The 72,089-nt window shown below is 42.5% G+C and overlaps 4 protein-coding genes across 4 annotated transcripts; 2 read left to right on the top strand and 2 right to left on the bottom strand.

The window, feature by feature from the left end:
• Positions 1-1,777: 1,777 nt before the first annotated feature.
• On the top strand, positions 1,778-5,841 carry LOC138611235 (zinc finger protein 16-like). Its single transcript, XM_069684220.1, has 2 exons — positions 1,778-2,051; positions 4,688-5,841. Exons 1-2 carry the CDS (start codon positions 1,883-1,885, stop codon positions 5,785-5,787), a joined length of 1,269 nt encoding a protein of 422 aa, XP_069540321.1. The 5' UTR covers positions 1,778-1,882; the 3' UTR covers positions 5,788-5,841.
• Positions 5,842-43,275: 37,434 nt separating this feature from the next.
• LOC138611139 (zinc finger protein 260-like) lies at positions 43,276-56,203 on the top strand. The gene is given in 4 exon segments (XM_069684099.1): positions 43,276-43,551; positions 54,310-54,459; positions 54,462-54,785; positions 54,788-56,203. Coding segments are annotated over 4 exon segments (1,629 nt in total). The 5' UTR covers positions 43,276-43,382; the 3' UTR covers positions 55,774-56,203.
• A 5,631-nt stretch (positions 56,204-61,834) lies between these two features.
• On the bottom strand, positions 61,835-63,658 carry LOC138611284 (uncharacterized). Its single transcript, XM_069684288.1, has 2 exons — positions 62,529-63,658; positions 61,835-62,166 (listed from the first exon to the last, which is right to left on the bottom strand). The coding sequence occupies exon 1, from the start codon at positions 63,646-63,648 to the stop codon at positions 62,536-62,538; it is 1,113 nt and encodes a 370-aa protein (XP_069540389.1). The 5' UTR covers positions 63,649-63,658; the 3' UTR covers positions 61,835-62,166; positions 62,529-62,535.
• Positions 63,659-68,994: 5,336 nt separating this feature from the next.
• LOC138611169 (reticulocyte-binding protein homolog 2a-like) lies at positions 68,995-71,003 on the bottom strand. Its single transcript, XM_069684147.1, has 2 exons — positions 70,954-71,003; positions 68,995-70,616 (listed from the first exon to the last, which is right to left on the bottom strand). The coding sequence occupies exon 2, from the start codon at positions 70,568-70,570 to the stop codon at positions 69,155-69,157; it is 1,416 nt and encodes a 471-aa protein (XP_069540248.1). The 5' UTR covers positions 70,571-70,616; positions 70,954-71,003; the 3' UTR covers positions 68,995-69,154.
• Positions 71,004-72,089: the final 1,086 nt, after the last annotated feature.

Genomic DNA, 72,089 nt, shown 5'->3' with positions numbered 1-72,089 from the left:
TATTAGCCTCTCTGCACTGGCTTCCTGTAAAATCTAGAATAGAATTTAAAATCCTTCTTCTTACTTACAAAGCTCTTAATGGTCAGGCACCATCATATCTTAAAGAGCTCATAGTGCCATATTACCCCTCTAGAACATTGCGCTCCCAGGATGCAGGCCTGCTTGTGGTACCTAAAGTCTCTAAGAGTAGTGTTGGAGGTAGAGCCTTCAATTACCAGGCCCCCCTCCTCTGGAACAATCTACCAGTCAAGGTCCGGGAGGCAGACACCCTCTCTTCTTTTAAGAGTAGACTTAAAACTTTCCTCTTTGACAAAGCTTATAGTTAGGGCTGGCTCAGGCTTGGACTAGCCCATAGTTATGCTGCTATAGGTTTAGACTGCCGGGGGGATCTGACACACCAAGCTTCTCTCTCTCTCTCTGACTCTCTGACTCTCTCTCTCTCTCTCTCTCTCTTCCTCTCTCTCTGACTCTCTCTCTCTCTCTATCTGTCATATTAATGCAGCTCATTAACTCTGTATTTTCTGGTCCCATTAACATTACTAACCACATATCTTCCCGGGAGTTCTTGTGCTCCCTTGTCTTGAAGGTTCCTGAGGATCGTTGCTGCAGACTACCTGCTGCTGTGGACCTGCTCGACTGCAACAACTACTAACATCAGCCTTCCCCATAGTATCATTATTGTTGCTGCTAATGCTAATAGTAGACCTGTTGACTTCAACTGTTACAATTACGATTACCTCAGCCTTTATCATTACTCTGCTTCTCTCGCTAATTTATTTATTTATTTATTTATTTAGCCAATCTTCACCCTAGTCTACCACTATTATTGGCATTGTAACCATAAGTATGTGTCTGTTGTTGTTCATGTAACAAGGACATATGTTGTTGTGGTAACAAGAACATATGTTGTTGTTGCTCTCTTTGCCTGTCTCTATCCTGCATCTCCTTCTATCCCATGTTCGGCCCATCCAGTCGAGGCAGATGGCTGTTCAACATGAGTCTGGTTCTGCTCGAGGTTTCTGCCTGATAAAAGGAAGTTTTTCTGCCAATGTGCCGAATTGCTAAGTGCTACTCATGGTGGATTCATGTTGGGCCTCTCTTTAAATAGACCTGCTCTTTCTGTAAAGTGTCTCGAGATAACCCTGGTTATGATTTGGCGCTATACAAATAAAATTTGATTGATTGATTTGATTGATTGAAGGCCATATACACTGGATTAATTAGATCTGTGATAGATTATGGTTGTGTGGTGTATGGATCAGCAGCAAGCACTTCTCGGAAAAAGTTAGACAATATTCAGTATCAGGCATTGAGATTCTGTACAGGTGCATTAAAAACAACTCCAACAGCAGCATTGCAGGTGGAAATGGAGGAGATGCCTCTAGAGAAGAGAAGGATACAGCTTTCAGAAGAAAATGGAAAAAGTACAATTTGATTTAGTAGACATCTTACAAAAGAATTCAAGTAAGTGTTATCAAAATTTGCTTCCCTATCTTAGGGTAGATCATTTGTTTGGAAAGTTTATTGTTGTTTATTTTTTATTTCATGTATTAATTTAATTATTTATTATTATTATTATTATTATTATTATTGGGATATATGGTAAATTTAGATATTCGATCCACACTCCATACCAGTTGGTGGCGGTAATGCACCAAAACGTTGTTTGACAACCGCCACGAAAAAACACAAGAAGAAGAAGAAGAAGTAGAAGAAGAAGAAGAAGAAGAAGTGTTTCTGTTTCCGGGTCTCAAATGCTCTCTCCGGCAGAGCACAGTTAGCATGTAGTGATGTGCTAGCGTCCTACAGGAGCAGAGTAATCGTAGTGAAGACGTCAGCGATTAGTTTTCTTTTCCTTCTTTGACTCTTGCATGTGTGGAAAATGTCCGGGTTTCAGGATCTTAAAGATTTATTCAGACGGCGGCTGCTCGCTGCGGTTATCAGAGACGAGGCAGGACAAACAACAACATCCGGATACGAAGAGGAGCTCCACCGCCAAAGAAAACTGCTGGATGTGATTTTAACACCTGAAATAAAGCTGCGGAGAGAAGGTAGGTATGTTTTTTACTCAGGTTACACATCAGATTCATGTTTTTTTTTTGTTTGTTTTTTAAATTACTTCGACTAAGGGTACACTCGCTTTACAGGTAAGTAGTATTGTCTACTGTTGTGAACGTATATTGGCATTTGAAAGTCTAGACCCCGAATATAAGATGATCCCTCTTTATCAGTTCAAGGAAAAAAAGCGTCATATTCGGACCAATACGGTACTTAGGCGGCCGGCCCAGATATGGTCCATGTGTGGGACACACTGTGATAATATAGCAGCCGTTTACATTTCAGTTGAGTGGCCCAGTGCTTAGACTTTTCATATGCACTTCATTTTAAGATGTTATTTTAGTTCAGTGTCTTCAGTGACACAATAACATTCAAGATTCAGTTTTTTATTTTCCTTTTGTATCTGCAGAAAGACAAAACTCTGTTCTCCCAGCCCACAGCAGTGTGACAGAAAAGAAAGCGTTGCATACATATAAAAACCTCTTAAAAAAAAGAAGGCTCTTAAAATCAGCCCTACGAACCACCAGGCGGCTGTGGCTCAGTGGTAGAGTCGGTTGACACTTTACATAGCAGCCTCTGCCATTAGTGTATGAATGTGTGTGTGAATGGGTGAATGTGACATGTAGTGTAAAAGCAGCTTTGAGTGGTCGCAAAGACTAGAAAAGTGCTATATCAGTACAGTCCATTTACCATTTACCAGCAGTTTTACAATAAAACAATACTAAATAATATCAATGAAAACAGCCCAAGTATAAAAACAACACTGTTAAATGTTTAATGTTAAATTAACAGTAACTTACTGGCAACAATTATCCAGTAGTTGCTGTATTTTATAGCACATTAAAATTATCGTAAAACCAACTTCAGTAGTTACATCATACTGTAAAATAAAGTACAGCATTGTACTGTTTTCTTTGGCATACTGTATAACGAAGTACAGTATTTTACTGTTATGGAAATTTTACTGTCATTTATTTTTACAGTACTACTGTATAACCTACAGTATACTACTGTATTGATTACAATACCTTTTATATTTAGCTGTAAAATAAGAAAAGAGGACAATTGAAGAGTTCGCTGCACAATAGGCAGACAATTTAATTTAAACAATTTTAACGTTAGGGTTAGGGTTATGCATTCAAGGAACTTAAAAAAATGTGACAGCCTGTGTTCGATCACTGTTAAAAACTGTAAAAAAAAAAATAGAACATCAAAAAATCTTTTAAGCAGGAATTTTGGAAAAACAAAGAGAACCACCCAATTAATTGTCAATGGCCTAATTTATCAACAAAAAATGATTAAGAAGGGCTCACCAGGCCATCCTGGTTCCAAATAGAGAGCTATCTCTGTGACAGCCTTCCTCTGGTATACTTTACCACTGCTCAATTACCAGAGAGTGTTGGTGATCATCTGATATTTCTTCACATACGATGGGTTTGGAAGAGATTGTCCTCTATTTTCAAATTTAACTTCTATCTTAACCCATCTTCCAGCATCTAGCTGACCAATTTCTATCTGTGGACATGTTGTGGACCCCATATTTGTTCTGTAGTTGTCTGTATTCCAAGAGAGTAAGCGCAGTAACTGTTTTGCTGGAGGCGTCCAATTTGGTTTTCTTGTTGGGTGTGATTACGAGTTATGACTTCTGAGGTATATGGAACGCACCATTACTCAATATTACTAGCACAGCAGGGACAGGCCTCTAATCTGAAAAAGACCTGGGAGGTCGACTTTAAGCAGACTTTTACTGATTGTGAATGGAAAACAATTTTATGCAATTCAAAAAGAATGACACGCAAACTCAGAACTAGACTTAAATAACAATTTAAATATTAAGTATATTGGACACTGTCAAGACTGTATTGGGTTAAACTTAGAGATAGCCCAACTTGCGGGAGATGTGAGGATGATCATGCTACACTTAATCATTTCTTATGGGAGTGTCCCAAGGCGCAGACTTTATGGTGTGCTATTCATGAAAATATAAGGCAGACCATAGGCCAAGATATACCTTACACACCTAGTCTCTATGTTCTGGGGAACCCATTCCCGCTTAGCACCCTTCCTGTGCCTCTAGTGGACTGGATACACACAGCAATGATGTTGGGTAGGAAGATCATTGTTAAATAGTGGAGATCTGTTGATCTACCTCCAATACATGTATGGTTCTCTCAGCTTGGAACGGTAGCTGCTTTGGAGAAGCTATCTTTTAGGATTAACAATCAGGTGGATAGATATAATGTGAAATGGAACAAATACCTTAGCCATATCTTGTAATCAGGTAACAGCCTTTTCTTATTTGAATTTATTTGTATTTTTAAACACATTGAATATGCTCTACATTGTTCTGGCCTCAAAGTGTTGGTCATAGAAAGAAAGAGAGGCTCACCAGGTTTCTGTTGAAGCTGAGGGACTCTTACATGAATGGCCAGTCAACACAGTTTCTAGTGATGCTGAAGATTTGGAACAAAAGAACCATCTTTTGTTTCTCAACTCCAAGCCTTTCCTTCCACCTGGTGGAGCTCAGTCTGTCTTTCATCAACAATCTTAAAGTTTTTCAGATTTGTTTAAACATTTAGTGGTGGTGTTCTGTAACATCTGTTTTATTTGTGTTCACTGTGTCCTGCAGACGTCCAACAGCTGTTGGTGAGTAAAGAGGAGCTTCCCCCTGAGCAGCAGGAGTGGAACCCCAGATTGGACAAGGGAGATGCTGAGCCCCCACACATTAAAGAGGAACAGGAGGAACACTGGGGCAGTCAGGAGGGAGAGCAGCTTCAAGGACTGGAGGAGGCTGATACCACCAAGTCCCCCTGCACTCCAGTCTCAGTGAAGAGTGAAGATGATGAAGAGAAACCTCAGTCCTCACAGCTCCATCAGACACAAACTGAACAGATAGAAACAGGAGCTGATGGAGAGGACTGTGGAGGAGCAGAACCAGCCAGGAACTCAGATCCAGAGAGACATTTACAACCTGAAACTGAGGTCAAGACTGAAGACTCTTCTGAACCTGAGACTGAAGACAGTGATGATGATTGGAAGGAGACCAGAGAATATCAGACAGGTTTAAACTCTGTGGAAAACTTTAAAGATAACAGACCAAAGAATGATGAGAAACCCTTCAGCTGCTCTGAGTGTGGTAAGAAATTTTACATTAAAAGCAGTCTGACCAGACACATGTTAGTTCACACAGGAGAGAAACCCTTCAGCTGCTCTAAGTGTGGTAAGAGATTTTACGATAAAAGCAGTGTGATCAAACACATGCAAGTTCACACAGGAGAGAAACCCTTTAGCTGCTCCAAGTGTGATAAGAGATTTAACAATAAACAAAATCTGAATGCACACATGTTAGTTCACACAGGAGACAAACCCTATAGCTGCTCTGAGTGTGGTAAGAGAGTTACCAGAAAAGGGAGTCTAATGAGACACATGTTAGTTCACACAGGAGAGAAACCCTTCAGCTGCTCTGAGTGTGGTGACAGAGTTACCACAAAAGGGAGTCTAATGAGACACATGTTAGTTCACACAGGAGAGAAACCCTTCTGCTGCTCTGTTTGCAGTAAAAGCTTCAACCACAAAGTAAGTCTGGATGGACACATGTTAGTTCACACAGGAGAGAAACCCTTCTGCTGCTCTGTTTGCAGTAAAAGATTTAACCACAAAGGAAGTCTGGAGGGACACATGTTGGTTCACACAGGAGAGACACCCTTCTGCTGCAGAAACGGGAGCTGATGGAGAGGACTGTGGAGGAGCAGAACCAGCCAGGAACTCAGATCCAGAGAGACATTTACAACCAGAGACTGAGGTCAAGACTGAAGACTCTTCTGAACCTGAGACTGAAGACAGTGAGGAAGATTGGAAGGAGACCAAAGAACATCAGTCAGGTTTAAACTCTGAGAAATGTCCCTGTCGGTGATATGAGATTTAATACTGGTGAGAAACCACTCAGCTGCTCAGAGTGTGGTCATACTTTCAGCATGTGTTACTCACACAGGAGAGAAATCATTTAGTTGATATGTTTGCAGTAAAAGATTTACACAAAGGGCAGTGTTTGTGAATCTTAGATTCCATTTTTTCCTTCCTGATACTGATTGTGATACCATCGGCCAATAAAGGGTTTTAAAAATGTAGTACTGTGGGAGAAATATTGATTGTGGACATTTCACAAGCATTAACTAACATCACACTGTCCAGCAGCACCACACAGATGTTTGATATCGTCACACAATAATTATCCTGTCACCAGTTGATATTTTTGGTGGTGGGGGGTGATTAATGATGGTATCAGATCAGTGCATTGACTGGTGTACTCCCTGATACCAGATGTTTGTTGTTTTCTATGAATGAATTAGTTTGTATGTTTGTAACTAAACAAGATGTCATTGTTTTGCTCTATTCCAGTTAACATGAAACAATAAACAAAGGTGAATGCTGCTTTGACAATGCATCTAGCTGGTGTTACTTGGTATTTTTTTCTTGTACAATAACATAAATGGAAAAAACAAAAGTATTCAGGTGTTGTGGAGATTTCTGTCTTCAGACTGCAGATGCTTATTAAGGGTTAAACTCAAGGTTCAAATTACGTGGGAGCTAAGGGGAGCTTGACTGTCCTGAAGAAAGCATGAGCTCCCCTCAAAGTCTTCTTTGAGACATATATGGGGAGCTCCAAAAAGTTTGTCATTCATGTCAGGTTTTACATTTTAATTTCACTTATCTATCCATTTTTTTTTATCAGATTGAATTTCTTGATTGGGCAGTTATTTCAGAACCACAGACAACGCTGTATGCTGTGGTGCCTTTGCGGCAGCGGCCCTGCTTCGGCTCCCTTATTGCAGAAGAAAGTCAATTGTCGCTCATATGCAAGGCCGGAACCCCAGAACCTTTCTGTAACTGGCAGTACAGGTGACAGTGGTATAGGAACAAAATGGTACCAGAATTAGCCAACCGGGTCTGTGCAGCTATAGCTTTATGTAGTTCAGGAAGCAAGCCATCCACAACCCTGCAGTTTTTACTAGGGCAGTTGGCCTTCCCAAGCATTGAGCTGGAGGGAAAGATCAATGGATAGAGGGCTACATCCACCAGGGGGAGTGGTCTACGGGCATCCTGCTCCCCACCCTGCGTGTCTCAAAGCCTTCTACAGGAGGGCGACCACCTATGTGCAGCTGCTGGACATCAAACTGTTTGCACAACTGGTCTTTGAAATCCGAAGAGAGGGGGACGCGCACCGGCGTGGAGCGCACCTCCACATCCTTTTCAGACCAAGAGGGTGGCAATGTAAGGCTTTCAGTGGGTGCTATATCAAGAGCCCTGGCTACAGGATGTGCTAAATCCTTACTCAAGCAAAGTGTGCTTTGTAAGTAGAGGCTCCACCTTTTAAGTGTTTGCATATGACTTTTAAGAAGACCAATATTATTAAGGTTGTTATCGATTTTTACCTTGCAACATTTTACAAGCAGTCACGCACAACTTCAAGGCCTATGGGAGCTACCTGTCTTTAGCTGAGCTAAAGTGCCAGCAGACTGACTGAATTATTGTGAAACCATAAGCTAATTCTAGTTTATATTTGTATGTACAATCATTGTTGCCTTTTTGTTGTGCCTCGATCTCTCTTCTCTTTAAGTTTTTGTAGGAGTAGAAGTCAGAGCACACTTGGTTCCATGGTCCAGCCGAGGAGCTCTTTAAAGGAGCGGGCAAATGAGACACCCTTTGCCCTTTTCTGCTCACAGGATAATTCCTCATCCTCAGCGGAAACAACAGTTTCAATATCTACGACATCTGATTTTGACATTTTCCCTCTTATTTTCTTGGGAACCTCAGCACAATACACATGTATCGTAGATAAATAGAGAGATGGAGCGAGCGAGCGATAGATAGATAGATAGATAGATGTACTTTATTGATCCCAAACTGGGAAATTGTGGCGTTACAGCAGCAGGTAATCAAAGCGACTACAGCACAGGAGAAAATAAATACAAAGTAAAAATAACACTAACACTAGAAGAAGGAATGTATACATCCAGGAATTCTAACAGCAATAATAAATAATAACCTCAACTCTATTAATCTAAAATATAAACTAACATATATCTAAATATAAACATATCTGAAAAGTAAACCTACTCAAGTATATATAAAATATAAAACTGACATACATCTTAATGTAAACAAACATTACAGGGAGGTAGAGGTGTTAATGTACCATACAGTCTTCACAGTTGTAAATGTTACAGTGTACAGAGATGTTAATGTGCAAGTACACTGAAGAAGTGGTACTGAATGTTCAAGATGAATCATGTACAAAGTTTAGCAGTTAGATCAATCACGTCCAAAGTTTAGCAGTAAAATGAATTATGTGCAAAGTTTAGCAGTAAGATGGATCGTGCACATTTTAGCAGGAGCATAACAAAGTGCAGTTTGAATAATTAACAGATTATCAGAACAGAGTGCAGTTTGAATAATTAACAGATTATCAGAACAGGGTGCAGTTTGAATGAGACAGAGACATCAGGATGAGAGTTTCCTGCTCGACAGAGGTGAGCTGTTGTACAGTTATTGAGTTGGGCAGGAAAGATTTCCTGTATCTGTTCTTGTGACAGCGGAGCTGCACCGGTCTGTTGGAGAAGGTGCTCCTGTCTGTCCAGCAGGTGGTAGAGAGGGTGGTCCGGGTTATCAATGATGGTTAACAGTTGGTTCAGTGTCCTCCTCTCTGCCACCTCAGTAAATGAGTCCAGTTTACAGCCAATGATGGAGCCAGCCTTCTTAATCAGCTTGTCTAGTCTGTTTACTTCTCCGGCTCAGATGCTGCTTCCCCAGCAGTGAACAGTGGTACAGTGCACTGGCCACAACAGACTGATAAAAGATCTCCAACATCTTGCTGAACACGTTGAAGGACCTCAGCTTCCTCAGGAAATAGAGTCTGCTCATCCCCTTCTTGTATACAGCGTTGGTGTTGGCCTTCCAGTTCAGTCTTTTGTCGATGTTGATGCCCAGGTAACCAGCGGTGGTGAAGTCGTCCTCTTCCTCCTGAAGTCGATCACCATCTTCCTGGTTTTGGTTATGTTCAGAGGCAGGTGGTTTCTTCCTGTCCACTCCACAAAGTGGGAATGGAAATTAATAACAGATCATGTGTGACAAGTTTTCTTCAAAGAAAGACACACTCATTATCGGCAAAAATGTGTTTTTGTTGTCTATGGTTGACGAGATAAACTGCTCAGCACAGACAGATAAGAAGACAGAAAAGATCAAGATCATAGTAAAATCAGCAGAGAAGTACATTGGAATGAAAGGACTAAGTTGGGAAACAGTGAAAGAAAAGTGAAATGAGGGAACATCTAACACCCAGGCAACATCGGACAAGCATTCAAAACGTTTGTTTCAAATTTATCACATAAGCCGCATGTGAAATGCATACAAGAGACATGGTTGAAGTCACAATGGGATTTTTTTTATATGGTTATACTACAATCAGGAATGATTGGAGCACCGGGAAAGGTTCAACATTTGTGAAGAACAGGATGAATTATAACTTGATGAATATAGGCAAAGAACATGAATCAATTGTAAGTGTGAACAAGAAGGGACAGCTTAATGATAGTCAATTACTATAACCTGTGTACTAGACTAAGATGTGAGGTATTGATTGATGTAAGTGTAACAGTGCAAGGGAAAATAGTATGGTGTGGGGATTTTAATGCGCACAGTACTTTGTGGGGGAGTAATAATACGGATGCAAATGGCTCTGCCATAGAAGAGTGGATGGATGATAGGATGGATGATAGGGGCTTAGTGTGTGTTAATGTTGGAAAGTCTACAAAATATAACATAGTATATGTTATATAGTATAACATATATAACAGTGCATGGAATACAGTAAGTGCAATTGAGCCGAGTTCAACATCTTTCTCGACAAAGCAATGAGTGATGCCACTGCCCACGGAAACCTCATTTATGTGGACGATATCCTCATGAGGAGCCGGTCCTTTGAAGACCATTTGGCTGAAATCCTTGATCAGAGATGATTGCCCCGACAGTACCCTTTTTACCTTCCCGGCCAAGATGATCACTATTACCTGCCACGAGAGCCTACAAGATAAAGCAATCTGTGGTGCCGCACTGGGTATGCTCTTATGCCAGGAGAGCTAACCTCAGATGGCGAGGGAACATGTTCTTGACCTGAGGAACCATATCCAGGCTTCGAGTCCGGGATTGAACAACAGATAGCCAAAGCAGACGCTTTGACGACTGAGAATCAGAGGGATTTGCTCTGAAAATTGTTCTGGGATTATCAGGTAATCTTCTCCAGAGATTCTCAGGACTGTGGAGTCACCGACATCCACACCGTGCGCATTCCCACTGACCCAAAAGCGCCACCAACATTCGTACGCCAGTACAGAATTCCATTGGCAGCATATGAGTCAGTCCAGGAGATCCCTGACAAATTGCTACAGAAGCAAATCATAAGGGAGTGCAATTCAACCTACAACTTTCCTATCTGGCCAGTGCTGAAACCTACAGGCAAATGGCGCCTCACAATCCATTACCGTCCCTTGAACCGACAGGTTCCACTCTCCCGTTTGCCCATGATCCACTTAGACCAGGAACTGGCCAAGGTGAAGGGAACCTGCATCTTCTCGACGGTAGACGTGTCCAATGGGTTCTGGACCATGAGAGTCGATCCCGCCGATCAGTACAAGCTGGCCTTTTCCTTTGGCAACCGCCAGTACACTTGGAACCGCTGCCCATTCGGGTACTCGAACTCTCCAGCCGAGTTCAACATCTTTCTCCACAAAGCAATGAGTAATGCTACTGCCCGTGGAAACCTTGTTTTATGTGAACGATATCCTCATGAGGAGCCGGTCTTTTGAAGACCACTTGGCTGAAATCTGTCACGTACTCAACCAACCCATCGCGGCCGGAGCCGAACTGCATTTGCCAAGGGCCAGTGGTGCCGCACCAAGGTTGAATATGTGGACCTGACGGTGGGTGCTGATGGCATCGAACCTCAGGCTGGGAGGATTCGAGCCATACAAGACATCAAAGCCCCAACAGGCCTGAAAGAACTCAGGAGCTTCTTGGGTGTCTGCAACTACTCTCAACAGTTCATTGAGGACTATGCAGAGATTGCCAGATCAATGATGGAACTCCTCCGTAAGGACCAGCCCTTTGAGTGGAAGGAAGCTCAAGAACAGACTTTATCATGAATGAAGGAGAAACTTTGCTCCGCACCCTGTCTGGCCTACCCAGATAAGGACAAAGAGTTCCATCTTGAGGCAAGTTTCTCACCCCAATGTCTCAGTGCCACCCTCGCACAAAAATACGACACAGACAAGAGGGTGGTGGCCTATGCTAGTCGGCCCCTGAGTAGCGTCAATATTCAGTTTTCAGATGAAAAGGCTCTTCTAGCCACTGTATGGGCCATGGAACATTTCTTCAGCTACATCGGAGGCCAAAAGGTCATCATTGAGACGTGTCACCAACCTGTCACCTTCCTGAACAGCCAGCGGTTACAGGAAGGCCAAGTAACTAACAGCCGTATCATCTCCTTGATGATGGCGTTGCAAAGCTATGACAATGATGTTAAAGGGTAACTAAACCCCTGAGTTACGGCATAAGTGCCTCTACTCTGGAATTTCAAAAAATGCCATTACAACATCATCAACGTATGGGGCGGGAGGGGGGAGTGAGGGTGGTTAAGACACACCCACTTATGCGCCACACATGCACGCATACAAACATCATAAACAGCACAAGTACTTATTAGCAGGTTTAGCTAGGTTATTCAGCCATGAGCGACGACTCAAGTAGCAGCACAGACACTTTTGCGACAGACATGTCTTTTGAAGTGGAGGATTTTTCTCCTCAAGAGTCTCCTGTAGGCAACGACCAACGTGGTCCAGAGCCGTATCTGTTCGAGCTGCAAGCACAGGCAGCGGATTTCTTTTCTATTTACAACAGGTGCTCATGTGGTCACTGCACTAAGCTCTCTCCTAGAGAGAATATCTGCTGAAAGGAGGTGACAAAGGTAACAGCTTACGAAGAGCCATAAAAAAACATCATATCTTTGACCTTGTATTGCGACCAGACACTACTGCAAAGTCTATGAACACATAGTGATAACATTGCATTATAAGCCCTTGTGTATTGAATACAGGAGGCAAGCCATTTACACACATGTACTTACACATTCATCTGTGCAAGACAACACCACAAAAATTATGCCTTTCATTTCATGCAGGTGGTGCATAGGTGTGAGCAGATTGGGGGTGCAGCCTGTGTGACTGCTCACCCAGGTTTCGAACCAGTGGTTCTCAACCCCGGTACGCTGCTCTCTCTGCATGGAACTCACTGTAAGCTGAATTAAAATTGTCAGACTTGATCCCACTTGACAGCTTTGCTGAAACCCTGAGAATGAAGGAACGCGAAAGCATTGGGCTTTGTCACTGTTCTTAAATCAGATGGTACGCTCATTTAAACTATCTTTGAAATTTTTTGTTCTTTATTTTATTCACTGTGCGAATGTTGTTTGTGTTGTTATGATATTCGTGGTGTTGTGTTTTGTAAAATTTCTGCTGCCTCTTGGCCAGGTCACCTTTGAAAAAGAGGTTCTATATCTCAACAAGCGTTTACCTGGTTAAATAAAGGTTAAATAAAATAAAATAAAAATGTGCTGCAGGCTGTGTATGGGACATACAGGCAGCTCTATGGGGAGATGAAGGAACCAGAGCTCAATAGCTCAGTTTTCGAAAATCAAAGTCAGTTTATACAGGGAATAGTATTTAGATTTTTATTCATAACATGTAGTAAACAAAGTCGGCAAGTACTCTACGAGGTGTAGAAGCACCAACATTATTTATATACTGATTATCCTTGTTTTGGAATACATAAAGTTTTTCCCATTTGGGACAAAGCACTGCAAAAAGGCTCGCCATTAATATAGTACGTTCATTTTTCACAGTTGTTACAGACACCTGGCATACAGGAACTTTGTGTGGTGGTGCTGGGGATACCTGGGCCAGCACATCAGGGTGGTCATCCCGTCCTGCGCTGTCACCCTCATCAGACAAGAGTTCCCTGAAACTGGGGAAACTTACACCGGTTTCCAACTCCCTCCCCTTGAATAAAAATATTGGCGGAGCGCTACCATGTCCACAGCTGTGTCCATTCCACCAGTTGTTGTTGGGGCAGGATGGTTTACAGTCACATAACAGAATTGAATGCAACACAAGTTTGATAAAATATAGCAGGAATTAGATGTTATATATTTGTCATGTAGTTAAAATATGGGAATATGGGATACACATTTTATGTCATTTATCAATAGAATCCCATGTAGATGGAAGTGTCCTGGTCCTGGTTGAGAGGCAGCAGCAACTTCACATGGTAATAACAGCATATCAAAAACACGTCATAAGGCTCTTTGTCATATGAATGGTAGTAGGAGCCGCAGAGAGAGTAGTCGTAATATCAGCTGCAGTAGTTGTTGCTGTATTAGTTTCAACAGTAGTAGCAGTAGTTCAATAATAATTATAATGTCTCTGTGGGAGGACATTTGAATTCAATGACCTGATTTTGTTTACACATAGTTTACATTTTTTAGATTTGTATGTTGCAGTTGTCTGGATGGAAATACTGCTGCAGATACTAGATAGCTTTTTATCAGGGAGGGGCCTCATTTATTAAACTTTTGTTAATTGTAAAACATTCTTTTCTCTGTTTCACAGTTTAATTATGAACTACACTGATTTCAAAGATGTCTGAGCCATTCATAAGTACCATCCGAAAACAAAACAACAGCTAAATGATTCAACACACTAGGAAGAGACACCAAAGGCCTCATAACCCATAGACCCAACAACAAGCGGTTTCACAGCGGTTACTGCCAAACAACAAGCTTACACGTTTACACCTCCGTATAACCCCGCAGGAAGATACAGGGTTTTGTTTTAATAAGCCATCTTCGCGCTGCTGCCAGGTGTGTGTGTCTGTCTACTCCGCCCGCAGCACACCTGCAGCTCCTTCCAGCAGTGAGACACACACGCGTGCGGACTGTTCTCATTCACAGAACGGCAAATGAAGACGTTTTGTGAAGTCCCTTTCACGTCTCATAAAGATGTTAAAGTTACGATGTTACGGTGTTATAGACAGACAGAGAGCAGAGCAGAGAGACAGCCATGTCACCGTGATGCTACGTGTTGATAGAGTACCGACCTGTGGACTGTTGGCTGAGCTCCAGACCTCTGCCCCGTGATAGACAGTCCATAGATCGTCCAAAATGTCCCAAACAGAGCAGAATAATAAGAATAGAAACACAGATGAAGGGCAGATCCTCTGCAGATACAAACACCATCTCACACTTCTCCTGGATTATAATGTTGATTAATAGGGAAAGTTTAATATGGAAAATCCTGCTCAATAAGCCTTTTATTACTGTTATTAACAGTATTAGTCTGTCAGATGAGCTGGTCTGTGATTAGTGAAGGTGGGAAAAACAAGAAAATCATTTATGTTCCCACTTTTGTGTGTTTTTGTGTTATACTCAGGTCTATTTAATTTGATATTTTATTTTAGTGCTATTTAAGCTGCTACAGAAACACTTTTATTTGAATTTTGTATGTCATGCAAATGTGACAATAACTTTTCAGATTTGGAATTTTAATATTTTAATTTCAGATACATTTTGAACATATGTGAATATATCGGCCGATATATCGATAACGGAATTTTTTTACTCCCCAATATCGGAATTGGCATCGGCCCCAAAAATCCAATATCGGTCGGGCTCTATGTACGACCACCATGATACAGCGACTAAGCTAACGTTGCTAAACCAGACAGTTTACTTAACGGTTCCTCAAGGAGCCACAGTACACATTGATGACATTGTCCTCCATCACCACAACCCCAACAGACATGATGTGGACATTGAGATAATGGACGCATTTAATGATTTTAAGTTGATTTTAATTTTTAAGTTTAATGATAAATAAACCTTATAAATAACCACTGTACTTAATAACTATACATATAATAATATATATACAAAATAACTCTGAACAGTACAATATATCACTCAATAAAGTGCCAAAAATTAAGAAATAAATCTCTTGAAAGCAATAATCATGCTCACCGATCTCCATAGATGGGTTAAGCACTGGGACCAAATATGGCAGTGCTCAGTAAGACCATGAGGTTTCTAAACAGACATATGTAGCGTAAATCGGTCGATTAATTATTTAATAGTTAATTAGACTAGTCATAGAATGCCTGCACTCTATATTGACAACAAGTTAACTTTAACTTTAATTAAAAGACTTAACCTATCATAGGTATTTTTTGGGGCACCACCCTATTTTGATAAAAGAGGGAAAACTTATAATTAGTTACCTAATTATTTTAATTCAATCTCATAATCTGAAGGTTGCTACAGTCTAGAATTGAGTTTGTTTCACGGTGTACAGAGGCTTAGTCCTTCACACATACAAAACACTTAATGCAGATCTTTATAAATGAAGAAATAATTTAACTAAACTACTAAATATACATGAGATAAATGAATATGGCGTTGAGCATGAAACTGATTAATCCAAGGATGAATATGATGAAAAGATGGACTGAAAATGAAACTTGTAAAGGGAGCACGGTGCAGCAGCTGAGATATTGGGAGGTATCTTTGCTAAAGTTCTACTCTAACCTCTAATACCCGTAATACCACCACATCAACTCCGATATACAGTAAAGCAAAGTTAGGCCTACTCTGACGGATGAGAGAGTCAATCGCGCTGTAGATGAGTCGTGTCGACCGGCAATGTCTACTCGCGCGGTCTTCAGCGCGGTAAGGCGCACGCAGGCTCTGGGCCTTCCCGCGGAGCAAAACTTAAAAGATAAGGGAAGAAGTTCCGGAGGAAAAGGGGACGGTGGCGCTCGTCAGCGGCCTGGATGAAGAGTGGAAAAAAAGGGGAAGAAGCAAGAGAGTAAGAGAAGGTGTCACTTCTTATTTAAAGGGTCTCTTCTCCCGAGGGCAGTGTCCAATCAAAACGGTGCGAAGTTGACCTATTCTTTTGTCCGGAACTTTCTTATCAAATAAACTATTTCTTCCTTAACTTAAAGGTGTTAATCTCATGTATATAACCCCCCCATATTGGATACTGTGGTGGCAATTTCTGATGACGAAACCAGTAAAGTTCTTCGGGAAACAAAGTTGTCTTTTGATGTCATTTAATTGAAGAATATTAAAAGATGAGTAAAAGCAATTAACAACTCGAGCTGGGTCAGACCAATACTATACAGAACGCAGCTGTCTAGCTGACTGACACAGAATCAAGGTTCACAGTGTATGTTATATATTACAGAAAGAACTCCCTCTCACAGAGACAAAGTAAGGTGTTATTGTTATGACTTTAGCTGAGGCGCCTGACTATCTAGAGTTTACTCCTTGCCCTGGAGCTCTCGGCCCAGACAAGGCCACCAACTATCTCTCTAAGACAGAATGAGCAACAGTAAATCATGCACAAGTCCCTGGAGAGGAGTAGACAATACATATCCTTAAAATTAACCTTAGCTGATTATACCATGATTATTAACTCTATAATATTAAAGAAATATAAACATATGAGCAAACAGGTTAATATAAAAATTTCCTTCACAGATACCTCTTGACTCTCAGCTGCGTGTAGACTTCAAACATCGCTGGGTTATGATGCACAGAATGAGATTAAATAAACAGTTCATGAAAGTAATTCAGCGATAAACATATCATGTGAATGTATATGTGTGGATATGTGTGTGCATATATATATATGTGTGTGTGTTTGCAGACTATTAAACCATATAAAAGAGCCACAGTGATCAATCAATCAATCAATCAAATTTTATTTGTATAGCGCCAAATCATAACCAGGGTTATCTCGAGACACTTTACAGAAAGAGCAGGTCTAGACCGACTCTTTGTTAAGTTATTCAAAGAGAGGCCCAACATCAATCCACCATGAGTAGCACTTAGCAATTCGGCACATTGGCAAGGAAAAACTTCCTTTTAACAGGCAGAAACCTCGAGCAGAACCAGACTCATGTTGAACAGCCATCTGCCTCGACTGGATGGGCCGAAAATGGGATAGAAGGAGATGCAGGATAGAGACAGGCAAAGAGAGCAACAACAACATATGTTCTTGTTACCACAACAACATATGTCCTTGTTACATGAACAACAACAGACACATACTTATGGTTACAATGCCAATAATAGTGGTAGACTAGGGTGAAGATTGGCTAAATAAATAAATAAATAAATAAATTAGCGAGAGAAGCAGAGTAATGATAAAGGCTGAGGTAATCGTAATTGTAACAGTTGAAGTCAACAGGTCTACTATTAGCATTAGCAGCAACAATAATGATACTATGGGGAAGGCTGATGTTAGTAGTTGTTGCAGTCGAGCAGGTCCACAGCAGCAGGTGGTCTGCAGCAACGATCCTCAGGAACCTTCAAGACAAGGGAGCACAAGAACTCCCGGGAAGATATGTGGTTAGTAATGTTAATGGGACCAGAAAATACAGAGTTAATGAGCTGCATTAATATGACAGATAGAGAGAGAGAGAGAGTCAGAGAGAGAGGAAGAGAGAGAGAGAGAGAGAGAGTCAGAGAGTCAGAGAGAGAGAGAGAGAGAGAGAAGCTTGGTGTGTCAGATCCCCCCGGCAGTCTAAACCTATAGCAGCATAACTATGGGCTAGTCCAAGCCTGAGCCAGCCCTAACTATAAGCTTTATCAAAGAGGAAAGTTTTAAGTCTACTCTTAAAAGAAGAGAGGGTGTCTGCCTCCCGGACCTTGACTGGTAGATTGTTCCAGAGGAGGGGGGCCTGGTAATTGAAGGCTCTACCTCCAACACTACTCTTAGAGACTTTAGGTACCACAAGCAGGCCTGCATCCTGGGAGCGCAATGTTCTAGAGGGGTAATATGGCACTATGAGCTCTTTAAGATATGTTGGTGCCTGACCATTAAGAGCTTTGTAAGTAAGAAGAAGGATTTTAAATTCTATTCTAGATTTTACAGGAAGCCAGTGCAGAGAGGCTAATACAGGAGAGATGTGCTCTCTCTTCCTAGTTCTTGTCAGCACACGTGCTGCAGCATTTTGTACCAGCTGCAGAGTTTTTAGTGACTTATTAGGGCAGCCTGATAGTAACGAGTTACAATAATCCAACCTGGAAGTAACGAATGCATGGACTAGTTTTTCTGCATCGTTTTGAGACAAGATGTGTCTGATTTTTGCTATGTTGCGAAGATGAAAGAAGGCTGTCCTTGATATTTGTTTTATGTGGGAGATGAAGGACATATCCTGATCAAATAGAACTCCCAGATTCCTAACAGTAGTGCTGGATGCCAGGCTGATGCCATCTAGGGCAGCTATATCATTAGAGAAAGAGTCTCTAAGGTGTTTTGGGCCGAGCACAATAACTTCAGTTTTGTCTGAATTAAGTAGCAGAAAGTTTCTAGTCATCCAGATCTTTATGTCCTTAAGGCATGCTTCTAGTTTAGATAGCTGATTGGTTTCATCTGGCTTCATAGATAAGTATAATTGAGTATCATCTGCATAACAATGAAAATTAATGGAGTGTTTCCTCATGATATTACCCAGAGGAAGCATATATAAGGTAAAAAGAATCGGTCCGAGCACAGAACCTTGTGGAACTCCATGACTAACTTTGGTTTGCATAGAGGACACATCATGAACATTTACAAACTGAGATCGATCTGATAGATAAGATTTAAACCAACTTAGTGCAGATCCTGTAATGCCAATTAAATGTTCTAATCTCTGTAACAGGATGTGATGGTCTATCGTGTTGAAAGCGGCACTAAGATCTAACAGGACGAGTACAGAGAGAAGTCCTCTGTCTGAAGCAGTAAGTAGATCATTTGAAACTCGCACAAGGGCTGTCTCAGTGCTATGGTGGACTCTAAATCCTGACTGAAAGTCCTCAAATAAACTGTTGTTATGAAGAAAGTCACATAATTGATTAGCAACTGCTTTCTCAAGGATCTTTGAGATAAAAGGAAGGTTAGATATAGGTCTATAGTTAGCTAAGGTGCCTGAATCAAGGGTAGGCTTTTTAAGAAGTGGCTTAATTACAGCTAGTTTAAAAGACTGGGGTACATAGCCCGTCGATAAAGACATATTGATCATATCTAGTAAAGAAGTGCTAATTGAGGGAAAGACTTCCTTAAGCAGCTTGGTTGGAATCGGGTCTAAAAGACAGGTTGATGGTTTAGACGAAGATATCAGAGAATTTAGCTCAGGAAGGTCAATTGGAGAAAAACAGTCAAGGTAAACATCAGGTTTTTGAGCAGTTTCCAAAGATACATCTGCACCAGTTAACGGCAGGAGGTTACAAATTTTGTCTCTTATCTTTAGGATTTTGTCATTAAAGAAGCTCATGAAATCATCACTGCTGAGGCCTATAGGAATACTTGGCTCAGTGGAGCTGTGACTCTCTGTCAGCCTGGCTACAGTGCTGAAAAGGTACCTGGGATTGTTTTTATGTTCTTCTATGAGGGAGGAGTAGTAGACACCTCGAGCATGCCGTAGGGCCTTCCTGTATTTATTAAGACTATTTTGCCAGAGTAAACGAGACTCTTCTGTTTTGGTGGATCACCACATTCTTTCAAATTTACGCGACATTTGCTTCAAGTTACGAGTTTCTGAGTCATACCATGGAGCTAGCCTCTGTCGTTTAATAATCTTCTTTTTTAAGGGGGCAATTGAGTCTAGAGTACTTCTCAGCAAACCTGCAGTACTATCAACAAACTGATCAAGCTGAGAGGGACTAACATTAGCATCAGAGCTTTCTGTAGTAAACAGATGTGGTAAAGAATTAAAAGCAGCTGGAATTGTTTCCTTAAATTTAGCTACAGTCCTATCAGACAAACATCTTGTGAGTACATTTTTGTTAACTGGAGAGTAGTCGGTTAATAGGACATCGAATGTTACTAAATAGTGATCTGATAAAAGAGGATTTTGTGGGAAGACAATTAAGTTTTCGGTTTCAAGGCCATAAGCTAGAACAAGGTCGAGGGTGTGGTTAAAGCGGTGAGTAGGCTGGTTTACACTTTGAGTGAAACCAATAGAGTCCAAAAGGGACATAAATGCCATGCTAAGACTATCATTATCAACATCTACATGAATATTGAAGTCCCCTACAATAATTATTTTATCTGAACTCAGGACTAAATCTGATAAAAACTCTGAGAATTCAGTTAGAAAATCAGAGTATGTGCCAGGAGGGCGGTATACTATCACAAATAAAACAGGCTGTAAAGTTTTCCAAGCTGGGTGTGAAAAACTCAGAACAAGGCTTTCAAAAGAGCAGAAACTAAGTTTTGGTCTAGGGTTGATTAGAAGACTAGAACTGAAAATAGCTGCCACTCCACCACCTCGACCAGTGTCTCGAGGAGTATGAGTATTAAGATGACTGGGAGGAGTGGATTCATTTAAGCTGACATATTCTTCCTGACACAGCCAAGTCTCAGTTAAAGAGAGTAAATCAATATGATAATCTGATATCAGATCGTTCACTAATAGAGCTTTAGATGACAGGGATCTGATATTTAACAGACCACATTTAATTCTCATATTTTTTGGCATAACTTTGGTTGTTGTTTTAATTTTTATTAAATTTTTTTGATTTACTCCTTTTTTATTTGAGTTTGAATTAACTGTAATAAAAGGCCTGGGTTGGGGGGCAGACACAGTCTCTATAACATTAACATTGTGGCTGGGAAACTGCTCACAGGGAAGCTCAGAGGAGTGTGTAGGACTACAGCTCTGCCTCCTGGTCTCAACTCTGGTTTGTCAGGTTTTACAACTAACAAACTTAGCCATATTACGAGACAAAAGAGCTGCACCATCCAAAGTGGGATGAATGCCGTCTCTTCCGATAAGACCAGGCTTTCCCCAGAATGTCTGCCAGTTATCTATGAAGCCCACATCGTTTGCTGGGCACCACCTCGACAGCCAGCGGTTGAATGATGACATGCGGCTATACATGTCATCACTCGTCAGATTGGGCAGGGGTCCAGAGAAAACTACGGAGTCCGACATTGTCTTTGCAAATGCACACACCGACTCAACATTAATTTTAGTGACTTCCGATTGACGTAACCGGGAGTCATTAACGCCGACATGAATTACAATCTTATCAAATTTACGATTATCCTTTGTCAGCAGTTTTAAATTTGACTCGATGTCGCCCGCTCTGGCCCCAGGAATACATTTCACTATGGCCGCTGGCTTCGCTAACTTCACGTTTCTGACTATGGAGCTGCCAATAACCAGAGTTGGTTTCTCAGCGGGTGTGTCGCTGAGTGGGGAAAACTTGTTCGAAACGTGAAGTGGTTGGTGGTGAACCGTGTGCTTCGTCTTGCGGCTATGCTTCCCTCTGAGAGTAACCCAGCCACTGCATCCCGGCTGCTCGGGAGTTGCCGGGGGAGAAGCTACGCTAGGTCGGCCCGCACCGGCTACTGGCCCTGGGGGCTTGCTGCTGATTACAGCAGCTAGCGATGCTTGGTTTTCCAAGGTGCGGAGCCGCGTCTCTAATTCCGTGATCCTCGCCTCCATAGCTCCAAAAATACTACATTTCATACAAGTACCCTTATCCGTAAAGGAGGTCGAGGTAGAGCTAAACATCTGACACACCGAACAGGGCAGATCAGGAGAGCAGGAGGGAGAAGGAGAAGACATTTCAATTGATTAAGCTTGATTAAACGGCTAAGCGAGTATAAAGTTAAGGGTTTAGCAGATATGACGCTAATGCAACAACGAGAGTGCTTGATGAAAACTAGTGTCTGTTAAAGTACACAGCAGCTGAATAACCACAGTGATGATAACTACAGCAGATTAATCGATTTAGCTCGAGCTCTAGCAGCAGCTACAAACAGCACAGAACAACACAGTAGCAGCGAGAAAACAGGAAATGACGCAATGACGCAATACGCTCACCTGACGCAATACGCTCACGCTCACGCTACTGAAATGTGAATCAGTGATGAATCAACAATTTCTCTGTCCTGAGTTAGCTCTGTTTCACCCCTCTCTTCTCCTCTCTGTGTGAGGGAGAGGGGGGAAAGCAGATAAGTGACCCACAAACTCCTTCAATCCCCAGGGGTCTGAGGTGTGACTCGTCCTTGCTGTCCACAGTCCATGGATCAAAGCACTTGGTTACTTATCCTCAACATACTATTCTAAATGCAAACATTTAAACAACGAAAATCATTGCAGTTTATTGGAGGTTGTCCCAAGGTTTACCTCATGACTCTGTGGAATGTTGAAACAAATGGGGGAGAGGGTTATAACCCCCCCCTTTTCACCATTTGTGTTCATTTTGCCCCAGAGTAGAGCTAGCGGCCTAGCTCTCTTCCTGCTGGGGTCAAATGAACAGGTCAGGCCTATCCTGATGCCACGCTACAGTCCCCCCCTTCGCACTGACACAGCCTTCTGGATCGTCTGGGCGAAGTAAGGCGTGGTGGTTGCCAGGTGAGGTACGTAGGTGGTCATAACAATGCATTTACCTGTACACAGAGTTGATGCATCTCCCCCCCTTATTCTATACCTGAACTTGAAATTGTGGGATCTAGAGAGATTAGCTATGCTATCTTGTCCAAATGAAGACCTTTGGGACTAGAAGAAGCTGATTGTGCGAAGTTAAAAAAAGAAAATTTAAATGTGGGGTAAAACTGAGAAGAGAACAAAAACTTGTAAGCATACCTCGATATGCTACAACACTACAGTAGGTTCTAGGCTATCTACAGAGGAATCGACTTCGTAGAGCATGTTATTCACTGGCCTGGTGGCGATCGGAGTGCAACGTCTTTCTGGACCACGTACTGAGGTAACTGAGGTTATGGTCTGCCTAGTTTGTTTTAAGCTCTCATGAAAAATTTACCTAAAGTCTTGAGGCACATCGTTTGATTTTGCATGCATTTTGTAAACTATGTTTAGATGAAACGCATTGGCAGTGGTTGTTTCCACGCAAACTAGGAGACTAACAGCAAAAGTCATTGTGCAACCCCCCCCTCTTAAACAGCTTTGCGTGTCTGGGGAGCTCACTTGGGTCGGACTGAGTCACTGCAAATCTTTGTGTTGTGGATGGTAAGCGAGTCGTTTCCTACTGATGTAGACCTACTGAGGGCTCTGCGTGTTTTCCTAGCGTCAAGTAGGGGTTTTGCGCTTGTTACTTTGGTTCTGGTGAACCGTCTGTTGCAACCTGCCAGATGTTATCTTAACGCTGAGATGATTCGCACAAGGTGTGTCATGGGCATACATCGACGATACCCCCCCATGGCTCTGAGGACCAATGAGTTGAGGTGAATTGCGGTCGTCTAAGTCATGCTGAAGGACGCTTATTACATATTCCGTTAGTTGTGTGATTGCTTTTTGGTGCGTATGATTACGCACAGCAGTGAAGTTTGTTACTTCGATTGGGTAGGTGGGAGCGGTAGTCAGCTGAGGAACGATTCTGACCAGCGTGGGTTCACGCGACTGCTGGTCTGCCGCAGTGCTTTAACGTCCATCGTTGCGATGGCGGTTGGCGGATTGGTGCCTAAAGGGAATTGAACAGAATTGTCAACAGTCTGTATTTTGTGCTTGTGGCCCTGAAGAGTTTCAGGCTGGTTCCGGCTGCTTGCAGGCTTGTTAGTTTGCAAGGTAAGGATCGAATCCTGAGTTGGCACACGCTTTAAAGAGGTTCCCTTCTTTGCAAAGGAGACAAATTGTCCCTTATCGGTTGGCAGTTCAAGATGGCAGTGCAGTGCGTCGTTGTCTTGGAGGAGGTACTCCGGCTGAGGAGTCTGTTCGACTGACAACGGTTGCGGTGCTAAGTTACCCAGGTTAAAGGCATAGCAGTGGGCTGCCTTCCTACCTGGCACCTTGGCAGGTAGCGGTTGTTGCACGTGCACCCATATCTTGCGTCGCTTGAAGTCCATTACAGGTTCAAAGCGGCTTAGCAAGTCCTGACCGATTAGCAGGGGAATCGAGTCAAACTGAGACACATAGACTAGATGGACTAGTTTCATTGGTCCAATCATCCAGTGTATTAGGGCGAATGAGGTCACCTTAGTGGGGACCGTGGAGAAGGAATGGACATCAAGTGTATGACTATGGAGGCAGAGGGTTCGCCCAGACTGTTCTAGTTTTGCCTTCAGTTGGTTAAACAGCTTGTGGGACATGACGGTGATGTCGGCAGCTGTGTCAATAAGCGACTCATGGGACAGCACTCGTTCAAGTGTCGTGTCCAAGTAGAATTTACAGGCTGCGCCTTTTTTGATGAGGTTGCCCAAAAGATGTTGGACAGGCTGTGTGTTACAACTGAAAGAAGAGTTGGTGGTGGCTGGTGCTCGTTTAGAGTCCAGCTGGACCACAAGTGTGGTGTTATCAGGCACCAGGGTTTTGCTGTCAGAAAAGACCTCATCTGGTTCTTCCTTGCTTGGGCCAGGAAGCGAGTCTTTATAGACTGTGGGGCCCAGCAGTTGGTTTGCTTTGGGCTGTTTGTGGGTGAACCACTGTTGGATCACCTCAGAAAGTTCAGCTGCCAAGGAGCTTGTCTCTATGGAGGTGCTCTCAGTTTTGGCCTGTTTAGCCCGAGGCTTCTTAAAGCCCTTTTGGTAAAGGGACTCCTGACGGTTTTGTCCAGGAGCTGTTTCTCAGGAGTTTGGGCTGTTGTTTGCAACATGTGGCTTCTTTCGGAAGCACGAAGGGGGGTTTTGGGACGCCCTACACTGTGGATGTGGTGCTTGCTTGGGGGTGTGGTCGTGGCGACCACTTCCGCTACTTTGTGCTTTGGCCGGCGGCCGTTGCACATTACCTGTCTGGCTCTTGTAGCCTCCTTCAATGTCCAAAGTTGGGCTGTTGGCCTCAAGGTGGTAGACAGTTGGGGACCCTGAGTCTTTAGAGGTGGTCCACTTCTGTTTGGCGAAGCCTTTAGCAGCTAACTCAGGCTGCGACACCCAAGTGGCAGCTGGTAGCAGCATGGAGATTTTCCACAAACAGTATTTTAAAGCTGTGCTCTTCCTCCATGTTGTATCATTCCTGCTCCCGAACTTCATGTAAAAGGCAGTAATAAAGTTGTGGGTGTTCAAGTTTACCCTGTTTAACAGCTAATGCTGCTAATAAGCCTGTGGCCGCTTCAGGATCATCGAACCCACGGATCAAGGCTTTGCACAGCGCTTGAAATTCAACTTGGACGTGGGCTGGTTGCCGCTCTATCAAGTTGCTTACCTCTTGGCTTGAAGTCAACCTGATAAGATAGATCCCATCCTCCGCCGTTGCATTTGGGAATCGTCTCAAGTGATAGTCGAAGTCCTTTAGGTAGGCTAAGGTGTCATGGGTTCCGGAATGTTTCGTGCCACTTAAGGGATATACCTGGTTGAGGGCCAGGGTTTTGAAAAGCTGCGGCTGCTTGTGGAGCCGGATGGAGACAAGCTGCCGCTTGCGGAGCAGGACTTGTATGTGTGTATCTGTTTGCAACAGATTACCACTGGGGCTTTTAGGGGGAGTGGACTCCAATGAGTTAGCTTGCCGGTCTTCACTTCTCTTGTTTGACGTGAGCTAACTCATCTTCTTGGTCCTGGCTATGCAGTTGAAGGCGGTGCATTTTATTCTCCATTATTCTACCATAGGTTGTACAGTTTCTCCATCTCAGTGGAGCGTTCCCTTTTGAGTGCCTCTACTCTGTCTGTGAGGTATTTGATCTCATTTGATTCTTGGTTTAGCATGAGGTGGGCTTGTTGGCAGTCAGTGTTGACCTGACGTAACTGTTCCCTTATGGGTCTATCTGTTAACTCAGTTACTTCTTTCTTGAGCTCATCAATAGTTGTTTCCGCTGTATACAGTGTGCATGCCTTTTCGCGTGTAGTTTGATAGCTCTTGAAGAGGGCCATTCTTAGTTGCTCGCTTTTAGTTCTCCACTCAGTCCTGTCATCTGGGAGCAGTGACTGTTGGGAGTCGAGTTCAGCTGTAAGGTCGGCTAGCCACGCTTCTGCATCGCCTAACCGTGCTTCTACATCACCGTGTCATGTTTCTGAGTCAATTAACCTTTGGTTAACCTGTGCATTTTTCTGCTGCTGCTCCGGTCACAATCTAGGTCACTCAGTTTTAATCGTTCGACTAAATTAAGGACCATACATACCTAAGGCTTTACCACGGGCCTTATCTTTGAGCGTTTTGCTCTCAGCTTTACTCGTTCTGCAATGTTGGTGTTGAGAACTTCAAGTTGGGCATCTTTTACTGTGTCAGCATAACCTGGGATTATGTCTTTGGTCATGTCTACTAGCAGTTGTTCTAGTGACTCAAGGTTGTCAATTTGGCTCGGGCTGTCTGGAAGCTCAGCCATGTTTGTTTCAGTTAAGGTGTTTTTACAATAAAGAGAATAGCAGTTTATCTAATTGACCCTGTGTCTTAAGGGCAGTCAGTTTAACAACTCAGAATTTGGGTTAAAAAGGTTTGAAACGCAGCTTATTGTAACTTGCAGTTAATTGCAATTCAGGAAAATACCAATACTAGAATTGTAATTAATTTTGTTTTATTAATTAACAATTGTAATTGTAATTAATTCTCCTTGTAATAATTAATTAGTAACTATAATTGTAATTCAATTCTAGGTAGGTTTAAAAAAATATTTCATTATTGAATTGAAAAAGGAAGCAAGATGATGTGGTTTGTAAAGTATTATAAGGTAGGGCGTTCTGATTCACTACCTGTCAATACTTTAAGGGGTTGTTTAAATGAACCTGAATTCTTACTTAAATTATGTAAATAATAAAAGTGGAAAACAGTTAAAGTGCCTTTTTTTTTTTTTTTTTTTGTATTAAACTATAACGTTCATAAATGTGTCATTATCTGTTTTTACTCGTTGCATTAGATTAAGCTGACAAATTAATTAAATGAAGCTTTAATATAACAATTAATGAATTAAACTTTACTTAAAAGCAATTTAACTATTATTGTTATCAAGTTTATTTGATTAAAAGTGTCAGCAGGTAACCAATGGTATTTACTTCATGCAGTAGTGCTAACTACTCATAAGGGGGCGCTTATTCTCTTTACACTAGACTGAAAGTTACACAATCACATGACCGCAGGCAGAGTGGGATGGCACCCACAGTAAAGACAGTAAACTTTTACTTTGCAGTGAACCAGATGCACAACAAGAGGATTTTGGGCAGCAGAAACTTGAGGTCGATCGATAGTGAATTTTTAAAGGCTGATATAATAACGATAGTTTGTACGAGGAAAAAGCCGATAGCCGATTAATCGGCCGATATCTCCCTACCCCACGAAAAAAAATGAAACTAATTTAAATGAACAATCTTTATGTTTATTACATATCCTTACACATAACTGTTTAACTGAAAGTCTATGTCAAACAAATAACAAAATAAAAACATGAATCTGGAACAGAACATGAATCTCAAAGAGTAATGAATACCTAAATAAATAAAATAAGTAGTAAAGAAAATATAATCCGCAAATGAACATCTAACTCAACTTGTTGTGCCCACATTGTGCCTTTCCTCAGCAAAATAGTCCCATAGAGGGACTGTGTTTCCTCCAGCTGCCATCTAATGTAAGAAACAAGAAACATGTAAATCAATTCAATATAGCTATTACCTAAATAGGCTATCAAATAGATAAATAACTTTAAATAACTTTATTATTTACTTTCTATATATTTAATATTTATTTCAATCTACATGAATGATTTAAGTTGCACTTTAATAATCATTTTTAAATTGAAATGATACTGCAGTTGCTTTCTTAAAGTAAAGTTTTACTAAAGTTACAAATGAATGGTTATTATCAAGCTTTCTGGCATATATTTGGGAGAAAAAAATAGAAACACGAATTCAGCAGAAAAAACTCAAGTAGCATGAAAGAAGTTACCATAAGAATCGTATATAAAAAGCTAATGTATCCCCCCTGCGCCAGTCTCTCTCACTTTAACTTTACCTACACATTGTTGTTCACAACAGTTTGTGTTGATGCTGTGACGTGCTTTGATTAATGACCTGTGTCCATGTATTATATGGCTCTGTCTTGATTAAAACAGCACCACCTGTAGTCAAGCGGTGTATGGGGCACAGGTGTTGTTTAAAGTGAGAAAATCTCTGTCTCCCAACTTTGTTGTCCACGCTAGCTCACCACATTGGTGTCAGAAGTGGGATTTCAGTCATGTCAGACTTCAGAATGGACAGAGAAATTAAAGACCTGTAGCAAGCTATTGAGCAGACACGTCAGCAACTGGGAAGACTACAGAAGGAGTCTATCAGAGGTGGAAGTATCCCAGCACGTCCAGATGGCTCCAGTGAACCACAGCCCCATCGCCCCCTACAGGATGAAAATGATAACACCAGAGGATTGCTGTTACCTGCTGCCGACGCTGAGCTTCAACTGCCCATTGCTGCGGCTGCTGCTAACGAGCTGCCATCAACACTGGTCTCCATGCCCAGCCTGTTGCGCCCTGCAGCTGTGCCTACAACACCAGCCAAACTGCTCAACTACAATGGGATGACGCATGACCTCTCACAAGTCCAACTAGCAGTATGGCACAGCAACTGGAGCAATGAAAAAGCTGCTGTTCACCTGGCTCTGTCCTTGGAGGGAAAGGCGCTGCAGGTGCTCCTCAACCTAGCCCCAGCAGAGCAGGGGAATCTAGAGGCCCTGACCATGGCGCTGGAGAGGCGATTCGGACAAAGACTCTTCACTGAGCAGAGGAGAGAGCAACTAGCCAGTCGCCACCGTCAAGAGGGAAAGAGCCTGGGCACCTTCGCCGCAGATGTGCAGCTGCACGCCCAGCATGGTTACCTGCAGTTCAGCGCAGAAAGCCAGAGCCCCCCAGCCGGCGGGAAATGGCAGCAGGGCGGTCTAGTGAGGGGCCCACCACTCCAGTCTGCAGTCCCCCTCCAAGGTCAATACACACAGGTTGGCCGCTTAGGTCACACCTCAGGACTGTATCTGAACTGCCAACTTGACGGTAAGCCCTGCTGGGCCCTGGTAGACTCTGGGGCTACCATTTCCCTGGTGCGACCTGGTATCCTCCCAGGCACCACCGGTCAACTCTCAGGGGCATGGGCTCCAACCCACACCCAGATGACAACAGTGACAGGACAAAAGGCTGGCATGAGAGGGAAGAAGTCACTGCGAGTCAAGGCTGGAGACCAGGAGCTGGTACATGAGTTCTGGCTCGCTACAATCCAGGACCCGTGCATCATTGGTCTGGATCTGCTGACCCGCTGGGGAGGCATAGTTAATGTGCAGAAGAAAACCATCATGCTTGGCCCAGAGACATTGGCACTTGAGTCCGGTCAAGAGAAGAAGACCAGACCTAAAGACCAGTGTGCCAGTCGCCAAGCAGCGCCAGCCCTGCAGGCACCAAACCCCTGTGCTTCAACGCCTCAGCAGCCCGGACCACTGTCCAAGCTGCCCACCAGCACACCCATCAGCACCACCACCACCAGAAGCCCTACACCACCACAGCCTGCCCAAGCCCCGACAGTTGAGCCTGCTGTCCTTCCCTCTGCCGAGACGACTGAGGCCATACAACAACTTATGGCAACGCAACAGCGATAGACTCGACCCACAACAGCGCCAGCAGTTGAAATGCCTCCTCGATGACTACAAGGACATTTTTGCAGCTAGAGATGAAGATTGCAGGCAGACAGGGCTGGTCCAACATGCCATCGATACCGGCTCTGCCCAGCCCGTCCGACTGCGCCCCCATCGGCTGGCCCTCACTAAACAACAGGCGGCAGAGGACATGATCCATGAGATGGCTGCAGCTGGTGTGATCGAGCCTTCTGAAAGTCCGTGGGCAGCTCCAGCGGTCTTGGTGAAGAGGAAGGATGGCCGCTGGCGGTTCTGTGTGGACTATCAACGCCTTAATGCCGTCACAAAAAAAGACTCCTACCCACTCCTTCGGATTGATGACGCCCTCGACTACATCACAGGGTCCAGCTGGTTCAGCTCCCTTGACCTGCGCAGTGGCTACTGGCAGGTTGAGCTAGCCCCTGACGCAAGACCAAAGACTGCTTTCACCATCGGGCAGGGGTTGTGGCAGTTCCGCGTCATGCCTTTCGGACTCTGCAATGCACCAGCCACCTTTGAGCAGTTGATGGAGAGAGTGCTGACAGATGTCCCTCGGAGTCGTTGTGTTGTGTACCTCGACGACCTGCTGGTACACGCCAACGATTTTGACAGAGCCCTATCTAACCTGTGTGAGGTCTTCACTGCCATCCGCCAACCCGGGCTGCGGCTGAACCCTGCAAAGTGTCGCTTGCTGACGAGGGAGACAACATTCCTGGGCCACGTGGTCAGTGCTCGTGGTGTAGCCACTGACCCAGCTCAGGAGGATTCTGTCCAAGACTGGCCAACCCCCGCCAACGTCAGCGAGCTGCGGAGTTTCCTTGGCCTGGCGTCATACTACCGCCGTTTCGTCCGGAACTTCGCCACCATCGCCAGCCCACTCCACCCCCTGACTGACAAGGGCCGACAATTTGACTGGGATGACACCTGTGCTGCAGCCTTCGTCCAGCTCAAGGCAACCCTCACTGAAGCCCCAGTCTTGGCCTACCCCGATGCCGGACAGTCCTTCATCGTGGACACCGATGCCAGCAACGTGGGGATCAGGGCTGTCCTCTCCCAGCAGGGAGGAGATGGGGAGCGTGCTGTGGCCTACTTCAGTCGTGCCCTGAGTCGGGCAGTAAAGAACTACTGCGTCACTCGACGTGAACTGCTGGCAGTGGTCCAGGCATTACGGCACTTCCGGCTGTATTTGCACGGCAGCCACTTCCTTATCCTTATGCCTCACTTACCTGGCTCCTGAACTTTAAATACCCTGAAGGTCAGGTGGCCCGATGGCTGGAGGCCTTTCAAGGATATGACTTTGAAATCGAGCATCTGGCAGGGCGAAACCATGGCAATGCTGACGCGCTCTTTAGGCGCCCCTGTGCAGCGTTGGAGTGACAACGCAGCAGCTGAGACAACAACAGGAGGCAGACGTGACCCTAGCACTGGTGAGAGGCTGGCTGGAGACAGGGCGGCGTCCCGAGTGGACAGAGGTGTCAGCGCTGGGGCCTGAGGTAAATGCCTACCATTCTCAAAGGGGCAACTTTGAGCTTCACAACGGGTTGGCCTACCAAAGGTGGCAAGCTCCAGGACGTGTGGTCAACCTGCTGCAGCTGTTGGTGCCTCGTGTGCTCCGTCCCCAAGTTCTCCAGATTGTCCATGGCTCGGTGGGGGCGGGACACTACAGGAACGCCAAGACGCTTCACCGCCTCAGGGGGCGGTTCTACTGGCCAGGCTGCCGACGCGACGTGGAGATGCACGTGCACTGCTGCGACCCCTGCAGGAGGAGTGAGGAGGATCATAAAAAGTGTGATTTCATGTCATGAATGGACAGTTGACGTTACGTGGTTGGATTATTTAGGAGAGAATGCCAAATTGGTAAGTAATTTAAGTAACAGTTAAATGATTTATTTTTCACCCTGCCTGCCTGTCTTGGAGAGCTGATATTGTTACGTTATATTCCAGAGATAACTTTTGAGGGGAGAAATAAACTGAAACGAGCTAGATATAATATGAATCACGTACCACTTGTCAGCTGTTCCCCGGTACAGCAAAGGTTTATATGCAGTATGCAGCACCACACCCAACTCAAATGTACAGTGACTAAGTCTCAATTTCCCTTCTGACGCAGTTTAAACGTGCACAGAGAAAAATGCCTCCAGCCGTGTTAGGACGACTTGCAAAGACAACTAGTTAGCTACGCATGGAGGTTGAGCGTTTGTCCGCATGTCCAGAAACTTTGTGGCACGAGGGTAAACAACTCTTAGGCCTATCAACATGTAGCGGCTCAAAGGATTAATAATTAATAACTAATTAATATCAAATTATGTAACTCAAAAGTACTCAAAGTTTTGCATCATTATTACAGACATTGGTGTAAAAGCTGAAGGAGAGTGAGGGCACTCATCTTCGACTCCTAGAAAAGATTAGTTCATTACTAAATAACAGAATTTAGGTTTACCTTAAATTCAATGTTGGACGCCACCCAATTTTGAGAAAACTGGGAAAACGTATAATTAGTTATTAATTAATTTAGGCTTGTGATCTCAGGGTCGCTACGAGATCCATGGTGTACGGTGACTTTACCATTTCATACACACACAAATCACAGAATCAAGGTCTTCATAAATGAAATATTGTAACTACTGACTACATGACTAAACTACTAAATAGAAAATACATGAATGAACGAGGAATAAATGAGTGAGCACAATGAATAGGTTGCACAATGAACAATCTCTAAATAGGATTGACATTAAGTCAAGTCAAATCAGTTACCGTATCTTTGGAGGTTTATCAATTGATTGAATGTATAAAACACCATTCGGCAGAGGAGAGTTTGAGGAGCATCATGGAAGACTGTGAAGCAATTTAATATTAGGTTTACCTGTAATTTTGATTAAGGATCCTAGTTTAGGTGTAATGCTTATTAAATCTCTTGATTCATTTCTCAATTGGTAATTTAGCATCAGTTGTCTGACATCAACTCTAAACACTTGAAACAGTATTGTTCACCTGACGTTTGGTAGATTTGCAGCAGCAGAAGTTCTTCCTGGCGGCCTCTATATTTTGGGTCCCATGTTGCAGACTGCAGGCTTTACCCCCCTCTCTCCAGCCTTCGGCCATTAGGCCAGAGAGAGGGAGAATCACATCAGTACATCAGTCCTGGGGTCTCAGCAGACGAGCAACAGTAGAAGACTAGTCTTATCCATTCTCTTTGGGTATTATCCTTTGTGATAGGGGTGTTTTGCATTGGCGGGAGCTGCTGACCACTACCCATCATAAACCATCTGTTGATTCTTTCAGTTAAACTTTTTTGTTGTTTTAAACATTTTATATATTTGCATACCCTTTTGTACGCCAAATGAGTGAAATAACTTTAATAGTCTTATCAATGCTCCCTCTGCAACAGGAATGTGTCTGTGTCCTGTGACGTGCAGAGGTGACTTTTGTCATCTTTATGACTTTGAGTGCAAAGCCCATGAGGAGGTGTCCGGATGTCTGCTCAAACATCCTCCCTGGGCTTATGCACTAATGTGCACATGCATTCCTATCAGAGACTTTAGGAAACATGTTACAGAAATATAAGTCTAACATGATAATGTAAAATAATTGAGGTAATAGAATACGTATTAATTAAGGGTTCGGCCTATAGGTTTAGGAATTGTCTGTTTATTGAACAACTGAAATTCTGAGAGTCACAGAACTGTAGTATCTGTAGGCAAAGGGGGGATGAGAGGGAGAGTGGACAGATAGCCACTCATCCTCTCTGTACATTTAGAATCAACAATCAACATTAAGCATCAGTCCAGTAACTTCAGTTGGTTATTACACATAACATATTAGTAAATGTACAGTTTTTGGATATCTCCATCTTGTTGCTCGAGTGAGTCTTTCGATGTTAGCCAGAAATCAAGGAAAGTCGTCCTCCTACAAGAGCCATAAATTAGCTGGCTTCACTTGTCATTATTGACCCAGAGGTCATGTGAACAGGAAGAAAAAGATTCCGTTTTTGTTAAGTATAGGACGATTGTAATTCTTCATCATTGGATCATCCGCTACAAACAGGTTACAGTACAGGGGACTCCTAACACTGACAATGCATGCAAAATCACACAGTGATCACTCTCAATAAGTTACACAAGGTGAATAAACATTAAACAGATCGGTAACTTGTAATCCAGTCAGACTGGGACACTTAATTAGTTCAAAGACTTAATTTTAGCATGTCTAAATAAATATCATGAGTCGCTGGCTCTTAACAGCGGACTTTTGTTTTGCTCTCAGCTGATCGTGACGTAACTCCAGCTGACTCTAGGTTTGTTTGGTTACTATGGTAATAGCTCCGCACTCAGTCTCACCGTAATGCGTGACACAGCTCCTGAAGTCGCTCTGATTGTTAAATAAATGTGATCTTTTGTGTGTATGAAGTGTAAAAGCTTGTGAAGGCGGCCTCACTCAAGGGGCACCAAAACATGTAGCGTAAATCGGTCGATTAATTATTTAATAATTAATTAGACTAGTCATAGAATACCTGCACTCTATTTTGACGACGAAGTTAACTTTAACTTTAATTAAAACACTTATCATATAAAAGACCTATCATAGGTATTTAATGGGGCACCACCCTATTTTGATAAAACAGGGAAAACTTATAATTAGTTACTTAATTATTTTTAAATCAATCTCATAATCTGAAGGTTGCTACAATCTAGAATTGAGTTCGTTTTGTGGTGTACAGAGGCTTAGTACTTCACACATACAAAACACATAATGCAGATCTTTATAAATGAAGAATTTATTAACTAAGCTACTAAATATACATGAGATAAATGAATATAGTGATGAGCATGAAACCGATTAATACAAGGATGAATATGATGAAAAGATGGACTGAAAATGAAACCTGTACGGAGCACGGTGCAGCAGCTGAGATATTGGGAGGTATCTTTGCTAAAGTTCTACTCTAACCCCTAATACTCCGATATACAGTAAAGCAAAGTTAGACCTACTCTGACAGATGAGAGAGTCAATCGCGCTGTTGTGTGGAGGCCGTCGGACAGGCATGGCCTGGAGGTTCAGGTGCCCTGGGCTTTGACCCGGGTAACATCCCTCAGAGCGGCACCACACGGCCAGTTCGGTCTCTCTAGATGACGACATGCAGGTCACTCCGTGTTGTGACTGGTACTGGATGGTGGCTGGGTGCGTCTTCTGGGCTCTGGGTTTGAGGCTTGTCAGAGCGCAAGGATTGGAGCAAAAAGGAGGCTGTTGTCTTCAGTTCTTGGAACACAGGGCTAGAACAGCTTGAAGTTTACTTGGAGCGATGTCTACTCGCAAGGTTTTCAGCGCGGCAAGGCGCACGCAGGCTCTGGGCCTTCTCGCGGAGCAAAACTTAAAAGATAAGGGAAGAAGTTCCGGAGGAAAAGGGGACGGTGGCGCTCGTCAGCGGCCGGGGTGAAGGGTGGGAAAAAAGGGGAAGAAGCAAGAGAGTAAGAGAAGCAGTGGCGTTTTCTTGCAGAGGCCAAGGGAAGCCAGGCTTCCTCACTTTTTTCAGAATATAAAAAAACACTTTTTTAACAGTTTACGTAACCCTTCTGTGTTGTGTCTCTGTCGTCTCCTCCTCGTCTCTCTTCATTAATTATTGAACGTTCTTTGATGTGTAAAACAGCGCCCCTCTAAATGTTACGTGGTGAATGAACGTTGAAAACATGGTACTGCACTCTGTTGTCTGTGAGGAGGCCAAGCTGAGTTGGCCTCCCTTGGTGAAAAAAAAAAAAGAATGATTAACCAATCAGGTGAGGCCATTGTCACGACACTGCTCCCCTGTGATTGGTCAGGACAGTGTCAAGGGAAGCCGCGAAGTCGTTGGCATCACGCCAATCAAATCACAGTATGTCATCATCAACATCATTGAATGAAATAACGGAAGATTTGTTGATTTGTGTTGATAGCTTGGTAGGATAGCAAAATTATTAAGCGCAATGATGGAGGGTGGAGATTTGGAGTATTTAGTAAAAAATTATTTTACTAAACTGCCTCTACAGCAGCAACTCCGAATTAAATCAGACAGCAGGCCAACACCAAAACTCGAGCTCCGTACTGAGAGGAAGAAAGGTTTTCGGACTTTCAATGAGGAGAATTATGTCCGCACTGAGTGGCTAGCTTGTAGCGCCAATCTTCAGCGGCTATTTTGCTGGCCCTGTCTCCTTTTTGACAAGGATTCCTGCTCTCTGAACAATCCCTGGGTTACCAAAGGGTTCACCGACCTTGCCAACCCGTCTCGGGCAATTGAAGGCACGGCAAATCCAAAAATCACATCGATTGTGCTGTGAAACAGAAGCTGTTTGGACGCGTCAGGATTAATGAGGCTCTGGATTTGGCAAAAAGTCTGAGCACAAATAGGGTGAGCAAAACGCTTTTTTTCCCCTGTGTGCAGCTTAATAGTTACTGAACTGCCCAATTAGCATGTGTGTTATTTTTGATGTGATTATAGTCCTTATTGTGTCTTGCTTGCTTTGATTAAGCAGCATGTGAGTCCGCTGAAGTTGTTGTTTATTGTTGTTGTTTATGTGGAGAAAATGAGCACCACGGACAGCGGCCGTGACCGGCTGGGCGGTCTGAATACATGCACATGTCAGGTGTGCTGGTTATAGCCACTGGTACTGGGTTGTTGTGTTGCTGTATAATGAACATAACATGTATTATTATATATATAAACGACAAGCAAAAGTGGAAAGCATTTGTGTATCTCACATAGAGCGTACAAGTCGTGTTTGACGTGGACGTAAAACTTAACGGCTTTTGATTGAGTGTGTGAATTAATTTGCATATTTCCAATATCATGTGTACTGTGCTTTAAGTAGCTGGTTGTGCTTTTGGGAGGGTGGTTGCTTAATGTGTGTGTGAGAGTGCGTCTGTGTGTGTGTGAGTGAGTGAGTGACTGAGGGAGAGAGAGAGAGAGAGCGTGCCGGTGCTCAAAGTGTCCGTTAGATAACAAGTGTGTGTAAGTCCTGGTAAAATGATGCTGGGCGCTTTAATAGTTCATCTGACTACATGAAATAGCAACATATAAATAGCAACATACGATTTTCTGCCCCCACCCTCGTAGAACATACACAGCTTAGAGGTTGTGTCTCACTTGGCTTCCTCGGAAATTTTCCCCACGCCACGCCACTGAAGAGAAGGTGTCACTTCTTATTTAAAGGGTCTCTTCTCCCGAGGGCAGTGTCCAATCAAAACGGCGCGAAGTTGACCAATCCTTTGTCCGGAACTTTCTTATCAAATAAACTATTTCTTCCTTAACTTAAAGTAGTTAATCTCATGTATATAACCCCCCCAATATTCGATACCTCTGGACTCTCAGCTGCGTGTAGACTCCAAACATCGCTGGGTAATGATACACAGAATGAGATTAAATAAACAGTTCATAAGTAATAGTTAATTCAGCAATAAAAATATCATGGTGAACACACATTTATATGTGAATGTATATGTGTGGATATGTGTGTGCATATATATATATGTGTGTGTGTTTACAGACTATTAAACCATATAAAAGAGCCACAGTGATGAATCAACATTTTCTCTGTCCTGAGTTAGCTCTGTTTCACCCCTCTCTTCTCCTCTCTGTGTGAGGGAGAGGGGGGAAAGCAGATAAGTGACCCACAAACTCCTTCAATCCCCAGGGATCTGAGGTGTGACTCGTCCCTGTTGTCCACAGTCCGTGGATCAAAGCATTTGGTTACTTATCCTCAACATACTATTCTAAATGCAAACACTTAAACAACAACAATCATTGCAGTTTATTGGAGGTTGTCCGAAGGTTTACCTCATGACACTGTGGAATGTTGAAACAAATGGGGCAGAGGGTTATAAACCCCCCTTTTTTACCATTTGTGTTCATTTTGCCCCAGAGTAGAGCTAGCGGCCTAGCTCTCTGCTGGGGTCAAATGACCAGGTCAGGCCTGGATCAGGCCTATCCTGATGCCACGCTACACATATAACAATGTATTTCTTATGTTCAATCACGCCAGATAAATTGCTTTTACTGTCTTTCAAAATACTCTAAAATACACTGCTCATTGATCGTATTTATTAACTTGCTTCTTGAAGTAGTAAGAGATGACAACCCTCGGACATCTCCACACGCTTATACCAATGAAAGCAGACGAAAGCTAGCAGCCTTGCACTTTAAGCTTGCGCTAACAAGCTAACAGGTTATCAACGTCTACCGAGTTGAATTAACTCACGTGCAGTTGCTTTTACAAGCAATCACTTGGGTGACATTAAGTTGGAGACGGAGTCTACTGAAGTTAACCTATCTCCTGTACTTTCATCCGTTTTCATTCATTTAATTCACTTTTGTCAACGCAGCTCCGACGTAGTGCTCGCTGTCTAACTGCATGAACATGGCCGTCTCATACCAACCTGCTACCCACAAGCCTGTGCAGGTGGGCGGGACTACTGGATATTATGTGGACAATAACCTCATAAGATGTTCACTGTGGAGTTACACTTCACACGTTCCTCATTTTAGTGCAGATTGCTGACTGCTCTTCTTATATTTATAATATTTAGACTAACAATAGTCTAAAATTATGACTTTATTCTAATAAAATAAAGACTTTATTCTCGTAATACTACAACTTTATTCTCGTAAAATTACGACTTTGTCTCCCTTTGTCTGCTTTTCATGCATTTGTTAGCCATGGTGTGAATATCTGTTGTAAGTACTGCTATGAAACTGACTGTTAAACTCTTATGTTGTTTATCAAAATTGACATGTTGTTACCACATATCCAGTCTTTCAGGATGCTCTCAAGTATGGATGCATACTGTATGCGTTAATAAGCATGGTGGGGGGTCGCTTCGGGACGGTTGTGTATGAGGCTGGGCGGGGAAAAATCAGAGTATACCCACTACAATAAACTAGACTACACAGTTTTTACAGTAGGAGCTAGAAGCTTAAAATCACTTCAAGAACAATCCTAACACGTGTGCAATTTTCAGCGTCTTGTTTGTTTGTTTGTTTTTTTTCTATCATATGGTTTGTAGTGTGGTTTTCAATAAAATATTAAGTTGTGTTTTTTGTTTTTTTCTGATATCCCCTATTTTAGTGTAGTGAACTCTCTATTGAGTGACATATACAGTTAGCTGAGGTTGTGCTGATTCTGGGGATGTGTGACCCTTGATGATACTGTAAAAAATCACAACTTTATGAGGCGGCGGAGTGGCGCCCCTATGGATGGATGCGCCCTTAGCATTTGCCTATATTGCCTATACCACGGCCGGCCCTGACTGTAATTGCCGGTATTAGTACATTGGAAGTTTTGGACTGGAAAACAGTAGGCAGTGATCACTACCCTATAATAATCCAAATTGGAGAGGTACATCAAGATGAGGGAATGAAAACATCAAGATGGAAGCTGGATAAATCTGACTGGGATGCATTCTGAGTAGACCCCGACCGATTTATCGGCCGAAATTCGCACTTCGCAGATATATATCGGTGTCAGCGTTAAAGTCCTCCGATATGCCCCGATATATATACATTTAATTTTAGCGGTACTGCGGGTAAACGCCAGTGCACCTCCTAACAAGAAGAGAGCGCATCTTTAATTTATACAGCATGAGAGCCAGACAAACATTTCTTTTAACAAAATATGGCTGAAGTCAAGACATGAAACAGCCACCTCACTTACGGTTACAACTATAAACCTGCACAAAAATGACAATTATCAACATATGCAGAACATATGTTGTAAAAATATTTTTTTGCATTTTGGAACATAAATAGCGAACTTAACTTAAACTACTCAGTCAGCACTAGGCGGCAGGCATGATGATAAATGAGGACGTCCCTATAGCTGCCAGAGTGCGCGTCACAGGCATAGACAGTATAAATAATGGACGTAGTCTCAGTGACGACACCTATTGGTTTCTGAAGAAGCGTTTTCTATCCCGAATTACACAGCCGCTGGGGGTCGCCATATTGGAAATGCCAGAGCCAGCTAATCCAGAGATTCCTGTAGATAAAGACATGGAAAGACTCAAAAGGAGTATTGTTGGTGGCAAGGTGAGTGGAGCAAAAAGATTGGTAAGAACAGTGGATGGTGAGAGGGTAGAGAGCTTGTCTGTGCTTCTAGATTTTCAGCAGTAAGGGCTACCAGAAAAAGTGAGAATCAGATGCATGAGCTTTCCAGTTAGCCACACATCCCTCCACGTTTCGATGCTATAAATGCCAGAGGTTTGGGCATATAGCAGCAGTCTGCAAGGGAAAGCAGTGGTGTCCCAAGTGTGGAGGAGAGCAGAGTTGAAGAGTGCAGGAAAAATGTTGCCATTTCGGACGTCAACACAGAGTAACATATGATGGATGTGAAGTCAGGAAAAGGCCGGTCGAGATCCAGCAAGAGAAAGCAGGCAATAACGTAGCTACGTAGAGGCAGTGAAGAAGGTACAAGGACAAACGGTAAGAGACGAAAATGACAGGGGGAGTCATCCATTTCAGAGATCAGAGGAAAGCCAAGCAGTCAGAACTCAGGCAGAAGTGACAGCTGACAAGCTTATTGTTTTCATCACATATGTCATCAACTGTACCGATCAGGTGAAGCACAAAACAGAATTCAAATCATTGTTAAGGGAGCTGAGAGGTTTTTGGGCCTTCAAGATATATCATGGGAGAGTATCAATAAAAAGCTTGAAACAGATGGAAAGCAGGGAGGCTCTGGTGATAAGACAACCTGATTATCCTTCAGTGGAACGCAAGAAGCAGAACAGCAAATGGGCAAGAGTTTAAAGGATTCATCAAAGAGTTAAAGAAGAAACCAGAAATCATTTGTGTTCAAGAAACCTGGCTTAAGCCTACGTGAGACTTTGTCATTAAAGGCTACGATAGTTTCCGCAGAGACAGGGGGGAGGGGAGAGGAGCGGGATGTGTGATATTTATAAGGTAAGGAATACAGTATAAATTATTGGCGAAAGGAACAGAGTTAGAATATTTATTAGTCGAAATTTGGACAAAAGAAGGAAATGTTCAAACAGTACATTTTTATAACCCATGTAAAGGCTTTCAATAGAGCTGATGGATGAGCTTGCTGTGTTTTTAGGAGTTATATGGTGTGGAGATTTTAATGCTCAGAGCACATTGTGGGACGATTGTCATGATGAAAATGGGATGGTGATCGAAGAGTTCATGGAGAGTAAAAACCCTGTGTGTCTTAATGATGGAAGTGAGACAAGAATCAACATCAGAACAGGTTCAGAATCAGCCTTAGACCTCACACTAGTGTCAGATTCACTGGCCGGTGTTCGTTCATGGGAAGTATTGAGAGGGACGACTGGGAGAAGTGACCACTACCCGATAGAAACAGAGGTAGGACTGAGTTTAGATGAGTATGATACTGGGGGATTACAGAGATGGTCTTTTAGTCGTGCTGATTGGGAAAAATTTAAGGAAATCAGTGATTTGTGAAAATTGCTCTTGATGAAGATGTAGAGAAGTTAAATCTTTCTGTGTCTGAAGCTATTTTAGAGGTGGCAAAGAAGTCTGTGAAGAAGAAGAGAGTTAAGCACAACAAGAAGAGTGTACCTTGGTGGACTAAAGATGTGATAAAGCAATCAAGTCTCCAAATAAAGCGTTTAAAATGTTGATAAGAAATCACAACTTTCAGAATCTTATTGAATACCAAAGGTTGCAAGCAAATGTGAGAAGAGTCAGTAAAAATGCAAAGAAGGAATTTTGGAGGACATTTTGTAATTCAGTGGGAAGGGAGACCGAAGTAGGTCAAATCTGGAAAATGATAAGAAGAATGAACGGGAATAAAAGAGAGTATGGGTATCCAGTCTTAGTTGACGGTGAAACTACGGCAGTGAAAGATGAAGAGAAAGCAGAGATGTTGGAAAAAGCTTTTGCTCAATTTCACAGTTCAGACAATATTAGTGATGAAGGAAGGAAAGGAAGGGAAATGACCATAGCAGAGAATGAAGAACTCGTACAACAACAACAAGCCATTCACAAAGACAGAATTAAACCGATCCCTTTAGAAAACCAAGATGTTAGCACCAGGTCAAGATCACATTTGTTATATCATGTTAAAACATCTCAGTGAATCATCCGAGGATATTTTGTTGGAGTCATATAATTAAGTGTGGGAGGGTGGGAAACTACCACAAAGCTGGATGGAGGCAGTTGTAGATCCAATACGCAAACCAGGAAAAGATTGTACAAACCCATTATAGGCCGATTGCCTGAACATCCAACATGCAAAATAATGGAAAAATGGTAAATGAAAGGTTAACATATTATGTAGAAAATAAAGGGTATTTATTAAATTACCAGAGTGGTTTTAGGAAGGGTAGAAACCCCATGGACCCAGCACTATGTTAAAATATGAAATCATAGCATAAATAAACAGAGAAAGTGTCGTGGCTGTATTTTTTGATATTGAGAAAGCGTACGATACGATGTGGGGAGAAGGGTTATTAGTGAAATTGGGTATTAAAGGCCGGATATATAAATGGATTAGGACTATTTGTTTGGGAGATCAATACAAGTACGAAGTGGAAAGCAGTACACACGGGCATTCAATATTGACAATGTTACACCTTAAGGGAGCATAATAAGTCCTTTATTATTCTCAATTATGATAAATGATGTGTATGCCGAAATAATAAACGAGATGGGAGTTTCACTTTTTGCAGATGACAGGGCAATTTGTAAGAGGGGGAGAGATGTGGACGTCATTGTGCAGAAACTGCAGGGGGCTATAACAAAGGTAAAAGAGTGGTCATATAAATGGACTGTTACATTTTCTGTAGAGAAGACAAAGATAATGTGTTATACCAGGAAGAGAATTGGTAGTGAGGTAAACATGAAATGATATAACCAAGAGCTGGAGAGAGTGAAACACTATAAATTGTTAGGATTATGGTTTGATGAGAGGATTACACGGGCTGTACATATTAAGAAAGTAGTGGACAAATGTAAGAAGGTATTGAATGCAATGAGGTGTTTAGTAGAAAGGGACTGGGGGACAGACAGAGCTGCGTTAAAGGCCATATACACTGGATTAATTAGATCTGTGATAGATTATAGTTGTGTGGTGTATGGATCAGCAGCAAGCACTTCTCGGAAAAAGTTAGACAATATTCAGTATCAGGCATTGAGATTCTGTACAGGTGCATTAAAAACAACTCCAACAGCAGCATTGCAGGTGGAAATGGAGGAGATGCCTCTAGAGAAGAGAAGGATACAGCTTTCAGAAGAAAATGGAAAAAGTACAATTTGATTTAGTAGACATCTTACAAAAGAATTCAAGTAAGTGTTATCAAAATTTGCTTCCCTATCTTAGGGTAGATCATTTGTTTGGAAAGTTTATTGTTGTTTATTTTTTATTTCATGTATTAATTTAATTATTTATTATTATTATTATTATTATTATTGGGATATATGGTAAATTTAGATATTCGATCCACACTCCATACCAGTTGGTGGCGGTAATGCACCAAAACGTTGTTTGACAACCGCCAAGAAAAAACACAAGAAGAAGAAGAAGAAGAAGAAGAAGAAGAAGAAGTGTTTCTGTTTCCGGGTCTCAAAGACTCTCTCCGGCAGAGCACAGTTAGCATGTAGTGATGTGCTAGCGTCCTACAGGAGCAGAGTAATCGTAGTGAAGACGTCAGCGATTAGTTTTCTTTTCCTTCTTTGACTCTTGGTTGTGTGGAAAATGTCAGGGTTTCAGGATCTTAAAGATTTATTCAGACGGCGGCTGCTCGCTGCGGTTATCAGAGACGAGGCAGGACAAACAACAACATCCGGATACGAAGAGGAGCTCCACCGCCAAAGAAAACAGCTGGATGTGATTTTAACACCTGAAATAAAGCTGCGGAGAGAAGGTAGGTATGTTTTTTACTCAGGTTACACATCAGATTCATGTTTGTTTGTTTTTTTGTTTTTTTAAATTACTTCGACTAAGGGTACACTCGCTTTACAGGTAAGTAGTATTGTCTACTGTTGTGAACGTATATTGGCATTTGAAAGTCTAGACCCCGAATATAAGATGATCCCTCTTTATCAGTTCAAGGAAAAAAAGCGTCATATTCGGACCAATACCGTACTTAGGCGGCCGGCCCAGGTATGGTCCATGTGTGGGACACACTGTGATAATATAGCAGCCGTCTACATTTCAGTTGAGTGGCCCAGTGCTTAGACTTTTCATAATAACAATAATAATAATAACTGGTGCTGCAAGCAGCATTGAACGGGCCCTCGCACCCGTGACCACATTGGGGCGGGGTGCGAGTCAGCCTTGGGGCATGTCGCAGCAGCAGAGTGTGAATGAGCCACAGCATGTGCTGCAGCCAGGGGCTGTGCACCAGTAGGTGGTGCTATCAGCATCACCCAAATTCCTATGGAGATCTGTTCAGGCCGAGACTATAATCATGCATGTGAAATTAGAAGCTGATATAACATTGTATGTGAGAGGTAGTATTGCCTCTTACCAGTAGGTGGCGCTATTAATATGAACAAAAAAGAAATATGCAGACCTGTTCAGGCTGAGACTGTCATCATGCATGTAAAATTTGAAGCTGATTGAACATTGTATATGAGAAGTAGTACTGGCTCTTACCAGTAGGTGGCGCTATGAGTTTGAGAGAAAAATGAATATGTAGATGTGTTCAGGGCAGTACCCTCATGAAAGCAGTGAAATTTGGAGGAGATTGGACAATGTATATGAGAGTTGATACCGGCTGCCACCAGATGGTGGCGCTATAGAATTGGCCATAAAAGGAATGTGTAGATCTGTTTGGGGCGGGACTGTTATCAACCATGTGAAATTTGGTGCAGACAGGATGAAGTACAGGCGAGTTATCAATGGCTAAATGTAATGGCGAGGCATCATGGCATCAAGGTTATATTCGCCGCTCCGCCAGGGTCACGCCCTCGGTTGAAACCTCAGCGAGGCTTTTCACAAACCTTAATCAAGGTCTTAAGAGTTTCCTGACATGATTTTGAGGTTAATATGTTTTACAACCTTGGAGGTGGGGCTTGTAGAGTAAAACATGTCACTTCCTGTTGCCAGTAGCGGGCGCTAGGCCTGATGGGAAATATTTTCCTGTAATCGTGTTCAGGCTGGGACTCTTGTCATACATGTGAAATATGAAGAAGATAGAAGACTGTATATGAGAGTGACAGTGATTTTCAGTTTTTGGCATTTTGCCAAAAAAACATCAGACTTTGACCCCCCACCAAGGTCACGCCCCATTGACGAAAACTCAATTTTTTGGATCACTTTTAATCATCAATGTCTTGTCAACACACTGACTCACTTTGAAAAGGATCAAATCAAAGGAGTTCGTAAAAGTAGGGACCCTGTAAATGGGCAAAAATAGGCTTTATTTTGAAATTCAAAGCAAAATGGCTGACTTTCTGTTGGGTTTGAGGTATGGGTGCAAGAGGCTTTTTTGTGCGTCTTGGCCTGTTTAATATGCATACCAAATTTCATACACCTCGGTGAAAGTAACCTCCATGGAGGGGGCGTTTTGAAAATTGCTTGGGGGCGCTATGGAGCCATTTAGTGACAGTCATCAGCGAAACCCACAAAATATCACATTTTTCGCCAGACCTGATGTGTGTGCCGCGTCTGAGTTTTGGGGCATGCTAAAGCCGCCAAATATGTGATTTACTTTGCACGAGAAATAAAGAATAATAAACGGACCAGATTCAATAGGGCCTTCGCACCACTCGGTGCTCGGGAAGCCAGCAGAGAAGCCAGGACGGGGGTGATGTGATGTCGTCTGTTAAAACCAGTAAGAAGCCTAGCTGCTGCATTCTGAACTATTTGGAGGCGAGAGAGGGATTTCTGATTGATTCCGGAGAGCAGGGAGTTTCAGTAGTCTAATCTGGAGAAGATGAGTGCATGGATTATTTTTTCAAGGTCCGGTTGGGTAATTATTGCTTTATTTTTGAGATGGTTCGTAAATGGTAGAAGCAGGATTGTACAACTTTCTTGTGTTTGTCGAAGGTAAGATCACAGTCGAATATTACACCAAGGTTTCTGGCAGTAGGTTTTACATTAGTAGACAGGGTGCCAAGGCCGCTGTCGATATAGAGGGTGGAGTTGTTTGTATTGATTAGTATTATTTCTGTTTTGGAGTTATTTAATTGAAGAAAGTTCTCTGCCATCCAACAGTTGATGTCACTGAGACAGTCTTTGACAGCAGCTAGGCTTCTAGGGTCCCGGGGTCTCGGTGAAAGGTATATCTGTGTGTCGTCTGCATAGCAATGAAAGGAGACATTGTGGCGCTGAATTATTTGGCCAAGAGGAAGCAAATAGATTGAAAATAAAAACTGAACCCTGCGGTACACCACAGGTAATTTTAGTGGTAGAGGAGGAGTAGTTACCTATGCTGACCGCAAAGGTTTGTTCTAAAAGGTAAGAATAAAACCAACTAATGCACTCATATGCATTTATTTTAAGATGTTATTTTAGTTCAGTGTCTTCAGTGACACAATAACATTCAAGATTCAGTTCGTTATTTTCCTTTTGTATCTGCAGAAAGACAAAACTCTGTTCTCCCAGCCCACAGCAGTGTGACAGAAAAGAAAGCGTTGCATACATATAAAATTTCCCCCCTGGGGATCAATGTAGGATTATTTTATAACTGATTGACACTTTACATAGCAGCCTCTGCCATTAGTATATGAATGTGTGTGTGAATGGGTGAATGTGACATGTAGTGTAAAAGCAGCTTTGAGTGGTCGCAAAGACTAGAAAAGTGCTATATCAGTACAGTCCATTTACCATTTACCATCAGTTTTACAATAAAACAATACTAAATAATATCAATGAAAACAGCCCAAGTATAAAAACAACACTGTTAAATGTTTAATGTTAAATTAACAGTAACTTACTGGCAACAATTATCCAGTAGTTGCTGTATTTTATAGCACATTAAAATTATCGTAAAACCAACTTCAGTAGTTACATCATACTGTAAAATAAAGTACAGCATTGTACTGTTTTCTTTGGCATACTGTATAACGAAGTACAGTATTTTACTGTTATGGAAATTTTACTGTCATTTATTTTACAGTACTACTGTATAACCTACAGTATACTACTGTATTGATTACAATACCTTTTATATTTAGCTGTAAAATAAGAAAAGAGGACAATTGAAGAGTTCGCTGCACAATAGGCAGACAATTTAATTTAAACAATTTTAACGTTAGGGTTAGGGTTATGCATTCAAGGAACTTAAAAAAATGTGACAGCCTGTGTTCGATCACTGTTAAAAACTGTAAAAAAAAAAATAGAACATCAAAAAATCTTTTTAAGCAGGAATTTTGGAAAAACAAAGAGAACCACCCAATTAATTGTCAATGGCCTAATTTATCAACAAAAAATGATTAAGAAGGGCTCACCAGGCCATCCTGGTTCCAAATAGAGAGCTATCTCTGTGACAGCCTTCCTCTGGTATACTTTACCACTGCTCAATTACCAGAGAGTGTTGGTGATCATCTGATATTTCTTCACATACGATGGGTTTGGAAGAGATTGTCCTCTATTTTCAAATTTAACTTCTATCTTAACCCATCTTCCAGCATCTAGCTGACCAATTTCTATCTGTGGACATGTTGTGGACCCCATATTTGTTCTGTAGTTGTCTGTATTCCAAGAGAGTAAGCGCAGTAACTGTTTTGCTGGAGGCGTCCAATTTGGTTTTCTTGTTGGGTGTGATTACGAGTTATGACTTCTGAGGTATATGGAACGCGTTGTGAATGGAAAACAATTTTATGCAATTCAAAAAGAATGACACGCAAACTCAGAACTAGACTTAAATAACAATTTAAATATTAAGTATATTGGACACTGTCAAGACTGTATTGTGTTAAACTTAGAGATAGCCCAACTTGCTGGAAATGTGAGGATGATCATGCTACACTTAATCATTTCTTATGGTAGTGTCCCAAGGCGCAGACTTTATGGTGTGCTATTCATGAAAATATAAGGCAGACCATAGGCCAAGATATACCTTACACACCTAGTCTCTATGTTCTGGGGAACCCATTCCCGCTTAGCACCCTTCCTGTGCCTCTAGTGGACTGGATACACACAGCAATTATGTTGGGTAGGAAGATCATTGTTAAATACTCCCCTGTCCAGAGGCGGCAGACCGCTGGTTCCAGCAGGGAGCTTGACCCAAGGCTCCGGTTAGCTCCACCCCTGATCAGAAAGAGCCATGGACCGCTGTTCGTAAGGGTAAACATGGTGGGAAGTGCCTCTTTCGTTCCCCTCCTCTTCGGGCCCTTCAGCTGACCACAAACAATAAATTCTCCATCCTGGACGAGCAAGAATTTCCACCACTCACTCGCTGCCATATCTCCTCATCTTCTGATGGCCCCTTGTCGCCGCCACCACTCTCCACAGCTGTGTCCAAACCGTCCGCATCTCCTGTTAACCGTCGCTCTCAACAGCATGTTCCCTCTTCAAGACCCGGCTGCATCCAGTTCACCCCCCGCCCTGTCACCGGCTCTCTGGTCCAGGTCTCCGAACTGGAGCGGTCTCCCCCCAAACGACACGCCCCCTCCTCACGACCCGGCTGCAGGCAGTCCACCGCCCGTCCTGGAATCCTCTCTTCGGTCCAGTCCTCCAAGCCCCCTCCTCCAGCTGCTTCACTGACTGTCGGTGATTCCAAAACTAGAACCAGTAAACAGTACTCTCCACGTCCATCCTCTCTGCCTCCGCTCATCCCTCCTACTACTTTAGTAGTCGGTGATTCCATAATTAGAAACATCCGCTTTGTTAATGTTGATCACGAAAATAATAGTCCAAGTCGGCACAAATGACACTGTCCATCAGCAATCTGAGTTGACAAAAGCCGACTTCCTTCTCCTCTTTGAACTGCTAAACAGTACCGGAAAGTCCGCTCTCATCTCCGGTCCAGTACCGACGCTGGGCCGAGGATCTGCGAAATTTAGCCGAATCCTGAATCTTCATACCTGGCTCCAATCTGTCTGTAATACCCACAACATCGGTTACATTCATAATTTGATTTGTTCTGGGAGCGCTCTTCTCTGTACGCACATGTCGGACTTCACCCTAGCAGGTTGGGCTGTCGCATGCTGGCGGCCAACTTACAGCATGCAGCACTGTCCTTCCCACGTGATTGATTATTTACATCACACACACCTGAACCACCGCCATCATCCCATTCAGGCATAAACTCACTAGCTCCCCCTTGTGCTCAGATGCCTTCGATGCCCATAATCCCAATTGCTAGTCAGAGATCACAGCATAGGACAAGATTACACAGACAGAAAGTCCTTTGCAATAAATGATTTGATCTCAGATAAGCACTTAGATTTCCTATGTCTTGTAGAGACATGGCTCAGCTCTGATGGTGCTGCAGTCCTTGTTGAAACGTGTCCACCCAACTACAGTTTCTTTCATTCTATTAGGCAGAATAAAAGAGTGGGTGGAATTGCCACCATTTTCTCAGACAAATTCAGTTGCACTAGGGTAAGCTTTGGTGATTTCTCTACATTTGAGTACATTGCATTTACTTTAAAGGCTGAGCCAGTGTTACTCATACTTACAGTGTATCGCCCTCCTAAGCTATGGACAGGTTTTCTCTCAGAGTTTTCAGAACTTATGTCACTCACTATCACTAACTACGATAGAATAATTGTAAATGGTGATTTTAATATCCACTTAAATAATTTATCTGATTTCAAAGCCACAAAATTCCTCAACATCTTGGACAGCTTAGAACTCAGTCAACATGTTACAGGCCCTACCCATAACCCACTCTTGATCTCGTTATCTGCAGAGGAATCACTGTCACGGACCTAGTGGTGTCTGATATCAATGTGTCTGATCATTATTGTGTATCTTTCAATGTCTCATTGAACACCATAAGAAATCACTCTGAAACCATGATTAAAAGAAGACATTTAGATACCACTGCAGAACTACGATTTACTGAGCTCACAAATTCTCTACATCAAAATATCTTTAGTTATCCTCTAAATGAAATGGTAGATGCCTTCAACAGTGAACTGGCTAATATACTTGATAATGTAGCTCCTATGAAAACAAAAAAAAGGTCTTAAATTAAAGCGCAGCCTTGGATGAACAAAAATATCCGTGCACTAAAGCAGTCTTGTCGGAAAGCTGAACGAATATGGAGAAAAACAAAGCCGTAATATTCTGAAACAAAAAAATGCCACGTACAACAAAAGTGTTCGCTTTGAGAGACAGACCCATTTCTCTAAGATTATAGCTGAGAATAGTGGCAACTCTACCTATTCTCAACCATCGATAGATCATTAAATCACATTCCCTTTCACTCCGAGCAGGTTTCTGCTCAGACTTGTGAGGAGTTTGCCACCTTTTTTAATGACAGCGTTGCCACGATCAGGTCAGACATTAATAGAACAGCTGATAAACCTGCTGACACCCCCCACAGCCACCCTCCAGTGTTTAAATGTTTTAACAGCCTTTCGTATAACGACCTCAGTAACATTGTGGCTCAAACATCCTCCTCCACATGCACTCTTGATCCAGTCCCCAGCAATTTCTTCAAACGTGTATATGATAGCTTGTCTCCCTCGATCCTAAAGATAATCAATACTTCCCTAGGAACAGGCATCTTTCCTACTACTTTTCAAACTGCAGTAGTGAAGCCTCTTTTAAAGAAGCCAAATCTAGATAAAAACATCCTCTCTAATTACAGACCTATATCCAACCTCCCCTTTATAAGCAAAGTTCTGGAAAAAGCAGTTTTTAATCAACTTAATACCTTTCTAAACGACAACAGTATTTTAGAGAAGTTCCAATCCGGCTTTAGATCCAACCACAGTTCAGAAACAGCCTTAGTCAAAATAGTGAATGATCTTAGACGTGCCACTGACTTGAATCAAGTGTCGATCCTCATCCTTTTAGATTTAAGCTCAGCATTTGACACCATTTACCATACTATTTTAATAAATCGTCTGGAAAGATGGGTTGGTCTTTCTGGCAGTGCTCTAGACTGGTTCCGTTCCTACATAACTGGCAGAAATTTCTATGTTTGTTTGGATGAACATGTGTCTGTAAAACATGACCTGCCATTTGGTATTGCACAGGGAAGCTGTCTTGGTCCCCTGCTATTTTCCTTATACATGCTTCCATTAGGCCACATCATCAACAAGTTCAATACAAATTTTCACAGTTATGCAAATGATACCCAATTATACATTTCTGTTGAGCCAAGCAACCCAAATGCCCTATCTTCTCTGACTGCCTGCTTAGCCTCAATAAAACAATGGATGAGTGACAATCTTCTAAAACTTAACGAAGATAAAACAGAGATACTGCTTCTAGGACCAAAATGCAAAAGAGAGACACTTTCAAAAAGGCTGGGGAACTTTGCTCACCAGAACATACCAGCAGCCAAAAGTCTCGGTGTCATTTTGGACTCTGATTTAAGCTTTGAAGCCCACATTAGCAAGGCGACCAAGACAGCTTTCTTTCACCTGAGAAATGTGGCCAAAGTAAGACCGTTTGTAACAAAGCAGGATGCAGAAAAACTGATTCATGCTTTCATTACTAGCAGGCTGGACTATTGCAATGCCCTCTTTACTGGCCTACCTAAAAAGCTGATAGGGAAACTTCAGCTAGTTCAGAACTCTGCTGCCAGACTTTTAACAAAGACGAGGAAAAGAGAGCACATTACTCCTGTTTTAGCTACCCTGCACTGGCTCCCCATTTCTTTTAGAATTGATTTTAAGGTCCTTTTACTTGCATATAAAGCTCTTAATGGTACAGGACCATCTTATATTTCAGACTTTTTAACCCCTTATCAACCAACGTGAGCCCTTAGGTCCTCTGATGCTGGTATTTTAACTGTTCCCAAAGTGACCCACAAAACGAGTGGGGAAGCTGCTTTTAGTTATTATGCTCCAAGACTGTGGAACACCCTGCCCAGTGACATTAGATATGCAAACTCTGTTGAAATCTTTAAAAATCAACTGAAGACCTACCTATTTAGGCAGGCATTTAGTTAATGTAATACGTTTTTATTTTCTTATTACCATCTGCTCTTATTTCTCTGCCTCTTTCTAGATCTCCTTTTAAGTAACTTTTATCTGTATTACATTTTCCACTGAGTTTCTGTTGCTTTTAATACCATACTGTAAAGCACTTTGAGTTGTGTTCTTGTTTTTAATACCACACTGTAAAGCACTTTGAGCTGCATTTTGTGTATGAAAGGTGCTATACAAATAACATTATTATTTTATTATTTTTTATATTTATTTATTATTATTATTATTATTATTATTATTATAAATAGTGGAGATCTGTTGATCTACCTCCAATACATGTATGGTTCTCTCAGCTTGGAACGGTAGCTGCTTTGGAGAAGCTATCTTTTAGGATTAACAATCAGGTGGATAGATATAATGTGAAATGGAACAAATACCTTAGCCATATCTTATGGTTAGATTCTTATTTGAATGTATCACTAGTACAAAATGCTGCAGCACGTGTGCTGACAAGAACTAGGAAGAGAGAGCACATCTCTCCTGTATTAGCCTCTCTGCACTGGCTTCCTGTAAAATCTAGAATAGAATTTAAAATCCTTCTTCTTACTTACAAAGCTCTTAATGGTCAGGCACCATCATATCTTAAAGAGCTCATAGTGCCATATTACCCCTCTAGAACATTGCGCTCCCAGGATGCAGGCCTGCTTGTGGTACCTAAAGTCTCTAAGAGTAGTGTTGGAGGTAGAGCCTTCAATTACCAGGCCCCCCTCCTCTGGAACAATCTACCAGTCAAGGTCCGGGAGGCAGACACCCTCTCTTCTTTTAAGAGTAGACTTAAAACTTTCCTCTTTGACAAAGCTTATAGTTAGGGCTGGCTCAGGCTTGGACTAGCCCATAGTTATGCTGCTATAGGTTTAGACTGCCGGGGGGATCTGACACACCAAGCTTCTCTCTCTCTCTCTCTCTCTCTCTCTCTCTCTCTCTCTCTCTCTCTCTCTCTCTCTCTCTCTCTCTCTCTCTCTCTCTCTCTCTGTCATATTAATGCAGCTCATTAACTCTGTATCTTCTGGTCCCATTAACATTACTAACCACACATCTTCCCGGGAGTTCTTGTGCTCCCTTGTCTTGAAGGTTCCTTGGGATCGTCGCTGCAGACCACCTGCTGCTGTGGACCTGCTCGACTGCAACAACTACTAACATCAGCCTTCCCCATAGTATCATTGTTGTTGCTGCTAATGCTAATAGTAGACCTGTTGACTTCAAATGTTACAATTACGATTACCTCAGCCTTTATCATTACTCTGCTTCTCTCGCTAATTTATTTATTTATTTATTTATTTAGCCAATCTTCACCCTAGTCTACCACTATTATTGGCATTGTAACCATAAGTATGTGTCTGTTGTTGTTCATGTAACAAGGACATATGTTGTTGTGGTAACAAGGACATATGTTGTTGTGGTAACAAGAACATATGTTGTTGTTGCTCTCTTTGCCTGTCTCTATCCTGCATCTCCTTCTATCCCATGTTCGGCCCATCCAGTCGAGGCAGATGGCTGTTCAACATGAGTCTGGTTCTGCTCGAGGTTTCTGCCTGTTAAAAGGAAGTTTTTCTGCCAATGTGCCCAATATTGCTAAGTGCTACTCATGGTGATTCATGTTGGGCCTCTCTTTAAATAACATAAAGAGTCGGTCTAGACCTGCTCTTTTTGTAAATTGTCTCGAGATGACTCTGGTTATGATTTGGCGCTATACAAATACAATTTGATTGATTGATTGATTGATTGATTTGTATTTTGAAACACATTGAATATGCTCTACATTGTTCTGGCCTTGTACCTCTATGCTATGAAAGTATTTAGGCTACTTGGCTATTATTTTTTTTTTTTATGTTTTGTTTTTTTGTACTCTACAACTTCATTGTATTTGATTTGTATACACGTATTTTTTTGGATTTTTTTTAATGTTTTAGTTTAGTTCCCTTCTCTGTTTCTACAATTGCCCGGTGGGTTTGTGAGGGAAATTCTCCTCCTGAAGATAATTTGTGAAGAACAAGCAAACTCAATGTTATGAATCAAGTCTCTTTACTTACATTTTACATGCAGCATGGTTAGAAGTACAGCAGTTCTCTCCCTTGCTGTTACAGTGTTCAAGCTTATATACAACATCAACAAACCCCCTACCCCATCCCTACATGGTACTTCAATCATTCACCTGGCCTTCGTCAACAAGATAAGATGATCTTCTCTGCTCTCCAGGGGCGAAGCCGGGGTTCACCAAGTAAACGTCATAAAATAAATTGCCCCCCCATATTAATTAAAATTTAGACGAGTTACCCTTTAATGATGCCTGGAAAATTCCCACAGGTTTAATGTGGACTAATTGAAAATCAAAGTGTTGGTCATAAAAAAACGAGAGGCTCACCTGGTTTCTGTTGAAGCTGAGGGACTATTACATGAATGGCCAGTCAACACAGTTTCTAGTGATGCTGAAGCCTTTCCTTCCACCTGGTGGAGCTCAGTCTGTCTTTCATCAACAATCTTAAAGTTTTTCAGATTTGTTTAAACATGTAGTGGTGGTGTTCTGTAACATCTGTTTTATTTGTGTTCACTGTGTCCTGCAGACGTCCAGCAGCTGTTGGTGAGAAAAGAGGAGCTTCCCCCTGAGCAGCAGGAGTGGAACCCCAGTCTGGACCAGGAGGACACTAAGCCCCCACACATTAAAGAGGAACAGGAGGAACAGTGGGGCAGTCAGGAGGGAGAGCAGCTTAAAGGACCAAGTTCCCCTTTACTATTGTCACTGTGAAGAGTGAAGATGATGAGGAGAAACCTCAGTCCTCACAACTCCATCAGAGACGAACTGAACAGATGGAAACAGGAGCTGATGGAGAGGACTGTGGAGGAGCAGAACCAGCCAGGAACTCAGATCCAGGGAGACATTTACAACCAGAGACTGAGGTCAAGACTGAAAAGTCTTTTGAACCTGAGACTGAAGACAGTGATGATGATTGGAAGGAGACCAGAGAACATCAGACAGGTTTAAACTCTGTGAAAAATATTAAAGATAAGGGACCAAAGAACGATAAGAAATCACATCACGCTCTGAGTGTGGTGAAACATTCAAAAGGACAAATCAACTGACCAAACACATGTTAGTTCATACAGGAGAGAAACCCTTCAGCTGCTCTGAGTGTGGTAAGAGATTTTACAATAAAAGAAGCCTGACCAAACACATGTTAGTTCACACAGGAGAGAAACCCTTCAGCTGCTCTGAGTGTGGAAAGAGATGTAACCAAAAAGGAAATCTGAAGGGACACATGGTAGTTCACACAGGAGAGAAACCCTTCAGCTGCTCTGTTTGCAGTAAAAGATTTAAACGAAAAGGAAGTCTGAATGAACACATGTTAGTTCACACAGGAGAGAGACCCTTCAGCTGCTCTGTTTGCAGTAAAAGATTTATCCGAAAAAGAAATTTGGAGGAACACATGTTAGTTCACACGAGAGAGAAACCCTTCAGCTGCTCTGAGTGTGGTAAGGGATTTAACCAAAAAGGAACTCTGATTAAACACATGTTGGTTCACACAGGAGAGACGCCCTTCAGCTGCTCCAAATGTGATAAAAGGTTTAAGCATAAGGGAAATCTGACCGGTCACATGTTAGTTCACACAGGAGAGAAACCCTTCAGCTGCTCCGAGTGTGATAAGAGATTTACCTCAAAGTCTTATCTGACTATTCATTTGGCTCATCACAAAGGGGAGAAAATCTACAGTTGCAGCGTTTGCAACCAAAGATTCTCTTGGTATCACCAGTTAACAAGACACAAGTGTGTTGGTGGTCGGGCTTCAGAGCTTCATCAAAACCAAACTAAAGAGCAAAGAGGGGCAGAAACAAGAGCTGATGGAGAGGACTGTGGAGGAACAGAACCAGCCAGGAACTCAGATCCAGAGAGACATTTACAACCAGAGACTGAGGTCAAGACTGAAGACTCTTCTGAGACTGAAGACAGTGAGGAAGATTGGAAGGAGACCAAAGAACATCAGTCAGGTTTAAACTCTGAGAAATGTCCCTGTCGGTGGTATGATATGTAATACTGGTGAGAAACCACTCAGCTGCTCAGAGTGTGGTCATACTTTCAGCATGTGTTACTCACACAGGAGAGAAATCATTTAGTTGATATGTTTGCAGTAAAAGATTTACACAAAGGGCAGTGTTTGTGAATCTTAGATTCCATTTTTTCCTTCCTGATACTGATTGTGATACCATCGGCCAATAAAGGGTTTTAAAAATGTAGTACTGTGGGAGAAATATTGATTGTGGACATTTCACAAGCATTAACTAACATCACACTGTCCAGCAGCACCACACAGATGTTTGATATCGTCACACAATAATTATCCTGTCACCAGTTGATATTTTTGGTGGTGGGGGGTGATTAATGATGGTATAAGATCAGTGCATTGACTGGTGTACTACCTGATACCAGATGTTTGTTTTTTATGAATAAATTACTTTATATGTTGGAAACTAAACAAGATGTCATTGTTTTGCTCTATTCCAGTTAACATGAAACAATAAACAAGAAGTGAATGCTACTTTGACAATGTGTCTAGCTGGTTGTCATGACCCAGCTCACAAGACATGACAAAAGAGGGAAATACACGGCTTAAATTATTCAAAAGTAAATATTTATTACAAAATAACAGAATGAAAAGGTACAAAGGGCATGAGGTGTGTAAGTCTGTCAGTCAATGTGTCAGCTGTTGGATGAATTGGAAGTGTATAGTGCCTGTTGTAGGGTGTGAAACCTAAACAAAATACGGCAGAAGCCAACTAAATAAAGTCATTCGGCCACACAGATCATCACACACACGGATCGAGCAGAGCAGCGAGAGTGTGCAGGTCGACCGGCAGCTCTTAAATGCACCTGGGAGACTGGCCAGGCACTCCGAGGGGCAGCGAAACCAAAAACCAGGAGAAGGAAAACCAGAAGGCACTTATAGGACTCTGTCACACCCCCCTCCATAAAAACGGGGTCCCAACCCCAGAACCAACACAGTAACACAACCCAACACCACTCTAACTTTAACTTAAGTTCAACATTAACGGCAACCTACTCAACTTATCATTAAGCAAAGCAAATAGGGACTAACTTAAACCACTTCATATTTACTTTTTTGGGGTTTTTTTTTAACTGTTAAACATTTCAACACACATTCAATATTTACAGTTTAATTGTTATACGAACCAACCTAATGCTTGAACTGTGCTTCTGCTTCCACTTGTTGTCGTCTCCCTGCCACCTCAGCAACCTGGTACCAAGGGAAGCGCTTTAAGAGGGAAAAGGGAGAGACACAAGGGCATAAAAAAAAAAAAAACATGCATAGGCTAAAGTAAACTGCCTACACTTAGTGGATCGGAGCTCTGGACAATGCGTCTGCCACAATATTGTCAGAACCCTTAATATGTCGGATATCCAGCCAGTATGACTGTAACATTAAACTCCACCTGACTAGTCTCGGGTTTGGACTCTGCAGAGAATTGAGAAAGGTTAAAGGGTTGTGGTTGGTGTAGACCACCACAGGTACAACACCAGAACCCACGTACACATCAAAATGTTTTAAGGCCCAAACTAATGCCAGAGCTTCTTTTTCAATTGTAGAATAGTTTAACTGATATGAGTTGAATTTCTTTGAAAAGAAGCTGACTGGTCTGTCGCAACCAAAATCATCACTTTGCAGAAGCACACCCCCCGCCCCCACATGATTAGCATCCACCTGGAGGGAAAAAGGACGGTCAGCATTACACAGCAACATCTTTACCTTGTCAATAAAGTCGGTAAGTGGGTCTACTACCTCTGAAAAGTTTCAACAAAAACTTCGGTAATAACCTACCAAACCCAAGAAGCGCACGAGTTCTTTCTTAGTTGTAGGTTCAGGGTAACACTCAATAGCCCTCACTTTCTCTTGCACAGGACACACCATACCCTGCCCAACCACCCAACCAAGGTTCGTCACAGTCGCCCTTGTGAACTCACACTTGGCGAGGTTGACAGTGAGGTGCGCCTCAGACAAGCATCCAAACAGAGCACGGATGCACTCCAAGTGGGAGGACCATGTATCAGAAAAAACAACCATGTCATCCAAATAAACTTTACAACCATCTAAATCCCCCAACACTTTGTTCATAAGCCTCTAAAAGGTTGCAGGGGCATTACGCAATCCGAACGGCATGACCTTGTAAGAATACAAGCCATTAGATGTTATGAATGCAGCTATTACCTGCGCCCGCTCTGACACAGGGACCTGCCAATAACCCTTTAATAGGTCAAACTTGCTCACAAATTTGGCATGGCCTATTTGGTCAATGCAATCTTCCATACGGGGAAGCGGAAAGGAGTCAGGTTTGGTAACTGCATTTACTTTGCGAAAATCACTGCAAAACCTTGGGGTGTTGTACTTGTTGTACATGTACTTCACCTCTACGTCAAGATACTTACGTTTTTCAGGGTTCACACGATAAAACCGCTGCCTAATTGGCTGCGCGTCTCCGACGTCAATGTCGTGCTCAGTTACGTGAGTCTGAGTGGGAGTGTCCCCAAGCAAACACGGGAAAGACCTTATAATTTCTGACAAGTCCATCTGCTGTGACTCCGATAAGTGACCCAACAACACATGCAACTTGGTTAAAGAAGCCCTTGCAAAACAGCTGGATCCACACAGGGTAAGCTTTCCTCCACCTCAGCTGACACTGTCTGCGGAACATAAACTACAGACGCTCTACCTACTGTACACACAGGACGAGCTTTAGCTTTATCAGACACATGATCGAAATATGGCTTTAACAAGTTCACATGGCAAAACTGAATTGCCTTTCTGCGCTCAGGTGTGGATATAATACAATTGTGTTCAGATGTTTGCTTTAACACTTATACGGACCAGTATACTTAGCTTGGAATGGCGAGGTTGTAATGGGTGAAGAAATGAGATGAAAAGTTTGACCCCTGGTCAGTTTTTATCACTTTTGGGACACCAAAAATCGATATGAATTGCGTCAGAGCACGCACCTCAGATCGTGTCGTTATCGTGCGCAATGGGTATGCTGCAGGGTAACGAGTTCTCTGACACATGACAGTCAGGAGATACACAGCACCAGCTTTGGATCGAGGAAGCGGACCTTTGTCAATGGCTGACAAACAGCTGGAATGGGGAACAGAGGAGCAGGTTTAATACACTGATTAGGTTTCCCTGTAATCTGACAAGTGTGACACGTTTTAATTTATGCTGCAACATACTTCTTAACAGGGGCCAAAAGAAATGCCGCAACACCCGATCATGTGTTTTTCGAACTCCCCAGTGTACACATTCATCGTGCGCAACCTTTAACACACCCTCATGGAATTTAGATAGCACAACAACCTGAATAATGAGGTCGCCTATAAAATCATCCCCATGAGGCACAAACTTTCTCAGTCACAGGTCATTGTGCAAAAAATAACTATGGAAATTATTTTTTACCTCCTCTGCAGGTGTAACCCACATAAGAGGTAACTGCACACTGGACAAGTATAAGGTAGGTTCGTGTAGAGGGGAAATGATGATTCGTCAGACACCACAATGAGTAACTAGAACACAGAGGTAAGTTGAAAGTTAAGTAACTGTATTAGCATACATATAAAATGACTTCAAATATAACAATAACAGAATAATGCCGGCATTCAATATTGTCTCTTTTCAAGAAATGTCTCTCTCTCTAACTGGATGCACCCTCAAAAATAAAATATTCCCACAAAAATAAAGATAGTCCTCTGTAGTTCTTTTCCAAAGTCCTACCACACTGATGGCAGGGAAGTTGAAGAGTTGAAGGACTCCTCAATCGAAGCTCTCAACATGGGTGGCTCGCCATCTCCGTCGTCAGGGAGAGAATCAGATCCAAGTATCCAAGGGTATCCAAAAACCCAGCCTGTATAAAATAACATTGCTTTTATAGCATATATGCAAATATATCAACTTTTCTGTTCAGGCCAACTAAACTGTACAGTCCACTTTTCGTCATGTTTCATCAAACACACAATATAACCTTTCAATGTGTATAACAATGTTGCTTTACAATGTTAAAGGAACTTAGGGCAGGATTTGTGAAAAAATAAACATTCATTTTAAGTCTTTTAATGCTAATGGGTGATGAAGCATTCAAAACCAAAAATAATGAGCCCACCCACATATCTCTCCATTGCCTTGAACAGGCTGTGTGCTGCATAATGTACTGCAATTCGTGATCCGAATTTCCCGCGCAGTCCTGCAGACGTGACGTCAAATGACGCTGAATGCCTCGACGGCTTGTAGACCGGAAGAAGACAAGCGCGGTGGACCCATACTAGTGTTTGGGTAGTAATGGACTCTGCTACGGCCAGAAAACGACCCACCACCACACAAAGTCCACTAAAAAGTCATACTAAGAAGAAAACGAAGGTTTTATCAGCGGCAAGTCGTGAGTCGAAACAAAATAACGACCAAAGCCAGGCTGGCACCAGCATAAACATCGGATACGCGTTTGACTCATGGAGGCAGCTTCAACTTGAATTGGTTCTGAAAACAGATGCTGACATGGCTCATTTTCTGGTAACCAGGTAAGAAAACATGACAGGTCATGTTTAGTTGCTTGATTTAAAAATCTTATGAGATCACCGAGGACTCATAATGAGCTAACCTGCAAAGTAGTGTAGTAGGGTGTAAAGTAGGGTGAAAAGAGTGGTCTCAACTCATCGATAGAGCTTTTAGCATTTAATCTTCTAAATTTAATTCTTCTAAAGGGTGGGATGGCCGTAAGCGACAGTGTGTGCAGTCGGGCCTTTTAAAGACGTGGCATGGTTCTTGCTGGCATGGTGCAGCAAGAATGTGGTGGGGCATCTGCCCCACCACATTCGACTTAAAACTTTCCTCTTTGATAAAGCTTATAGTTAGGGCTGGCTCAGGCTTGGACTAGCCCATTGTTATGCTGCTATAGGTTTAGACTGCCGGGGGGATCTGACACACCAAGCTCCTCTCACTCTCTCTCTCTCTCTCTCTGTGTTTCTCTCTCTCTCTCTCTCTCTCTCTCTCTCTCTCTCTCTGTCATATTAATGCAGCTCATTAACTCTGTATCTTCTGGTCCCATTAACATTACTAACCACACATCTTCCCGGGAGTTCTTGTGCTCCCTTGTCTTGAAGGTTCCTGAGGATCGTTGCTGCAGACCACCTGCTGCTGCCACCTGCTCGACTGCAACAACTACTAACATCAGCCTTCCCCATAGTATCATTATTGTTGCTGCTGATGCTAATAGTAGACCTGTTGACTTCAACTGTTACAATTACGATTACCTCAGCCTTTATCATTACTCTGCTTCTCTCGCTAATTTATTTATTTATTTATTTATTTAGCCAATCTTCACCCTAGTCTACCACTATTATTGGCATTGTAACCATAAGTATGTGTCTGTTGTTGTTCATGCAACAAGGACATATGTTGTTGTGGTAACAAGAACATATGTTGTTGTTGCTCTCTTTGCCTGTCTCTATCCTGCATCTCCTTCTGTCCCATTTTCGGCCCATCCAGTCGAGGCAGATGGCTGTTCAACATGAGTCTGGTTCTGCTCGAGGTTTCTGCCTGTTAAAAGGAAGTTTTTCTGCCAATGTGCCGAATGTTGCTAAGTGCTACTCATGGTGGATTCATGTTGGGCCTCTCTTTAAATAACATAACAAAGAGTCGGTCTGGACCTGCTCTTTTTGTAAAGTCTCGAGATAACTCTGGTTATGATTTGGCGCTATACAAATAAAATTTGATTGATTGATTGATTGACTTAAACTTCTCCTCTCAAACAGATTTTGAAGAAGAGAGCGTACAGAGTTGTTTGCGGTGTCAGCGTCCATCATTGTCATTTCCATCACTCATAGACTGATCAGACCGAGACTAACCGAATTTACCCGAAGGGCGATTTCAGAATCGTCCTTCGGGGATTATTTTCTACGACGCTGATTGGCCAAATTCACGTTGATATGCACGTATCTTGCCCCAGCACCAGTCCCTGATTGGCTACTCATCTCTGCTTTAGGGGCGGTTTTTCCAGTGCCCCTAAAGCAGAGACGAGTAGCCTAACGCTTGTTTCCCACATTTCCAATGAACATTTATTAATGTATATATTTTTTTGTATATATACATATATATTACATATTTAAATAAGTAATTTTGTTAATATTAGTTTTTAAAAATAAAATAAATAGAAATAAAAACACACTCTCCACTAGGGAGGGCGGCGCCCTAGCGCCCTCTATTGGCCAGCCGCCACTGCATATGTTCCTTTCTTTACTTATGAGAGAGGTTGTTTGGATTCTTTCTCTAACGAGTCATGATGCATGTCTAGATAGATCTCATAATGATTGTCAAAGCGGTGGAAGATCATCATCGTTGTCCTTATTCACCAGCCACATTCTTCTGTGCCTTGCTCTGCAAAGAAACACAAGAAAACCGTCAGTGCTCACCACAGTGCAAAGTATACAGCGTACAAGAGTCCCTTCATGTTGACCTTTTCAGTTGATTTAAAAATAAATATTGTTAGGACTCTCCCACACTCCCCAGACTCGGGAGGAAGTGGCTGCACACAACGTCTCTGTGGCATTAAGAACCTGCAGAGATTTGTGCCTTCATAAGAGCTCAGCTGAATGTTCCCTCATCAATTCTGCTGCTATTCTAATCCCATGAACGCCCATGCAGGCACACTGAGCTGCATTTCTGATACAAAAGTTGCAAAGTAAAAATGTCTGTTGTGTGTGGGCTTAATTTCAATATGATATTCATTGTGATGTTACCTGCTCATTACAGGAGGCTGGAGACCTGGTTCCTGTGTGGGTCATTCTGATTGTTGTAGCCCTTGTTATTGATCCATGCAGTGATGGTGCTCAGATGGTTGTTTGTCATGACTCCTTTGCCTTTCATCAGGTTGAACCAGTTCTGGACCATGTTTCTACTGTGCTGCTGAAAGCTCATTTCAAAAGTGGAAAGCCTGGTTTTACTCATCGCGCTGCTCTGAAAGACGTTGAAGTTCTGATTGTTTTTCAGTCTGAATCTCACCATTGATCCAAGAATCGTCAGTTTGAAGGTGCCCACAACATCGTCTGTGCTAATGGCTTTAGCTAAGTGCTTTCTGAAGGCACCGGTTTTTGTACTGGGAAAGTCACGGTGTACTTCTTTAGGCACATATACTGTTGGAAGTTCAAGGCCGTGATTTTTGTGCACATTCTGAACTAGGCTGGAATTCAGAGGAGATGAGGTTGTTGCCACTTCAAGCATAGCTTCTGCTAATTTGCTATTTTGGTTCAACTTTCTAGCTTCAATTATACTACTCACTGGTGGCTGGTGGTCTGCGTTGATAAATTGACCAGTTCCTGGATTTTGAATTGCATATTTTTTCCAGTTTTTGTAAAATTCTATTTTCCCAACCTCCTTCTTAAGTCGAGTTTTGGTTTCTTTTATTTTTTTTTTGGGTGGACCAGCCCCCTCTTCCATGTACCATTCCCCTCCTCTGATGGCTTGGGTCCACTCTTTACGCTTGATAAAGGGCTCCCACTGGCCTGGGTGTCTGAGGAGAGCGTCAGCCTCCACACGTCGGAGTCTGTCTGCTTCCAAAGTGATCTCTGCTTCACTGTCATCTGGTTTCAGGCCTCGGGCCAAAGCATGAAACAGGCAGCTCTTGCCTTTCCCATCTATGCTGACTGGCTGGTTATTGATGAGCACGTCGTAATGGCCATCTGGGTACTGGTCACTCTTTGGTCTGTAGACCAGTGTCACATTTTGACTGGCAGGGTTGGTGCTTGGGCTGAGCTCCTGCATTTTGGTCAGTCTGCCCCGGCTGTCCTCAGTGAGGATCACAACCTTAGTGCCTGTGGTTTCTGACAGGACTCTGATGTCCAGAATGGTGCCTGCAGTCATGGGGTCCCTGATCTTCCTAGCATGAGACTGTGACAGTTCAATTGCTACTGCTGCATGATGATGTTTAGAAGTCGGGTCTCCTGGCATGTATGTGATGTATCTGTTGTTCTGTCCAGCTCTGAGTAATTCCTCTGTTCTGTCACTCTTGAGGCCTCTTCTTACATGACTGGAAATGATGCCGTGTACTTTGCTTTGAGCCATAGAAACCAAGTGACTGGAGAACTTCTGGTGGAACACTTCTACCAAAGCAGCAGCCATTAAACCGCTGATGATGTCAGCTAATTCCTGCTTGAATTCTTTCAGCATCTCAGTGTCTGAAGGAGATGGATCCTTTACCTTCCCCTCCTCTGGAAATCCCTTTTCTTTTTTAAATATACTCAGCTGTTCCTTAAGGTTTGAGAAAAACTTGCTGGAGAGGCTGAGCACTGCAACAGTGGAGTCCACTACAAGTGTCGTCATGTGGGAAGCTTGGATGGTTGTCAGAATTATTCGTGTTTTTTTTCCTGTCACCTCTGCTTTGACTCTGTCGATCACTGTACGGAAGGACGAGTTCAGCTTGTTCTGCAAGCTGAGGTCTGCATAGAAAGGCTGCATTGCAGTTTTGCTCAACTCTTCGAATATGTTGAGCAGTTTCCTCCTTTTCTCTTTGTCCTTCAGGAGATCCTGAAGTTGCCATTCATCACCAACATGTGAGAGGATAATGAAGTCCAGTAATGAAGCCAGGTCTTTTTTTTCTACGTTTGATTTCACATCATTTACAATTCCCATTTTCACATCATTTTTGATTTTGTTTAATATTTCTTTGAGTATTTCCTCTTCTGCCTTCCCTAACCCATAGGTAATGATTTCCTCTGTCATCTTTTTAGCTACGAGTTTTACTGAATTCTTCATATTTGTTCTTGTCACAAGACTCAAACTGTCTTTAGCCTGCCTGGACAGAAACTTTGGCATAGATTTAAGCTCTCTCCCAAGTCCTTTCAACAACATTTTGGAAGCTTTGAAGCCCTTCGCAATCAGCTTTCCAATTCCAAACCCAATGAGAGATAGACCAATAGAAATGGCTTTTTCTATTGCCCACGATTTCCAGCTGAAGTCTCCTGTCACCATGGACTCAATAGAACTAATGCAGTCTGATATTCCTTCAGTGATGAGTCCTATGCCAACTTGAGCTAATGAACCAAACGTAAATGCTGTCAGTAAAGCACCTCCAATGATCTGTGCAACTCCAAGGAAGAACACTACCAGAGCTCCCCATGGGAAACGTGGTTCCTGTTCAACAGAGAATACGTATTCCAGCCCTCGTTTGAAGAGGTTGAAGGCTTCCACTTGTAAGTCTTCATCAGCACTCGAGACCAGGGAGAAAATTGATGATTTTTTGGCAATTGCATCCCACTCTTCTCTTTTTATTTCCCCCAGCTTTTTGATAGCCTCAGTAATGTTATCGTCGAAGCAAGCTAACATCTTATGCTTGCTTAATAACTGCTCTTCAAGGCTGGTTGGGTTACTGTCGTCTGGAGAGGACATTTTTACCATCTGCAGACAGACTAAGGGTTCTTCAATAAGATATCTCAGAGACTCCTGTGCCTTCTTTAGGTCATCGCTGGCCTTAGTGAGGTAATCGCCATTCTTCTGCATTAAAGTGCAGTATGCATGACTGTAAAAAGCTATGGCTGCCCAACTTTCATCTTGTGCCATGGCTTTTTCAAACAGCCTGCTGCTATGGTCCCATTGTTTTTCACTCAGGGCCATATTTCCAAACTTGATGTAGTGATAAATGCTTGCACATGGGGAAGTGTGACTTTGACACTGACTTTTTGCAGATGACAAATCAGCTTTCAAACTTGTTAGCAAATCATTTGTTTTCAACTGGTCGATTTCCTCTGATTTAGTTTGCAACCATATCCCCCAGAACTCATTCATGATGGCAACAACAGCCCTTTTCTCACCTCCATCTGTGTTCTCATGAATTTCTTGAAGAGTTTCGCAGTACTCAGAAAACAGTTTCTCCCGCAGTCTCAACTCATCAACATCTTTCATCATGTGATTGGTCTTTTCTGCTGCAAGTCGATCTCTTGTATTCTTAGCTTCTGCCAGAGACGGTGCTGTCCTGAAAGACTGCTGCAGGTGTGCAGTGGACATGATTATCTGAGCGCATCCAGGTTTACCTTTGCGTGCGGTTCGACCAAAAGCCTGGAGTTCCACTCTTGTGTTCTCAGAGAGGAAGGAGAGTACCACAAACAACCCCCCATTGTTGTTCACTGTTTTGGACACTTTTATGTTTGTGCCACGCCCAGCAAGGTTTGTGGCAACAATGACATCTCCAGGGAGCAGTTCCTTATCTATTTTGCTCAAACTGTCTCTATCACTGCGGCAGTAGAGAATGATGTTTCCTGTAATGCTGCTTCTCAGCTCTTCATAGATTTCTTTGGCTTCGTTGATAGTTTCACAGATCACTAGGGCTGCTCTTCCTTCTCTGTATGAATTTGGGGAAATCTGATTCATAACCACACGTTTTATTTCAGATTTCCACTCTTCAGCTGAGGTGGTCAGGGTTCCTTTGACCTCAAATAACTTCTTTCTGTTGAATGTCGGCATTTTGCAGGCAGAGAGATTTGGATATAGTTCCTGCAAAAACAGAATGTCTGCTTTGGTCCCAAGTGTCCCAGTTGTTCCGTATATTTTCCCACCGTACATTTCAAAGAAGGAGATGTTAGAAACGTAGTTTGTCACGACTGAAATAGTGCTCAGTTTGATTTTGTGTTTTATCTCCACAAACTGCTGCAGACCATCACCCCATTTCTTATTCAGTTCTACAATACCAGTAGATCTGAAATCCACTGGACACACATTGTCGTTTTGAATAACATATTCCCGCCCTTCTCTCAGCTGCATTGCCAAAAAGGCATTCTGAACCCACACACACACTTTCCTCTCAATCAGATTACTCAAGAATCCAGGAATGCTGATTTTGTCTTTATTGTTTGTACATGGAGTGTACTGAACCTTCTGTGAGATTATTTCTGCGATAGGCTTGATGAGATCTTCTTCTGAATCATAGAGAGTGCAACACAAGCCTTCATCCAATACAAGAAATGTAACCTCTGGAATGTCCTTGTTGTTGTACGGGCTGCGCTTTGTAAGACAGAGCAATCCCTTCTTGTCTAAAGTGTAAACAGTAAAACCATAGGGGACATACTGCTCAATTTCTCGGAAAAAGTCCACCACAGCATCCTGACTCACAGTTTTCAGTTTCTCAAGAAGTTGGTCCTTACTTTCCTCTGTAAGTCCTTTCTCCACAGTGTTAGTTTCTTCAGCGATCCGTAAAATGTCCATTGGATCTTTAATTTCACTTTCTGCTGTGTCTATTGAGTCAAAGATAGCCTTGAAGAATGAAGAAGGAGGACTCCGTACAAAAGATTGGTGTCCTGCAGACAGGAAGCCGTACTGGCTGACGTGGCCCCAGATCATGGCCAGAATAATGTTGAGGTGCTCCATGGAGACCATAGGGCTGGACAGGTATGTCAGCTGCACTCCCTGATCCAGCAGAAGTGAGTCCACTTCATCGATTATGATGCACTGATATCTGCGATCAGGCCTCACGTCCTTCATCTCAAATACCTGGCGAAGGTGATCTGCAGCGAAAGCTTCGATGGTTCCATAGACCACATCTTTCTGGTAGCATTCTTTTCTGTCTTTGTCTTCCGTTTTATTGGTGTTTGTGTCCGCTGTCATGCCAAAGTACTTGTAGAAGTTGTTCCATTCTTCTGCATCTCTTTGACATAACACAGAAGAGCTGGACACCACATCTACTTTTTCACCCTGCAGCACACGCAGCACTGCAAACATTGCTATCACACAAGACTTCCCTTCTCCAGTGCCCATCTCCAAGAGCCTCCCAGTGTCAGACAAAGCCAGGAGGCACCAGCTGATCATCTGAGTGTCTCTGGGCCACCACCCTTCTCCATCTTTGTATGGTGAGGCACTTATGTGGTGTACAGCACTGCATAAGACTGCCAGGATCTCCTGAATGTCTTCTGTTTCTCTGCTGTGACTCAGAGTCCTAGCTTGCTGTACATCTGTGTGGTTTTTAATTTCACCGGTATTAATCAGGTTTCTGACATGAGTTACTACATGGTATGATTTACTCAGTGTTTGTTCATCAATGTCTTTCATCAGTCGTATTTCATCAATTAGAGTGTCGATGCTTTTTACTTTCTCGTCCCGCAGGCTCTTTTCTAAATACTGGATCAGATCCTCTGTCCCAAATGTGTCCAAGAGCTTCAGGAGAGAGTTGTTGTTGTCATCAGTCCACTTTGAAGATACCAGATATGTTGTCATTAAATGTAGAATCTTCATGATGTTTATACAGCCTTCATCGTGGTGGTGGTCAGTTAATGCTCCAAGTGCTCCAAGATTTGAAACTATTTGGAGGAGTTCTTTTACAGCTGTTGAAGCTTTGAATTGCTCCACACAGGTAAATAACATTTCCAAACACCATTTTCCTACAGGAGATGACCTGTTTTTCTCACTTACTGTATCTTTAGTAACCACCTTTAGGAGGTTCTCAAGAAAGGTCAGAATGAAGACCTCAGTGGAGGGCAGTTCTTTTCCAGGAATCTTCTCTGAGACACTGATGATTTTATTGTCAGATACTGTATCTTTGTTACGGTTGGCATGAAGCACCTGGAAAAGAGCCTTAATAAACATGTATCTCAGCTCCTTATTTTCACTTTGGAATTTACCCATGAGGCTTTGCAGGACCTTTGCAGCAAACACCAGGGAATCATTGTCCTTGAGCCTTGAAAGTTCCAGATTTGTGGAAAAACTGACACTCTGTCCTTCAAAGATGAATTCACGACTCTTCTGATGGTTCCCTGTTTCCATCTCCTCCATGCCGCGTTGAATGTAATCAGAGACAAAGTCATCGATCGTTCCATACACTATGTCAGCTTCATAGAAGTCCCTGCACAGTGCTTCAGTTTTCTTTATGTTAGTGTTGACAGACAGACCCAGGTACTTGTAGAAGTCAGACCACTCCTTAGTCCTCTCCTCTGGGTCAACATCAGAGCTCAGCACAATGTCCACTTTGTTTCCCATGAGCACTTGTGTGGATGCAAACATGGCAGTGACACATGTTTCTGCATCCATACCAACCGGTTGTAGTGCTGCACTCTTCTTAGTCAGCACCAACACACACCAGTGCAGCATCATCCTAACGGTGGGCCACCAGCCTTTGGTGTCAAAAACTACTTTGCAGAGCTGAGACAAAGACTTTTGTACTTCCTCTGCATCAGAGATGACCAATTTAAAGGAATCTTTAATTAATGGTGCCTCTTTTGGTGCATTTTCTGAATAGTGCAGGACACCAGTGGTAATGTTTTTAATCAATTCAGTAACTGAATCATCCAAATTCCAGAACACTTTTAGTTCTGTTACAGCTGCACTTAGACTGCTCTCATCTATCCCTCTGAGGGTCTTCTGGAAGTCCTCAGGGAATCTCTTGGGGTCAGCAGAGTCCAGAGCCTGGAGCGTCCAGACTGAGGGAGCGTCCAGACTCATCCTTCCACTCTGGAGATAAGTTATACACTTGGACCAATGTTAGGACTTCACTGATTGAATCATCCTCTGCATATTTCTGACATAGCGCTGTGAGCAGAGTCACTGCCTCTGTTGGGGTCCATTGGTTTGTTTGCACAAGTCTGAGAAGGATCTTGGTGGGTTCTAAGTGTGATTCTTTGACATGGAGGTTTGTGAGCGTGGATAAGAGAAGCTTCAAGCTCTGGACTTCCATCTTTAAAATGAACACAGAGGCTCTCCACACTACAGTGTGCAGTGATGATATGAGGGTGCTCAGAAATTCTATGAGGAAGGCGTGTTCAGTGGAAAGATCCTCTTCAGCCCATCTTTTGGCTATAAGGACTGCATCAGCATCATTGTTGCTGTACTCAGTGAACAAGTGCATCAGAGTCAGGTACAGGGCTTGGCTAAGCAGGAGACACTCAAATACATCACATGCTGATTGGCTGATGGAGCCCACCAGAGAATGCACATGTTTGGAGACGCTTTGTAGAGACACTCCCTCAGACAGCTCCAGAGACAGCGCACACAGCTCTGTGATGAACACCTGAGTGTGCTGCAAAGTGCTGAGGGAGGGGAGGGCACTGATCCAATCATCAAACAGGAGTCTGTCCAGTGCTGACAGGATGCTCCCCAGATCATCAGCTGTCAGCTGACTGAGACTCAGATCATGAACTGGAAAACTGCATTTCAGAGAGAGGATTTCTAGAAGCTCATCACTGCTTGATTCTTTGTTCACCTCAAACTCATCCAGATGACTTTTCAGAACGTCTCGCTTGGACTCGAATTCTTCTGAGATGATGCTGCTCAGCTGTTTCTCCTGCTGCTCTTTGGCTCGTTGGAGTGATTCCTGTAGTCTTTGATTCAGTTCTTCTCCTCTCCTCTTTTCTTCAGCCTCTCTTCTCCTCTCCTCTCTTTGTCTCTCCTCTTCTCTTTGCCTTTCTTCTTCTCTCCTCCTCTCCTCCTCTCTTTGCCTTTCTTCTTCTCTCCTCCTCTCCTCCTCTCTTTGCCTTTCTTCTTCTCTCCTCCTCTCCTCTTCTCTTTGCCTTTCTTCTTCTCTCCTCCTCTCCTCTTCTCTTTGCCTTTCTTCTTCTCTCCTCCTCTCCTCCTCTCTTCTCATACGCTCTTGATCTCTGATTGGCTGATTAAAGCAATATGCACACTCGTACATATTATGCCGGCCGACGCCTCTGTAGTATTCACCTCCATTGAACACGTATACATCCTGTCCATGAACAGTACTCCGGTAGTAATCGTTGAAGCTTGTACATGGTGGCAGGACACTGTTACACTTGTAACATCTCAGGCTGTCGCCCATGTTACTTTCTGATGGTGCATTCCCCATTTTTTAAGATTTATTCAGCAGTTAGGTGCGTGCAACCTGTGATCTCCTGAAATAGAAAAGAAAGCAAACTGAAAGGAATGCTGCTTTAACACATGAAGTCTCCTTACAGATCTTTTACTGTATTGGTGGAAAAGATCATTACAAGCTAGAGTAGCTCCAAAAATATGAATTATGAATCAAGTGAAGTTATATTAAGGTTATTTCCAAGAGGTGTATGAAACCAAAGCCTGTATTTCAGTGTTTGTAAGACTTGCTCAATCTATGACTGAATTGTCAACATATTGTTATGATTTTCTCTCTCCAAAATACAGGGCATAGCTGAATTTATTTGCTAAATCGCATGTTCTTTCCCTTTTCAATCTGCTTATCAAAGAAAAACCTACTTGTGAATTCTCTTCACACAGCAATGCTGTCCAGACATCTGGAGTCTGAAAGAATAAACACAGCAAACATTTTAAATTAACAGTGTTACATGGAATTCATGGACTGTATTGAGGACTGTATCCTCTGTACCAGGACTGCTGATTTACCTACAGAGCTAAACCAGTAGCCGGAACAGCTGTTTTCAAGGTTACTTTGTATTCATTCAACTCCTGATGGAAAATTGAGGAAGTTGCTGGTCTTTTTTTATTGTTATAGTTTGAATGTTTGTTTTGTTATTTAGAGAAATAAGATATTATGAATAAGAAAAACATTCACATTAAAAGCACAATAAAAATACAATTAAATTATAGAGACCAAATCCAACAAAAAATGTGGACAACTATATACTGTAATACATACATATAACAATCACTATGACAATCGCTGTGACAATCACTATAACCATCACCATGACAATAACTGTAACATCACTATAACATCACTATAGCAATCACTGTGAAAATCACTATAACCATGACTGTAAAATCACTATAGCAATCACTGTGACAATCACTATAACATCACTATAACAAACATTATAACAATCAATATAACCATCACTATAACATCACTATGACAATCACAATAACCATCACTATAACATCACTATAACAATCACTATAACCATGTCTATAACATCACTATGACCATCACTACAACAAACACTACAACAAAACTATAACCATCACTATAACATAACAATAACATCACTATAACCATCAGTATAACAATCACTATAACATCACTATAATAATCACTATAACATCACTATAACCATGTCTATAACATCACTATAACCATCAGTATAATAATCACTATAACGTCACTATAACAATCACTATAACATCACTCCGTCCTCATCCACAGTCCTTGCATCCAATCCCAAGCGAACGTCACCTGAAACTGGCCTTGCTCAACATCCGATCACTTAACAATAAAAATCTCATCCTAAATGAATTCATCACTGACAATAAACTGGATTTTCTCTGCATCACTGAAACCTGGCACAAACCCCTGGACTATCTCTCATTAAACCAGACCACACCCACAGGATTTACTTACATCGACAAACCTCATCCTGAGGGGCGGGGAGGTG

Source organism: Semicossyphus pulcher, unplaced genomic scaffold (genome assembly GCF_022749685.1).
Source record: "Semicossyphus pulcher isolate SPU_LCO1_2020_fin unplaced genomic scaffold, fSemPul1.0.p SCAF_11, whole genome shotgun sequence".
NCBI lineage: Eukaryota > Metazoa > Chordata > Actinopteri > Labriformes > Labridae > Semicossyphus > Semicossyphus pulcher.
This window is presented reverse-complemented; position numbering and strand designations above follow the sequence as displayed.

Coding starts and splice junctions, on each gene's coding strand:
- LOC138611169 (XM_069684147.1), bottom strand. CDS start 70,570: ATGGGGAATGCACCATCAGAAAGTAACATGGGCGACAGCCTGAGATGT.
- LOC138611284 (XM_069684288.1), bottom strand. CDS start 63,648: ATGACTGCAGGCACCATTCTGGACATCAGAGTCCTGTCAGAAACCACA.
- LOC138611235 (XM_069684220.1), top strand. CDS start 1,883: ATGTCCGGGTTTCAGGATCTTAAAGATTTATTCAGACGGCGGCTGCTC. Junction 2,052..4,687: donor AATAAAGCTGCGGAGAGAAG/GTAGGTATGTTT, acceptor TGTGTCCTGCAG/ACGTCCAACAGCTGTTGGTG.